Source organism: Solanum pennellii, chromosome 10 (assembly GCF_001406875.1).
Source record: "Solanum pennellii chromosome 10, SPENNV200".
Classification (NCBI taxonomy): Eukaryota; Viridiplantae; Streptophyta; class Magnoliopsida; order Solanales; family Solanaceae; genus Solanum; species Solanum pennellii.
This window is the reverse complement of record NC_028646.1, coordinates 11,726,048-11,794,519: the sequence shown is the minus strand read 5'-3', so window position 1 is coordinate 11,794,519 and position 68,472 is coordinate 11,726,048. Positions and strand designations below refer to the sequence as shown.

The 68,472-nt window shown below is 33.2% G+C and overlaps 1 long non-coding RNA gene and 1 pseudogene across 1 annotated transcript; one reads left to right on the top strand and one right to left on the bottom strand.

Moving 5' to 3' along the window:
• Nucleotides 1-22,903: 22,903 nt before the first annotated feature.
• LOC107002060 lies at nucleotides 22,904-24,693 on the bottom strand (annotated as a pseudogene).
• Nucleotides 24,694-27,505: 2,812 nt separating this feature from the next.
• Nucleotides 27,506-51,120, top strand: LOC107001796. Its single transcript, XR_001454452.2, has 3 exons — nucleotides 27,506-32,147; nucleotides 40,736-40,777; nucleotides 50,854-51,120. It is a non-coding gene; the product is annotated as an uncharacterized LOC107001796 (long non-coding RNA).
• The last annotated feature ends 17,352 nt before the right edge of the window (nucleotides 51,121-68,472 follow it).

Here is a 68,472-nt window from a genome sequence, read left to right as displayed (position 1 = left end):
TTCATCAAGCCAGATTTCAGGGTGAGCTATTGCTTCTAGCTTGGACTGGATCTTCCTCTTCATGTCTTGATGCCTTGAGATTCCGGCATGGACTAGCTTTTTACTTATTTTAGCTTCTTAGATACTCTTAGATTAGTAATTTGAGGATAGATGTTCTTGTGGTGATGACTTCCAGGTTTTGGGAATAAATAGTATTGAGTTTTTATAAGTATTTAATCGATTTTTCATTAATGAGTTAAAGTCTTCCGCATTATATTTTGTTATTTATGGTTGAAATGTTGGGGTTTAGATTGGTTGGTTCGCTCACATAGTAGGTTAAGTGTGGGTGCCACTCGCGGCCCGTTTTGGGTCGTGACAAGTTGAGCCGGTTCAACGGTCATTCTAAATTTATTTTTTAAGTGAACATTATTATATAGCCATTGGGTCCTTCTAGCTGTTGGGGTGGGGCTCAAAACGGCTCAAAACAACCCCCACCTCTCTCTAACCCCTTAACACTATAAATATACTCATTTTCTTTCATTTAAATCACAAATTCACAAACAATTTCATGACCATCTTATCAAATCTCTCAATTTCAAATATCTCATTAATTCATAATTAAATTTTGTGCTATTGACTTGGAGTTTGAGATTTCATAGATTTATTTGAAGTAAATTGGAAGCTTCAATTGACATCTCTCAATTCTGGTTTTGGTTATAGGTCTATTTTTACATAGACGTTCGGTAGTCTACACCCTGGACGTGGCAGACACTCAAGAACTATTGCTGGTCCAGAAGCAAACACTCAACTTGGCTTACTACAAGCGTAAGACTAACTTAGGCATACAAAAGCATAGAACAAAATAGAATTCATGATATTGAAACACAAAACTTTAACTCAAATGAAAAACTTTGAATAAAAATAATTATATTCAACTTTCCATAAAATAGGCAACTTAAGTCTTTAAAACATTTAACAAAATAAATGATATAGACTTCTGAAACTTTACCGTCTATTTATGAAGCCTCTAAATGACAATGATGGAGGTCTGGACAAGACCCATGACACCCTAACAACTTATATAACTGAAAAGATCCTTCGGAAACAAGGAGGATCACCATAGCTAACTTGAACTATCAAATATATCAAAAAAGCTCTTGTTGGTGATTCTGAATACCTATGTCTGCATCATGAGAATATGTTAGACAAATGGCTCAATACGTGCAATGTATGAGAAAGTAAGGGGAATTCTAAAGCATAACATAAGCTTGAATCTTGATAAAAATAAGATACTTACCTTTCTCAACTCACTCAACTAAAGAATACTCAAGGGTATTCAACTATACTCAAACTTACTCAACACAGAAGTACTCAAGGATAAGATACTCAACTCAGAGATATGATATTCAACTTCAGAGATATGATACTCCAATCAAAGATTAGAGAGTCAACTTCAAAGATATGATACTCGGCTTGAAATACTCAACTAATGAATACTTAACTTAACTGATTTCATTATCCAACAGTTTAAAACAGGTGCAATATAAACAAAAAGGAAAGCTGTTTGAAACATGATGTCAACTCATAATAATAATATCATAAAAAACGTACCATGCTACCTCTTAAAGTCTACCTTTGCAATGTATGAATGATGTCTCATACCCCCAGTCACACTAAGCACAACCCCATCAGGAACAATGCAATCAGTGCTATGAGAGTTTCTCTAACCGACAACCACCAATATGAGCCTAAGTGGTGATACAACGTCTTCCCACGCTGCCTGAATTGTCCTATACTTTGTTGTCATATAGAACACTTAACTCTGTGGATCCATTAGCTTAACTTAAGTGATCATCTAAAAAGTATGATCCTTTACTACCCATGATGGCTACATGGTTTATGGAGACTTGAGTTATTTGAACCTGTTTTCCCATATCATTTCTCAATACTACTCCCAAAATATACTTAGATCATTAGTTTGAAGAAGAAAACTCTTTCTTGGTTTGAGATAATTACTCAAAACGTAGCTTACAAGCTCTTTTGGAATCAATGTTCCATTTCTTTCTCAATTGTGAAAACACTTTTAGAACTCTTTTGGAAATCTCAGTTTCTCTCATCTTAAATATAAAAACCATTTACTCTTAGGAATACTTAGTTACCATATAATCATTGAAGAAATAAACTTTATTCTTTCTCTTTACTCAACTAAAATATTAAGTCTTAAAACAAAGTTAAAATGTTGGTGAAAGTCTTTTGAAAACTTTATAATTTTCTCGACTTGCTTCTTAACTTCTAGACTTGACTCTTAAATTTCCTTGAATTGAAGTGTGAATTTAAGGTTCATGATATCATGTTTATGGATGATTTCATTATGTTCAACTTGGAGGATTTATGAGCAATTGTGAGCATGAACTACTCAACTTAAGGACTCAAAAACGCTTCTCATCTCAAGATTGTTCGACTTATAGGGTTCATGTGGAATTATGGACATGAACAATTCAACTCAAGAACTTCATAGGTAACATGTAACGGTCCCATGATTAGAAACATAAACTCAAATGTGTTAGAAACTTATTACTCAAGACTTAGAATTTGCAGATGTTACTTCTCTCAAATATACTCAAATTTTGGAATTCACGCGGAAGTTATGCGCTTGAACAACTCGACTCAAGGGTCAAAATATCAATAAGGAACTAATTTATAAGGCCCTTCTCATTCTCATACTTACTTACTCAAATCTTAGTTCAAATCGATAGTTTAGCTCAAAGAATTCACAATTGGACTCAAAAGCTTTCTTGAGCTCTACTCTTAACTCTCTTGAATGCAAATTATGAATTCAAGAGTTACTGCTCATGATTATAAAGATTTATTTAATAGCGTAAAATCATGATTACATTCTCCTCACTCTCATGCTTACTTGCTCGATTCTTGAAACCAGTTACTAAAAGTGTTAGAAGACTCCACGAAAAGATCTAAAGGGACTATATTAGAATGTTGGAAATAATTATCAAAACTTACCTCTTAACTCTACCTTGAATTTTATTTATGAATTCAAGGTTATGATCATGTTACGAATGATTTTAGGTGTGTAATAGTAGATTAGGTTAGTAAGAATAAAAAAAGGACTGAATGTGTACTTTAAACGAACTCAAACGAAGCAACCGGAGGCACGCTGGGTGGTCCTGGCGACAGTGGATCTATGGGTGGCGTGGGGAGCCAGACCCTAAACTACAGAGGGGGGTTTAGGGCGCTCTAGCAGGCACATCGCGCCAAGCCCAACCCAGAAAATCTGCTGAATTTCCTTGCTCGTTTTCTCACCCTAACTCGCCTAGAATCGAACAATTTGTTTCCTAATCACATGGATTTGATTACTTAACTTAATTATACCCTAATCTACTGATAAAAACAGTCAAATTACTAAATTTAATGTAAAAAAATCATAGAAACCCCAACACAACAAGATTTAGAATGAACTTCAAGAACACCTATAAAGAACTCATCAAGAACTCTAATATTTCAACTTCAAGAATGAAATTTCGTAGAAAATGACATGATTGGCTTGTGGATGAACAAACCCAAAAGTATGGAATCTTACTTATGTATTAGGGATCAAAAGCATGGTGAAAAAACATGACATCACACAAAAATCTCGACGAACGCTTGATCCTCCCCTCTTTTCTTCTCTTTTCTCTTCTTTTCTTTTATTGAACTCTCAACTAAAACCCTAGGTGTATAATAGGATTATAAAAATCAACCTAACAGGATTATACCCCATAAAATATTACTAAAAAAAATTAAATGTGGTTTGATAAGGAAAAGACTAAAATACCCCTAACTATTTTCGGTTTACCTTAACTGGACAACCTAACTTCAAAAGGTCGTATCTCACTCACTGAACTCAAAAATTAGAAAACTGGATCGCATTGAAAATATAATTCAAATAAATATCCTAAGGTATGTTGTAGAATACCTAATTCATCATGTGCTAGAAGTAATGACATTTGAAGTTGACCCAAAACTCATACTTAACTCAACTCTTCAATTGTCAAATTCTTGTTATTTCCAATTTAGTTCTTTTAGAACTCAAGGTGCTACATATGGTGACCTTAACACTGAAGAAATTTTTAATTCCTTGATAAAATCTCACTCACTACGAAGAATAGCGCAAGTAATAGCTCAATAATTTTCGAGGTGTTGAAGGTACATTCGTTCCAACTTTGTTTATTAATTAAGTTTTTTTCTTTTATATTATCTTGATTGTTATTAGTAATACTTGATTATTTAAACTTGAACATCGATTCAGAAAGAATAGTGGTAAAAGACCAATGTCGAAAAGAAAAAATAATAGCGGAGGAGGAAGTAGTTCTAGTTCTAAAAATTTACTTAATACTAATGATTATACTCATGTTGATGAAACTTTTTTTGTCACGAGGACCTATTGACTTCAATTCTAAAATGAAGTAGATCATGAGATTTTAAATAAATGTTTTACTAATTTTGAGGAAGAATTAGATGAGGAAGTAGAAATAAACGAGGAAGATGAAGAGAGCCCTATCCCTACTAATCCGGCTACCGAATTACCTGAACAAGATGAAGTCTTCTCTTTACCTACTTTTTCATAGAACATTGTATGTGTTAAAATATCTTTAGTATGGAAATTTTTGGTACAAAATGAGGAAAAACTACTGTTATTTAACGTGGTTTGGTCAATCGATCTACGTCCACAAAGGGGATGAACAATCCACTATAAATATGAGAGTAAAAAATACAGAAGGAAAAAACCTCAACCAAATTCACTCAGAATACATGGGAGGTTCACACAAGTGATGACATATCAAGCTTGTGACCCACAATTTCTTCCTCTAACCAAAAACTCTCAAAGCCTTTAAGACTACATTGTGAATGTTGATTAAGTTAGAAGGAACATTCCTCTAATTATAGAATTCTAAACCTTTTCCTACCAGAAAAAGATTAGTCAATCCGAAATTCCTAAAAGGAAAAACTATTTATGTTAAGAAATTTAGGGCATATAAAACCCAACAAATCTCCCCCTTGGCCTGAATTTCTAACAAAATAAATTTGTCCACTTTCATGACTTAATCTTCAACAACTTGCTTCTCCTCTCCATAATCTCCATTTAAAATTTATGTATCAACACAGAGAACCTCTCTGAAACAATTTCTCCAACAAAATCTTCATTACTGTTAAAAAGGTTGCGGCTAGAACTACACCCATCAAGATGAACACCTCTTCTAACCTGGTTCAATTATCGATTATCGAACCACTAAACCTGACTCCATCATTGAATCTGGCTCTGATACCACTTCTTAGGACCGTAAGAAGAAGGTGTAACACGAAAGCTAGCAATGAAAACCTCGAAAGACCACGAGTAAGAAGACAATGATAAATATACCAAAAAACACAAAGATTTAACGTGGTTTGGTCAATCGACCTACTTCCACAAAGGAAATGAGCAATCCACTATAAAATATGAGAGTACAAAACAACCTCAACCAAATTCACTTAGAATGCATCGAAGGTTCACACAAGCGATAACGTATCAAGCTTGTCACCCACAATTTATTCTCCTAACCAAAAACTCTCAAAGCCTTTAAGACTACATTGTGATTGCTGATTAAGTTAGAAGGAACATTCCTCTAATTATAGAATTCTAAACCTTTTCCTACCAGTAAAAGGATTAGTCAATCCAAAACTTTGTCCTAAAAGAAAAACGTATTGATGCTAAGAAATTTAGGGCAAATAAAACCCAACAACACTAAATGTAAATTAATCACGAAATATGTAACTACATGTACAAAAGGGGTAACAGAACGACTAAGAACACATTAAGAAAGTGTAATAAAAAATTTGCTCGCCTAGATGATATAGAAAGGTCTAATAGAAATTAAATAGTCATACCTGAAAATTCTATGAGAGTTGGAGGTTCTAATATGGTTCCAAGATCCTAGAAAATTAGCTAAAATAGTTGTTGTTTGTGGCTTGCCTTTTTCATTTTATTCACATCCTAGTTTTTTTCATTATATTCGATAATTGTATAACCCAGATTATGAAGGTATTTCATGACGTACAATTAAAGGCGATTATTTTAAATATAAAAAAATATTGTCATTTTCTTCGTTGTTTATTTGCTTATTATAATGGTAGATTATCTATTACTTCAGCTATGGGACATAGACCTAATGATAATGGTTATTTTACAATTACTTTCCATTGAATTGACCATGAATGGAACATGCGAAAATGAATATTAGCGTATAAATATGTTGAAAAAACTAAAACTGATTCTTATATTACAACAAAAATAAGCTCTATTTTACAATATTATGGAATAAGTGATAAAATAATGAGTGTCACTTTAGATAGTGCTTCTAACAATTTAAAAGAAATTGATTATTTAAATTGTACGTAGACTTTCTCTGATTGATAATGATTCTTTTCATATTAATTGTGTCACACATGTGTACAATTTAATAGTAAAAGATGGTATTTCTCAATTTAGATTTTCTTGTGAAAAATTAGAATTGCTAGTAATTGGATTTTTAAATCTAAAATAAAAGTTAGAATTACAAAATTTAAAAATCGTTGTAAAGAATGTGGACTTGCATATAGAAAAGTTCCAGAAGAAGTATGCACTAGATGAAATTCTTTATTTGAAATGATTGAAGTTGCTTATGTTTATAAAGAGGCGGTACAATTAGTTCATAATGCTCATAATGCGAGAGCCGAATTTAAGAATTGGCTTTGAAGATTGGGAAAATACAAAAGAAATTATTGAATTTTTAAGTAATTTTTATAAAGCAACAAATGCATGCTCTGGTCAATATTATCCTACTATTTCTTCTATTTTAGTAAATATTTATGTTAATTTCATCTTAACTTGAATAATATAGAGGAAAAGATCAATTTAAAAATTCACTTGCTTTTATGACTGAAAATTCAAAAAGTATTTTTCCTTATTCCTCAAATCTATTTGACTACTACTACTTTCAACCCAAATTATAAATTAAAATGTGTCGAAAGAATGGTTGAAAACATTTATGCAAATTTAGAAATTTAAGATGATGAAACTCCTTGTGTTGAAGATAGTAAAAGTAGCATTTATACAAAAGCTAGAGAGTTATATAATACATATAAAGTTATGTAAATAAATATTCCAATAGTTGAACCTCCATCTTGTAAGACTAGAAGTGATGATAACGATGATTGGATGGATGATTCTCTTGAGCTTGAATCCTCTACTAACAATGATTTTGATTTATATATCAATCAGGCACGAAAAGAGATTAGGCAAGAAGAAGGACAACTTCAAGATCCAATATTAGTATGGTGGAAGAATCGTGAAAATGAATTTTCGACCCTTGCTAGGATTGTTTGAGATGTACTAGCGATTTAAACATCATCAGTCCCTTCAGATCAAGCCTTTAGTTCATTGAGATTATATGATTGGAGATTATCGATATTCATTAGCAAAAATTAGTTTGGAAATAACGGTGTTGTTTCGAGATTGGGTCAATGTCGAAAGAAGATTTTTTTCCAAAAAATAAAAAATAAAATTGAAGTATCAAAATTAAATAGACAAATAAAAGACCAAATAGATGAAATATTCGGTGATGATAGCTATGATGGTACGGAAGCAATGTAAGAAGAATGACAAATACAAGTTCCACAAAATGTTTGTTCAGAAATAATACAAAAATTATGAAAAGATTTTTAAAAAAAAATTCAATTGTTAATACAATAATTAAAATTCAATACCTAGATTATGTACTCTTTGTCTCCTTCTAATAATTGTATTGTACAGTATACGACTATTCGCCTTGTTTTTCTTTTAAAATTGTCTCTTATATTTAATTCAATTTATTTTACAAATTTAATTTTCAATTATTATAATAATAGTTTAAAGTTTAAACTTTAATATAAAATTTAATTTTAAGGTTTAAACTTTGAATTCAATAAAACTTTAAAGTCAATTTTAAACTTTAAACTTTAAAGTTTAAACTTAAATTCAATTGATTTAAATTGAAGTTTTTTTAATAATATAATATTATATAATAGTTAAAGTTAAATAGAACTCGCACACAATGATCCGGTAAGATCCGATTCCGGTGCGATCCAACTCGATTCCTATTCGGTATCGAAGGGACCGGTCAGAACTTTTGGGAATATCCGGTAAAACCGATTCCGGTAAACAAATTCGTTAACGAGGACCGGTTCCGGTAAAGCCTTTCCTGTTGATACGGTCCTGTCCAATTGCCAACCTAGCTCCGAACTATCATGTTGCTCTAGTGTCATCGAAATTACTTATTATTAGTTGTAATGAAGATCCACTTGACTTGTAATCCAAACCTAGGGTTATTTTTGATAGTTTTTAAAACTTCTGGGTATAAATCATGTTGACACCCAGTTTTGACCCTCCACAATATAAATTAATCATTTCGAGCTTCTTCGATTTCAAAGGATTTAAGATAAATAGTTTTTTATAAAACTTTATGGAAAATATAAAGTTTGCACGTTATTTTAAATAGTTTTATCACTTTTAATAACTTTTTAGAGAAGATATATGATTTACATAAATATGTAGTATATTTTATAAATATTCGAAAATCGTCTCAAAAGGATGTTGTTTTAATATTTAATTAATTATTTAGTTATATAATAGTTCATAGTTTAAATTATTTAGTTTATAATTGAATTAATTATTTGATTTCGTTAACATTGAGAAGCTCATTGGTTGATTCGTATTAATTTGTCTTGTTTAATTTTTAGCCGAATTCACGAGTATTCATCAAATTTTGTTTAAGTTCTTGATCGGCTTGGCCGAATTCGTGATTTGTAAAGCTATTTCCTAATTCCAATCTAACATACATCACCTTGAAACAATTTTGGGTCATTTCTTAATACAAAAACCAACCCAATTCCCATTTAATTTCCCAACCCAATTCATTAACCCCAGCCCATTTTAATCCTCTTAATCCAGCTCGGTTTAATCATTTTCAACCAACCCATTCATAGTATAACTTACCTAAATCTCATGGTGTAAGATTTAAATTACATTCTATCCCTACTCTTTTTAAATTTACAAAAATCCCTTAAAAATAATGTTATTCGGATACATAACAAATAAGTCAGATACATTAAATATGATACATTAAAACAAATTCAGTTACACTTTTAAAGGAAAGAGAATATAAAATTGATTGTTAGTTCCTCAAATCACGCTAATTTAATTGATTTCATTCTCTTCAAAATCTTATCAGATTTAATCAAATCAAAATTTAAATTTTCTTCTCCAATTCTCTTCCAAATTTGTTCGCCTTTCAATTCAAAATTTAATTTTTTTCTCTCAATTCTATTCCAAATTCGTATGGTTTCAAACGATTTAAATTTTCATCTTTCAATTATTTCCCCAATCATAATAGATTTTAAAAGTTGAAAACAGTAGCCGATACATGATCATGAATACGTTCAAGAATCTGGAAAATCAAGGTGAGTTATGAATGATACATATGTGGGATTTAACTTCTTCCAATTCATCGAAGATCCTTTCAATTTTGATTCAAAATCACAAAAACAATGAAAAGGTACATCATGAATATTTTGATTTTGCTAAGACAATGAAAAATCTGGAAATAAAATCTGACATTCAAAAATCTGGAAAAAATATGAGTCTCGATTTGCAATGTATAAAATAGATCAGGGTTTTAATTGCATAGTAAAATAGATCTGATAATCAGAGGTATGAAACTACATATATTTTGTTGTTAATTCAATTTTTATTCTTATTTTTTTAGATGACCATACAATCGTGATACATTAGTATTCGTGTTTCTTGTATAAATTGATAAGTACTATACTCCTATTAATTAGATACATTAAATAACTAATCTTGGAATTAAAGATCAACAAGTTACTATGTGATACATGTAATATTAATTTAAATTATTGTTTCATTACCAAATATCTAACATGATACATTACTATTTGTATATCTTGTTGTTTGTGGAATACTATACTTTATAGATGATACATTATGCATATATTTTGTTGTAAAAGCATCAAAATGTTCAAGAATGAGGCATGTTTCATATTAAAGTTATATTTTTTACCTGATATAAGTATATGAGTTTAGTTGTTTGATTGTTTGTGATTGATGCATATAAATAATTGTTTTACGGAATGTATCACTAATTTCTTTAATGTTAACAGGTTTTTAAATCATCAAAGTATCTTTACAGTCTATGATTTTGGAAGAAAGATATATTGTTTGCCTTGAAAGATAAATATGCAGTTGTGGAAGATTTCAAGTTGATCAGATACTTTTTTCTATAATTTTTTTTATAATAATGTATCTGATACAATAAGGTTGTGAAAGAATAGTGTGTGTAAGTTGAAATAAAGTGTATTTGTAAAGGTATCATTTAGTAGTTGATTATGTATTTGATACAATAAAATTATCAATGTTTTACATATTTATTTATCAAGATATTTAATTTGATACATAGTGTTTTCATCAAAATAAACAAGATACATTGAAAATTAAGTATCAGATGTGTGGAACAAGCAACGATTGTAGCAGTGAGTATCGAATCAATAATAATACTAACAAGACTAATTTAAGAATCAAAATAAATGAGATACATTGTGTATTTGACAGTGATAATCGTGCAGTGACTGATCCAACTATTTTTTCTCTTCTTTTGAACTTGTATTTCAATTTAGATTTCAAATTCGAACATGTATAAACATTGCAAATCAAATACGACTTTCAAGTTTTTGATTTATAACAAAAGATTTCTAACAATATAAATGAAACAAGAAAAATATTATTTAATAATAAAATAATCAAATATGAAAAGAAATGCTAATATAATTAAATAACAAATATTCTTTCATAATATAGTAATTTGTGACTGATAAGGTATATCAATCAATTGATTTTCATTCTATTAGTTGATTTTTTTTTGTTATTATTTTTCCTATTTCTTTCTCCATGTTATTCTAAAATCTCAATCATTTGTTATTTTTTAAAAAAAAAATTCATCACCAAAAACTAAAAGAATTTTTCTAAATCTTGATTCAACATATTATTTTTCTATTATTCAATCAATTTTAATTTTTTTGCTTTTTTATAAGTTTTTTGCTTTTATCTTATTTTTTTCATTTTCTTAATCTGATTTTTTTTAGAAATAACGATTGATTTTTATCAACTTTGATGTTATTTTTATTTTTTATTTTTTATTATTATAATATGAAATTCTATTGTTGAGAACTAAAAATTATTTTCTGAAATTTTGATTTCATTTTTGGTGTGGTATAGGGAGTGATTTGTGGATTGAAATAAGGAAGGAATAAATATTAATTTGGGGAGTTAGGATTTATGTATCAAATGTTTGAAGTTTGGGAGTAAAATAAGGTATTTTGAAATTTTTTAAAACTTATAGAGAATAATGGAGATTATGAAAAAAAAAGATGTGTACATAAATAATTTATCCTTTATTTTTTTATTTCTCAGACGACCCGGTCCAATTTTGATTAACAAAAAGACCCAGCGTACCCTGACCCTTACTACCGTTCTTCTTCTTCCTATCAAGAACAATGAAACCCAAAACATTAAATCGTGACCCAGCAACGCGATCCAAGTTGCAACACAAGATCCAACAACCGTTCGCGTGTACTCTCTAACCTCTCTCTTGTTCCGTACTCTAGTCACCCAGGTGGAGCAATCATGTTGCTCGAGCGTCCTTGATCCTCAAATCAACGGCCATCCTTGTTTTTCTGTTGAAAATTGTACAGGTTTGGTACAATTATGGAGCTGGAAGCCTTATCTTTTTTTTTTTGGGGGGGGGGGGGAGATTTTGAATTTCGAATGTGAAAATTCATCTTGTTTCCCCCTTTCAAAATCTACCCCATTTTTTCGTCTAGAAATAGCTTTTTCTTCTTCACTATCTAGGTTTTGTTTGGTTGGAAAAAAAGGTCGGAAGAAATTTGGGGAAAAATATTGGCAATAGCTTGTTGGAGAAAAGAGAGAGAATATAACAGAGTTATAAGCTTAAATAAAAAAAATTGATTTAGATAATCTAGAAACTCTTTTTGGTAAGAACTCTTTAAGTAACTACTCTGATCATTCAAGATTTGTACGGTGAAGCTCGAGTTCCGGGGAATGTTTGTTCAATATATTCGCCCTTGTTTCATGGTTTCACTTCTTTATTTTGAGAATCCAAGGTCTTGGAAAGTACTTCTCTAGATCGTCGTCTCGATTCGCTGCCCGGATAAAGGTAATGTTTTCTCGTTTATAACATTCTTCCTGTCTCTTTTTGTATTTTGATGTGATTCTTCTGATGTCGGAATGTTTGAATGTCTGAATCAGCTCGATGATTGTCTCAAGTATTTGCTGATTACATGTTGTTGCGATCTTCTTTCTTATTCAAGTTTGGTAACTATTTAGAAGGGATTTAATTCTCATTTTTGCTTAAACCTTTTTAGCCTATCAGTCGCTACTTTATCTCACTCTTCTGGTTTATCTAAAATAAGCTACCATTCTTATTTTGTTGTGGCTTTTTTTTTTAAAAAAAAATAATCAACTGAATCTTAACAATTTTCAAGTGTAACCTTACTTTCTCATCTTCAAAGTTACAACTAAATGAGTCTTAATGCTTTATGTCGTTTGAGATTTGTTCAAACAATTCATGTTTTTATTTATATGAGTAGTGGAAGTATATGCTTGATAAAATTTTAATTTTTTTTTGAATATTGTGATGAAATTATTCTTGTTTTTCCCCTGAATATTGCGGCCATGACTTAAGCATTATCTAAAGTAATTTTATCTTTCATGGTAGTTAGAATTCACATAATAATTTGCCCTCTTATTTAGTTTTGTATGTTAATCTCTTCTGGTAAATTTCATGCTAGTCTGGATAGTTAGTGTTGATAACTTTATGAAGGGCACGGTACATGAATACATTCTCCTGTACTTCCAGTTTGGCTCAAAAATGGATATTGACACATGTGATTTTTTGTTCTTTCGATTTTCTTTAAGTTGTACTCTTTTTCTAAATTTTGCTATTTCTATGTCGGTTATTAATTAGCATACTAATTCATTAATCTTAAGTGACTACAATGTATAGCTTATTTATTCTGTTTTCTTTATTTAATAATTGTTTATTTATTTTCTTCTGGAAAGGTGGTTGTCTCCTGTGTGATTCCCTTTAGTGGGATTGTTTGTTAGTATGCATCTTTCATGGATAAAGATGTGTATTTTCCATTAAGTTAGTTTGGTCTTCTTGCATTTATGTTAGTTGGATTATATATTAACTCCTTTCATTTACTTTGTGACATGTGAAATCCGCTTGAGTTTGCCATGAACTCTTATCTCCTTTTCTTGCATTTCGGATGAGCCATCAAGGCTTAAATTTCCTTATCGAGTAAAGTCCCTTAAATACCGACGTACAGGTTTCAAAGTTGAAGAATCCGAAGCGAGTTGAAGAATTGAAGAAGTTGGGATAAGAAGACCCCAACTCATTTTTTCCGATTTTGTATTTTTGTTTGTAATGGGCCTACGTCATTGTCGTCTTTTACTTTTATGTATTTACTTTGTATTATTATTTGCTTGGTCTAAACAGTTACGAAAGGAAGAAAAATGGGTCAAAAATCCAAAACAGGTGGGTCCAAAAACCGGTCAAGGCGAACATAACCCGTTGGGCCAAAATCACTTTCCCATTCTCTTATTTTTTGTTTCTTATTTGCTTTATTCGTTAATTAGTTTTGAGTTAAGAAACTTCCAAATCCCCACAAACGCCATTTTGCTTTAACAACTTAAAACTAAATCAAGTTTAAGTAGTTTTCAAAGTAATTTCTTCAAGTTAGGTATTTCACTTAGTTAAAAGTTAGATATTAATTTTCTAACAACCCTAGAAATATTTCTATCACAATTTAAGTCTTAGCTAAACTAAATTAGTTGTCGGAAAACCACGTGTTAGCGGAAGTCTTAAGTACTTTCAAGACCTTCCTAAAACATTAATATGAATCTCCGAACCCTTTAAATTATTTTCAAATCGATTTATTCTGTTTAAGTCTTTTGAAAATAAAGGTTTTCTTAATATTCTCAAAATTAAGTGGCGACTCTAAAAAGTCAAAAATTCTTACAAAATAAATAAATAAATAAATAAATAAATAAATAAATAAATATTTTTTTAAAATCTAGTAAAACTAATCATATTTCCTCAAAAAGTGAAATATATATCCTAAATGCTATGGCTAAACATATGGTGAAACTTCACTGAAATTTTAACCCAAATAATATTTGCCAGAAATATATGGAAACCTATGGTCAAACGCTAGCTAGATCTTATGAAACCCTTATCTCGGTGGTCTTTCGCTTCTCTTTCAATTCCTTAAGCTCCGCAAGGGTCATTTTGTAAGAAGGAATAGAAATAGGTTGAGTATCTGGAAGAAGATCAATTTCAAAGTCAATTTCCCATTTGGGAGGAACTCCGAGAACATCTCCCCGAAATACTTCTAGGAATTTATTAACCATATAAACCAACTTAAGAGTTGGTGTTTCGGAGTTTGAATTCTTAACTCGAACGAAATGATAGAGATAAAGATTAGAGTTCATTTTTATGGCCTTAAGGTAAGAAATGGATCGACCAATGGGTGTTGACCTACAATTCTAAGATTTGCTCATTTAAAAACTGAAAACTAACGATCCTAGTTCAACAATCGACTAACGCATAATAGTAATTTAACCAAACCATGCCTAGAATAATATAAAAGTCTACCATTTCTAACTCTACAAGGTCTACTAAGGTGACTTTCTGGGAAATCATGATAGGGCAATTTCTATCTACCCGTCTAGTTATAACTGGGTCACCAACTAGAGTAGAGACTGAGAAGGGTTCAGAGAGATTTTCCGGACTGAAATTGAAGTTTACTACTATATAAGGGGTTATGAAGGAAAAGGTATCCCCCAGATCTAACAAAGAATAAACATCTAAATGGAAGACTTGCAACGTAATAGTAACCACATCAGGTGAATCTTATTGATCCCAGCGAGCTTGGAGAGCATACAACCTGTTCTAGAGCTGGCCTCCAGCTGTATGAGATTTAGTACCCTACTTATGTGGGTGACCTGCTGGTGCTATTGAAGTTGTAGATTGAGCCCTACTATTATTACCTCCTTGTCCCTGTTTAGAAGAAGAGAAACCCCTTAATCTTTGACCACTTTGACAACACTTTAAACATCCATCCTTTCCTACAAGCCACTCGCCCGGATGATTCTTACCACACTTTGGACAAGTTTGGTAGTAACTGAAACACTTTCATGAGAATTGGAGCCTGATTCCCTATCTTTATGATCCTATCAAAAACTAGAGGATGGAAAACTAGCTGATGAAGGTGTTGGGGCTGAAGAATTCTACTGAAACTGCGAGCGACTTCTACCACCCGATTTCTGTTGTGAGTAGTCATAGTTACCTATACTAGCCTTCGTATTATCCTTAGCCTTCTCCCTAAGCTTATCTCCCTCAACCTACTGAGTATGAGACGTGATCTTCTGATGTTCATATAATCCAACAATATTTCATTTCGGCACTCTCTATCTTTCACCAAGTCGTATATCCCAAATAGGAACTTACTTATTTGCGCCTTGAAATTGACAAACATATGGAGGTGTGGGAATAAATACCAAAAAATCGAACCGAATCGAAATTTTTTGGTTTTTTCGATGTCGATTCTTAGGTGTTTCAGTTCTGTGTTGGTTTCTTTTTCGAAACTTTGGTTCTTCGATTTGGAGTTTGGTCCAAGGGTCCCAAAACTATGGTGCACCAAATAACTGAAGTTTTATTTTATAAATTTTAAAATATTTAAATTATAATAGTTAATTAATAATGCTTATATATTTTTGAATTTGATACAAAATATTTACATTTTAAAAATGCATTTACAACACATGACAGTAAATCAGTAAGTCAATAACTAATATTAAAATCACTAAATATAATTGTAATGTGTAAACCTTAATTCCTAAAGCCCCAAATATTCAAAACTTTCTTCAGCTTTCTCGTCTTCAAGACTTCAACTGAGAAGCGCCGACCGCCTTCTCATCTTCTCATCTTCTCGTCTTCAATAGTTAATTGTCTCGCCTCAGAGGCTTAGACCATTGTTGTCCACTGACATAAAAAAATGGTACGTATTTCTTGGACCATTGTTGTCGATTTTTTTGTCTAATTTGTGCAAGATTGTTGTGGAAAAACTGATTTTTGGATGAAAGGGTAATTGAGTTTTGGAGAAAGTGCAGCACAGAGAACTCACAAGTCACAGCAGCGACTGAATCTTTCTGTTCTTACTACTTTAGTTTTTTTTGCATATGAGGAATGAAAATAGAGTTGTTGATGGTGGTTCTAGTAATGACTTGCGTAATAATAAAAATCACTCGCTACTAGGCATGAATTAATTTCAGCTGCATTTGCCACAGATATAATGTCAATAATGGATTTCAGCTGCATTTTGGGATTTCATTAGATATGTTGTTGTTGTAGTGTGGAGACAAGACTTATCCTAGTGGAAAAGTAATTTACCAAGGTCTTTTGGGGATTTGGAGTGGTAAAGGACACACTTTGTGAAGGATGTTGTATATACAATTTTTGGTGCTTAGGTGTAAATGAACAGTAGTGGTATCACAAAATTTTTCTCTGCCTTTAGTATCTGCATCTATTGTGGTTTTATTTGAATAAATTTGGTGTAAAGTAGATGAATTGTTTATTATGACGTGTTCAATCTATATCACAATAACCTAAGTCGTAATCAATTAATTTTACGTAAATGTAGTACATATTTGTGTTGTATTTACGTTACACTTTGAGCCATCTCAAGAACTTTTATTGAATATATATCTTCATTCAGTCAAATGTTGTGTTCTGGGGTTACTTTCATATGTTAGTGTGTAAGCCATAACTAGATTCATTTGTAGTATCCAATTGTTTATGATCGTTTTGACTTTTGAGGATTCCTTTGCATATCCCTATTGCATGTGATAGTTTATGCACTACTGCATTCTGCCACAAATGTAATGTCATTTGGCATGTAAAGAAATCATCTTATGTTTAATTAACACATGATGAAACTCTTAACACTTTATCAATTTTCTCTTTATTTTTATTCACACTGGAAGATCGATTTAGAAACACCAAACTAAATGGAAGCGAAGTAGAAAAAATCAAAAGGAACCGATCTTAGTTTTATATAAATATGGTGCGCACTTTCCTAAAACAAAATACCAAAGATCCAAACCGAAATTTAATTTAATCGAACCAAAGAACCGAACGCCCACCCCTAACCATATGTCGAGCATACCTGGAGAGTTCGATGAATTTAAGTCCGTACTCTTGGACTGACATGTTACCTTGCCTCGAATTCCTGAGCCTTAGCCTCGCTCAACTCTCTTGGGAAGAACCTGTCCAAAAAAGCTCTGGTAAAACACTATTTAGTTATAGGAGCAGCATTCTCGCCCCTATTATATTTCCATAGCATGAATCAAATGTGAGCTACATCCTTGAGCTGGTAGGACGCCAACTCTACCCTATCGTTGTAGTTACTTTTATCGAGAAAACGACACAAATAGTCCCTTAACTATTGGAGTAGGTCTAAAATGGTACCTTAACAATACACTAGACGGATACAGTCCTTTAACTATTCAAAAACTTTTCAGTTTTTGTCCCGTTTATTTCCCAACCCAATTCATTAATCCCAGCCCATTCTAATCCTCTTAACCCAGCTCATTTCAATCATTTTCAACCAACACATTTATTTTTGTATAAATTATAGGAACCACATATTATAAATACAAAATAACCTTTTATCCCTTTTAGAATTGCAATTACGTAAAATCCCTTAAAACTCAAGTTAGCGGGATACATCCTGAGAGCACGGGATACATAACTTGTGATACATCGTAGTTAACATCTGTTGCGTTTAATTAGGAAGATTTAATATGATTTCTGTTATTATTAACTGAAATCACGTAATTAAAGCTCTACAGCTTGCGTTACTGATTAGTAAATTCAAATTTTAAATCAGATTAGCTTCCTAAAACAAAATTATTCCTGTAAAAGTTGATCTGCATTCTAAGAAATCAAAAAAAAAAAAAACAGGTTTGAAGATGAATATCTCAATTCTGCTGCGGCATTCTGGAATTTCGGTAAGCGATGTTAATTATGAAAGTTACAAGGTTGATGGAATTGTTGTTGGCTATTCCATTTCATTTGTGAATCTGAAAACGTTGATTTTATCAGAGCTTGAGATCGACACTGTTACAAAGGATATTGAAATCCGATACATTGTGGAGGGAAGCTCATGTCCATTGAAAATCAAGAACGACATGGGTGTGAAACTTTATTTTGAAGTAAAAAATAATGCTTTTGGAATCGACATGTATCCGCTTTGAATTGATACAACTGATAAAATTGTTGGGGAGATACGTAATTTTGATCGTTCATAAGGTGAAGTCGTATGCGTGGAAGGTACCGAAAGAGATACTGAAGCTCTTGCTCTGGTAGAGTCGAGAATTTGTGACATTGATTATATTCCAGAATTAAATGCTACGAATTACATAACTTATTCCAATAGTACTGAAGTGAAGACTGGGCAGTTGTATAAGGACAAAGGAACACTCGTTGCTCTAATGGCTAAATATTAAATAAAGAACAACTTCAATTTTCGAGTGAAAAGGTCGGATAAGAAAAGGTATTGGAATGCTTTCTCTATAATTTGATTTTTTTTCTCTAGTACATTTTTATTTATATTGTATCTGATACATAAGTATAATTAGTATATATTTCGTTGTGATAATTATAACATTGCTTTTCTTATATGAATTAAACCAATAAAAAAATTTGGACAGCTATGTGTTGGTTTGCTTCAGCGACCAATGTGGATGGACCTTAAAATCTTCTTGCAGAAAAAAATCTGATGTATTCAAAGTGATATATTTCAATAGTGAACATACATGTCCGATGCGGGATAGGATACTAACAAAAGTACAAGCAACAATTGGATTTATTAGTGGTGTGACTGCCCCTAAATTGGTAAATCATAAACGAATCCATACACCTTGAGATGTAATTGAAGATATTAGAGAATTGTATGGGTTTAGATATGGTACCAACAAGCATGGCGTGCTAGAGTACGTGCACTAGAAATGCTCAAGGGTAAGCCATCAGAAGGATATAAACAGATACTGAGATACATATGGATGCTAAATAAAGTGTATCCAAATTCATATATAAGGATGCAAAAGACGGAAGATAATAAATTCATGTATCTGTTCATAGCCCTAAGACCGTTGACAAGAGGGTTCGACTTCTGCAGGCCTGTAGTTGTAGTGGGCGCTGCACATCTTGGCGGGGCTTACAAGGGTACTTTTGTATCAGCAAGCACACTCGATGGTGCAGGTATGAGTGTTATAATTCTGATGTAATGTAAAACTTGTTTTTATATTTATATTAATATATCTTAGTGTAAATATTGTGTATCATGAAGTTAAATGTGTGCTTCTTTGTAATTAAGATGCATATTGTCATTGGCATATGATGTTGTAGACACTGAAAATGACTGTTAGTGGACATGGTTCTTCGAACAGTTCAAAAATGCATTTGGTGAGCGTGAAAACATGTGTATTGTATCAGATAGAAATGAAAGTATCATAAAGAATGTAAGCATTGTGTACCCAAATGTACCTCATTGTGCATGCATATGGCATCTTTGGAAGAATGTATGTTCAAGCTTCAAAAGGAGTAAAAACACACTAAGTGATATATTTTACTCAATGGCAAAAGCATACAGAAAGGAAGATTTTGATAAATTAATGGCTAAGGTTGTGAAAGTTGATCATAAGGTGAAGGATTACCTTGAAGATGCTGGTTATGAGAAGTGGTCAAGAGTTCATTCAACCATAAACAAAGGTAGAATGATGACTTGGAACATCGCTGAGTGTATCAATGGTGTCTTGTCGATGCAAGTAAGTTAACTATAATAGACTTCTTGGAGGAAGCTAGACTTCTATTTGGTAGTTGGAACTATAAAAATAGAGAAATAACGTCATATACAAAGGACACATTGGGCCGAAGATTTTTAGGAGATATTGATTGTAAACGCATCTAAAAGTTCAACGATGAATGTATTTATCAATTTCCTTAAATTTCTGTTTTATGTATCAGAAATAAACTGATTTTGAATGGTAACTGTTGTTTTGGAAATTATATATAAATTGTATATTACGTAATGTATCACTAACTTCTTAAATCTTTAGGTTTTTCCATCATCTGAATATATTTTCTCAGTTCATGAACACGGAAAAAGATACATTGTATGCCTTGAGAGGAAAACTTGCACATGTGGAAGGTTTCAACATGATGAGATGCCTTGCGCACACGCAATTGCAGTTTTGAAGCACAAGAATGTTTCAAATTTGCACTCATATTGCTCTGATTACTACAAGCCGTATGCATTAGAAAAAACGTACGAGGTTGTAATGGTTCCAATGCCAGATAAGGAGGATTGGAACGTTCCAGAATATGTTTTAGATGAAATTGTCCGGCCACCTAGGTAAAGAAGGTTGGCTGGACGACCAAGAAAGCGAAGAAAGAAAAATGCGAATTTGAAAATAACAGTGAACAATAATTCTTGTGGGCAATGTGGACAAGAAGGACATAACAGGAGAAATTGTACTTTCTTCTTGAAAGAGAATTGAAATAATGTTTTAAAGTAGGACACTAGTGTTCATGGTACTTATATATTTGGAATCAATAAAGTGTATTGGTTACACCACTTAATTTGATGTTCAAATATATGAATTTGCTGGAAATTCTATGCCAAACTTAAACTCCAAATTTTATAAATAAATAGATTCAACAGTGGTGCGTTTCAATGTAACAGTAATTCCAGATGAGTTTGTTTATGTATGTGATGTATCATATACATGCATATTATTGAAAAGATGTTATATGTTTCGTGTACACTGCCCTTATGAGTTATTCAATTGTACAAAAATTTGACTTGTTCAATTGTTTACTATATGTTTCGTGTATACAACCTTATGAGTTATAATTTTGATATATTATATTCAACAGTGTTGCGTTTCAATGTAACAGTAATTCCAGATGAGTTTGTTTATTTATATTATGTATCATATATATTCATATGATTGAAAAGATGTTATATGTTTCGTGTATACTGCCTTATGAGTTATTCAAGTGTCCCAAAACTTGACTTATTCAAATGTTTACTACATGTTTCGTGTATACTGCCTTATGAACTATAATTTTGATATATTATATTCAACGGTGGTGCTTTTCACTGTAATAGTAATATTTTATTAGTTTGTTTATGTATATGATGTATCATATACATTCATATGATTCAAGTTGCTAATATGTAACTGCAATTATTGTATGTGTATATATTAAAACTTATGTATCATAAACATCATTTTGTAAGTGAAAATACTTAAACTCAAACAATAATGTATCATACACATTAGAACTGAAGTGTCATATACTTCATTTGTAAATTAACTGTCAAAAATAATTAAACTCAAACAATAAAATTTTTGTACCTTAACGTTATAAAGAAACAACTGTGTCTAAAACAATAACTTGAAAACACATAATGTTAATAACTAACAAACTATTGTAATACCAATAAGATTTTAGAAAAACTCAAAAGATAATTGTCTTCAACACAAAACAACATAAAAACTTGTTCATCCTGTCCTTGCTAATTCTTAATCAATGTTAACAATATCATCTTCAGTTGGTGTTGTGAATTGACCCTTAGGATATGGTGGATCGTCATTCTCACTTATGTATCCACCATTGACCTTGTCGCTGCCGTATCTCCATAACAATGCTGCATATCTATTGCGTAGGTAATTTGCAAGATGGCCATCAGTATCAGGTGGTATAACAAGTTGGTCACTCAAAAACTCTGCAAATGTAGCTACGTATAACCCGCAGTACCTACAACAAAATACATAATATAAATTTTTAAAATAGCTTACACATATATTGTAGACCAGAATTTAAAATACTTACAGGCTATCATCTTCTTGTTGCATGATACCTTCAGCGTATTCAATGTTGAAAGGAATATGTGACTCTAAAGGTACACCGTTTGTTTGTCCTTGTATGCATCAAGAACTCACCAGTTTGTCCGCTCAGTGTTTTCAAAGAAACCACTGTCAATGAGGTAAGAAGGTAGCATCCTTGACAAATTTTTTATCTCCTCAGAATATACACGTTTCCTTGTGCCCAAAGAAGAGTCATACACGCGTATCAACCTCTTATTCAATTCAACAACAGGTAACACCCAATGAAAATTTCCATCATAATTAATCGGAATATAAACATTGTCCACCAGATGCCATGGTAATCCAACTGGTATTGAAAAACCTTTCATGACGTTGATTATTGACCTCTCTTGTACTGATACAGCTCTTGCATGATCAAGGTGTTCTTGGGTACTAATATCATCATCAACCTCATTGTTATAATACCTATCATGGGTATTGTTGATATGTTCGCTGAACAAACAATTGACTGTTGTGTATCTGTATTGATCCATGCTTCGAAGTTTTGATTTTTTACGAAGGTAGTAAAAAAAACATCGATGTGCTACAAAAAAAATATATAAATAATGATACGTTTGAAAAACATTTAACGAAAATAAAATACTACACACTGAAAGTGATATATGATTTTGATATGTATATACAACATATTTACTCAATGTATCATATACATTATTATAAAAGCATTTGCATATCGAATTACCTGATCAGTCCAACAGTTTTTAGGCTGAGACATGGCATAAAACCAATTCTTATTTGACAGAAATGCAATGACATAATCCATCATTTCAAAACCCAATGAAGATGCTCTTGATTTGTATTTATCCTCTGATGGTTTCCTATAGCATTAAGCGTAATGAAAAGATGTTATTCAAAAGTGTAAAAGTAGCTGCAATTTGAAAACTGAACAGATTTAGTACAATTATAAAAAACTTACTTTTTTGAATGAGCTTTAAGAAGCCCTGTAGTAACCGACTCAATAAACTCATCAATCATATATGAAGGGGCTTAGTTTGTGATCTCACATCCTTGAAATGGAAAATTTGGACGAATTACATTAGTCATGACCGTTTTTCCTTTTTCACTTGACCCAAATGAAGTTAAATAAGGGGATTTGCAGTTTCTCGAGGGCATCGGGATACGTGCATGAGGAGTATTTATTTTGCTTCGGACAACAATATATGTGATTGGAATATCAATTGGTAATTGATTGTTCGAAAGCAAACTTTGATTTTCGATTAACTCCTGTTGATTTGCATGAATAGGCAGACTTCCTAGATCAGCAATAAGTGTGTTCATGGCTTCTCGTGTATCTAGAGATATTGAACCAGATGGTGTAGAATCCTATATGGTTTACACTGATAATTAAAAATAGTTTGATAAACATATGATATTGATATGATACATGGAGAATAAATTACCGATGTATCTTCGTTCACTATTCCTTCAAATAAATGATGAGGCGTTTGTGCTGATGGAGCATCCTGAATAAAAAATGTAGTGATAAATTTATGATACCTTAAACAACAAATAACTATACACAAAATGATTGTTAATGTATCAAGGACAGATAACAGAAAACTAGGAATTGTATATAGGAGACAAACAAATTTAAGTAGTCACACAGATATGTATCTTGCAATGGACTGTGTCACGTTCAAACTAAATAAAAAGTATAGTATCATACACAGTAACTTGAAAAAAAACCCACATATGTGAACAGTAAAAAACATATATCATATTAATCCAATTAAACTGCAAATGTATCACAATGATCAAATAAAATAGCAATGTATCATAATAATATAATTAAACTTTAACGTATCATATTTGCACATGTATCATTGAAAAGTGGATGAATACTAATAATCAAATTACTCTGCTAAAATTACCTTACTGTGTTCACATGTTTCATCAGTATGATGACTATTTGAATTCGGGGATTGAAGTTCTGAAACGTCCTTCATTACTTGATGATTCTTCAATGTATCTTCAGTCTTTATTTTTTTAAAGAAAAATAAGTTAATGATAAATTATATAATTTTATATACAAAATTAATAAAGTAAAGTAAACCTGATTGTCAACATCAAAATCAACAACACCAATGTTTTGATAATTATTGACAAATTCCATTTTTATCGGAGAGGTTGCTTGGTATCCATCATTGCCTTCTTCATCGGTGTAGACTTGCCGCCCATATCCTTCATTAAATGAATTTGTAACATAATGACGTATGAAAATTATATAACACACAACGAAATTACAAATACACAATACATTACCTTTGGTTGTTGGCCATCCTCCCTATTCTTAGAATTCATCACCTCAATGTGATTTGCCTTTATCAAATTCACAAGATAATCAAATTTACTGTCAACCTATTCAAAAAAATTACACATTGAGTTTTATATTTATGAATTAACATTAAAAAATAAATATCGTTACTCACGTATTCCTTCATATGTTGTTTCAGTTCTTCAATATCGGGATATACAGACTTATCTTTTAGGACTTATGAAGATACATTGGCAGAATATACATGAGCATGCGGGGTAGGTTCTTCAGCTGGCATTGAGAATGACTGATTTAATTGCGACCTTAACTGCTTTGACAAAGTTTTCGAACCCTTTGTTTTATGTGTTTCAATATTCTTTCTCCTCTTGGGTGGTGGTGGAGATGATGTATCAGATACACGTGATGATCTTCTCAATAAATGACCAAGAGGGCTTGTTGAAAAATCCTCAAAACCTGACTTATCTTTAGTTTGCACTTTTTTTTTGCACCAACAGGTGGCGTGGATAGTTCATTTCTGTTGACCTCTTGACTATCAGGTAAATCAAGTGCTTCCACCTCATCTGGCGTTGTTACAATGTTTGAACAAGTATTCTGCAATTAAAATGGTTTAATGTTATAACAATATTATGTATCACACAAAAGCTGTTATTTACAACAAAAATTACAAAGCTTATTGATACACTATTAAAAGATAATTTAAAATTAAAGTTACCTCGAAGAAAATGCTAGACATTAACTTTTCATATTTTGGATTTTCAGCCACCACTGTCCAATTACATATCCTCGGAATACCATTCGCTACTTTAACAGCAAGGTCTGGACTTAGAGTAGATGCACATTCGTAAATCCAAACGTTGAGTGCATAAGGCATACCAAATAAGCGATACATCTGTTTGCTTTGGTTGAAGTCTTGCCTGAGTGATGTAATCACCTTATTAAATGCAATCTGACCCCAAGGATACATTTCAACCTACCATCTTCGACCATTAGAAATTCTTCTATACGTATGAAGGTCTCACCAAGATGGCATAACATGAAAGTATTGATGAAGTATAATATTGCCATTTCCACAGATTCCTGTGTGGTCTCCCAATTACCCATTGCAAAACATTGTATCAATCGACTCTTGGTTATACCCGTAGGACAATAAGGGAAATATTTTTGTAATAACCAGCTCGGAGTGGAATTAGGATATGAAAAATCCTTAACATTTCCTTTAAATTTAAGGGCAGTTACAATGACAAATTCCTTCATACCAAACACCAATACATTCCCATTAGCATGACGAACATGCAGTATATCTTTATTTTCATGTTGCACCTCCAACAACAACAAACACTTGGTATTCTGACCCTGGAAGTTACATTTTGGAATTTCCAAATATGGTCCAAAAATTATTTTCTTGAACATTTCAACGCCTTCATCCTTTATGGATAATTTGATTTTATTCACAAAATCAAAATTGAAAGTCGCTCCAAACCTCAATGGATGTGCTGGTATTTTTTTTATAACATAATTCATGCCCTGTTTATATAAAAAAGAAAATATAAAATTGTACTTGTCTAATAACAAAAATTTGCTGTAATGTAGAGAATATAAGGCGCTGGAATTATAGGAATGTATATGATACATCATATTCATATTTAAAAGACATTGGAGTTATCAGCTGTATATGATACATCTTATAAACTGACAAACTATAATATTAGAGATAAACCTTGTGTATCATATTCAGTTTTAAGCGATTGTATATGATATATCATATTCAGATCTATAAGACACTGGAGTTATCATATGTATATGATACATCTTATAATCTGACAAACTATAATATTAGAGATAAACCTTGTGTATCTGATACATCCTACGACTGTACAACACATACTGATTTTACTAATACAAAACACAAATTTATTGACATATGATACACCTTAAAACTGAAGAACACATGATGCTTTTACTAATACATAACACAAATTTACTGAAACACCTTAAAACTGTACAAGACATGATATTTTCACTAATACAAAACTCAAAATTAGCGATACAACTTAGGCATCTGATACATCTTAAAACTGTACAAACATGGTGCTTTCAGTAATACACAGCACAAAAGTATTGATACATCTTATGCATTTGATACACTTTAATACTATACAACACATGATTTTACTAATACAAAACTCAAAATTAGTGATAAACATAATGCATCTGATACACTCTTAATTGTTAAATGACATTTGATTTCATTTTACAAACACATGCAACAATTTATAATTAGAGTTTATCAACAAAACACAAAATTATGAATTTTAAACACATACCTTAGGAAGTGTGGGTCTGGAAACAACATGTGTAACTTTTCTTGGCTTTTTTTTTTATAGATTTCTTCAGTCTTTTTCTTTTGCTCAACTACATTCTTGTTCTTCATCAATAATGGGTCATGCAATCTCTTGGATCTGTTCTCAGCCCACATTTCATCATCAGAATCATACACACGTTTAACATTAGTGTAAGAATCACCATCTCCAGATTTACCCTCTTCCATATTGTCTGTAAGAGCACACGATGAAGAGAAAAAAGGAGACTAAAATTTTTACCTTTTAAAAACATTGAAAATTAAATACTTGATGGAGACTCTTAGAGAAAATCAAATTGATATGGCTGCAAAATCGTACTGAAATTTAAATTGAGAGTAAATTCTGCTCCTAAGACATGGGGTGAGAGAAAATTTTTCGCCTAAAACGTGGGGAAATATTTAATGAAAAAAATTTAATATGATAACTTTTAATGGAGCTATTAATGGGGAAGTGGGCAGCTTGAAAATAACATTTTATTTTTGTAAAGTAAAACTTGTCAATTGCCTGAAAAAAGGGTGGGAAATCTTTATGTATCTTTCATATTATTTTAATTGGGGGAAATAAGGAATTTTTAAAATTTTTATAATAAGTAGGGATAAATGGGTATTAAGATAAGTAATGAAATGTATTTAAGTAATTTTTCCCGAATATTTTTTTTATTTCCCAGACGACCCGGTCCAATTTTGATTCACAAAAAGACCCAGCGTACCCTGATCCTTGCCCCCAGAACTTCAAATCGTGACCCAACAACGTGATCCAAGTTGCAACCCAAGATCCATCAATCGTTAGTGTGTACTCTCTCATCTATATCTTGTTCCGTACTCTAGTCGCCCAGGTGGAGCAATCATGTTGCTCGAGCATCCTTGATCCTCAAATCAACGGCCATCCTTGTTTTTTTGTTGAAAATTGTACAGATTTGGTACAATTATGGAGCTGGCAACCTTATCTTTTAGGGTGGAGATTTTGAATTTCGAATGTGAAAATTCATCTTGTTTCCCCATTTCAAAATCTACCCCAATTTTTCATCTATAAATAGCTTTTTCTTCTTCACTGTCTAAGTTGTATTTGGTTGGAAAAAAAGGTTGCAAGAAATTTGGGAAAAATAATTGGCAATAACTTGTTGGAGAAAAGAGATAGAATATAACAGAGTTATAAGCTTATATAAAAAAAATTGATTTAGATAATCTAGGAAATCTTTTTGGTGAGAACTCTTTAAGTAACTACTCTGAAAGCTTTCATTCAAGATTTTTACGTTGAAGCTCGAGTTCCGGGGAATGTTTGTTCAATATATTCGCCCTAGTTTCATGGTTTCACTCCATTATTTTTAGAATACAAGGTCTTGGAAAGTACTTCTCCAGCTCGTCGTCTCGATTCGCTGCCCGGAAAAAGGTAACATTTTCTCGTTTATAACATTCTTCCCATCTCTTTTTCTATTTTGATATGATTCTTCCGATGTCGAAAAGTCTTGCTATGTGGCTGTCCTATGTATTCTGTTTAAACATCGCTAGTGATGTTTTAGTTTGAACGTCTAAATCAGCTCGATGATTGGCTCTTCTGTGCTATATTGTGTTTTCTTTCAGATTTTTCAAGTATTTGCTGATTACATGCTGTTGCAATCTGCTTTCTTATTCAAGTTTGGTTTCTATTTAGAAGGGATTTAATTCTCATTTTTGCTTAAACCTTTTTAGCCTATTGGTCGCTACTTTATCTCACTCTTCTGGTTTATCTAAAATAAGCTACCATTGTTGTTATGTTGTGGCTGTCTTTTTTTTAAATAATCAACTGAATCTTAACAATCTTCAAGTGTAACCTTACTTTCTCATCTTCAAAGTTACCACAAAATGAGTCTTAATGCTTTGTGTCGTTACAGATTTTTTCAAACAATTCATGTTTTTATTTATATGAGTAGTGGAAGTATATGCTTGATAAAATTTAAAATTTTGTTTGAATATTGTGATGAAATAATTCTTGTTTTTCTCCTGAATATTGCGGCCATGACTTAAGCATTATCTAAAGTGATTTTATCTTTCATGGTAGTTAGAATTCACATAATAATCTGCCCTCTTATTTAGTTTTCTATGTTAATCTCTTCTGGTAAATTTCATGTTAGTTTTGTTAGTTAGTGTTGATAACTTTATCAAGGGCACAGTACATGAATACATTCTCCAGTACTTCCAGTTTGGCTCAAAAATGGATATTGACACATGTGATTATTTTTTCTTTCGATTTTCTTTAAGTTGTACTCTTTTTCTCCATTTTGCTATTTCTATGTTGGTTATTAATTAACATACTATTAATCTTAAGTGACTACAATGTATATCTTATTTATTTTATTTTCTTTATATATTATTTGTTTATTTATTTTCTTCTGTAAAGGTTGTTGTCCAGTATGCTCCTGTATGATTCCCTTTAGTGGGATTGTTCGTTAGTATGCATCTTTTAAAAGATGTGTATTTTCCATTAAGTTAGTTTGTTCTTCTTGCATTTATGTTAGTTGGATTATATATTAACTCCTTTCATTTACTTTGTGGCATGTGAAATCCTCTTGGGTTTGCCATGAACTCTTATCTCCTTCTCTTGCATTTTGGATGAGCCATAAAGGCTTAAATTTCCTTATCGAGACAAGCCCCTTTAATACCGACGAACAGGTTTCAAAAATGAAGAATTCGAAGCAAGTTGAAGAGTTGAAGAAGTTGGGATTAGAAGACCCCAACTCATTTTTTCTGATTTTGTATTTTTGTTTGTAATGGGCCTAAGCCATTGTCGTCTTTTACTTTTCTGTATTTACCTTGTATTATTATTTGCTTGGTCTGAGCAGGTACGAAAGGAAGAAAAATGGGTCAAAAACCCAAAATAGGTGGGTCCAAAAACCGGTCAAGGCGAACATAACCCGGATTTGGGACCAAATCTCTTTCCCCCTCTCTTATTTCTTGTTTCTTATTTAATTTATTCGTTAATTAGTTTTAAGTCAATAAACTTCCAAATCCCCACAAACGCCGTTTTTTTAAACAACTTAAAAGAAAATCAAGTTTAAGTAGTTTTCAAAATAATTTCTTCAAGTTAGGTATTTCACTTAGTTAAAAGTTAGACATTAAATTTTAAACAACTCTAAAAATATTTTTATCGCAATTTTAAGTCTTAGCCAAACTAAATTAGTTGTTGGAAAACCACGTGTTAGCGGAAGTCTTAGGTGCTTTCAAGACCTTTCTAAAACATTAATATGAATCCCCTAACCCTTTAAATTATTTTAAAATCAATTTAATCTGTTTAAGTCTTTTGAAAATAAAGGTTTTCTTAATTTTCTCAAAATTAAGTGCAAAATTAAGTGGCGACTCTAATAAGTCATAAATTCTTACAAAATAAATAAACAAACAAATAAATATTTTTCTGAAATCGAGTAAAACAAATCATATTTCCTAAAACAGTGAAATATATATCCTAAATTCTATGTCTAAACATATGGTGATATTTCACCCAAATTTTAACCCAAATAATATTTGCCAGAAATATATGGAAACCTATGGCCAAACACTAGCTAGATTTTATGAAACCCTTATCTAGGTGGTCTTTCGCTTCTCTTTCAAATCCTTAAGCTCCGCAAGAGTCATTTTGTAAGAAGGAATAGAAATAGGTTGAGTATTCGGAAGAAGATCCATTTCAAAGTCAATTTCCCATTTGGGAGGAACTTCGAGAAGATCTCCCCGAAATACTTCTAGGAATTTATTAACCATATGAACTAACTTAAGAGTTGGTGTTTCGGAGTTTGAATTCCTAACTCGAACGAAATGATAGAAATAAAGATAAGAGATCATCAATCTGGCCTTAAGGTAAGAAATGGATCGACCCGTGGGTGTTGTCCTACTACCCTTCAATTCTAAGATTTGCTCATTTAAAAACATAAAACTAACGATCGTGGTTCAACAATCGACTAAGGTATAATAGGAATGTAACCAAACCATGCCTAGAATAATATAAAAGTCTACCATTTCTAACTCTACAAGGTCTACTAAGGTGACTTTCTATAAAACTATGATGGGGAAATTTCTATATATTCGTCTAGCTATTACTGGGTCACCAACTAGAGTAGAGTCTGAGAAGGTTTCAGAAAGATTTTATGGACTGAAATCGAAGTTTACTACTATATAAGGGGTTATGAAGGAAAAGGTAGCCCCCAGATCTAACAAAGAATAAACATCTAAATGAAAGACTTGCAACGTAATAGTATCCACATCAGGTGAATCTTATTGATCCCGGCAAGCCTGGAGAGCATACAACCTGTTCTGGAGCAGGCCTCCAGCTGTAGGAGATTTAGTACCCTACTTATGTGGGTGAGCTGCTGGTGCTATTGAAGTTGTAGATTGAGCCCTACTATTATTACCTCCTTGTACCTGTTTAGAAGAAGAGAAACCCCTCAATCTTTGACCACTCTGACCACACTTAAAACATCCATCCTTTCCTACAAGCCACTCGCCTGGATGATTCTTACCACACTTTGGACAAGTTTGGTAGTAACTGAAACACTTTCATGAGAATTAGAGCCTGATTCCCTATCTTTATGGTCCTATCGAAAACTTGAGGATGGAACACTAGCTGATGAAGGTGTTAAGGCTGAAGAATTCTACTGAAATTGCGAGCGAATTCTACCACCCGATTTCTATTGTGAGTACTCATAGTTTCCTATCCTAGACTTCGTATTATCCTTAGCCTTCTCCCTAAGCTTATCTCCCTCAACCTACTGAGCATGAGACATGATCTTACTGATGTTCATATAATCCAACAATATATCATTTCGGCACTCTGTTTTTCACCAAGTCGTATACCCCAAATAGGAACTTACTTATTTGCGCCTTGGAATCGACAACCATATGTAGGTGTGGGAGTAAATACCAAAAAATCAAACCGAACCAAAATTTTTTGGTTTTTTCGATGTCAATTCTTCGGTGTTTCAGTTCGGTGTTGGTTTCTTGTTTGAAACTTTGGTTCTTCGATTTGGAGTTTGGTCCAAGGGTCCCAAAACTATGGTGCACCGAAGATCTGAAGTTTCATTTTATAAATTTTATAATTTTTAAATTATATTACATAATTAATAATGCTTATATATTTTTGAATTTGACACAAAATATTTACATTTTAAAAATGAATTTACAACACTAGATAGTAAGTCAGTAACTAAAATTAAAATCACTAAATATAATTGTAAAGTGTAAAACCTAATTCCTAAAGCCCCAAATATTCAAAACTTTCTTCAGCTTTCTCGTCTCAAAGACTTATACTGAGAAGCGCCGACCGCCTTCTCATCTTCTCGTCTTCAATAGTTAATCTTCTCGCCTTAGAAGCTTAGACCATCGTTGTCCACCGACGTCGAAAAATGGTACGTATTTCTTAAACCATTGTTGTCGATTTTTTTGTAGAATTTGTGCAAGATTGTTGTGAAAAAAATTAGATGTTTGGATGAAAGGGTAATTGAGTTTTGGAGAAACTGCAGCACGCAACATTCACAAGTCACAGCAGCGACTGGATCTTTCTTTTCTTACTACTTTGTTTTTTTTTGCATATGGGGAATGAAAATAGAGTTGTTGGTGGTGGTTCAACTAATGACTTGCGTAATAATTAAAATGACTCGCTACTAGGCTGAAATTAATTTCAACTGCATTTGCCACAAATATAATGTCAATACTGGATTTTAGTTGCATTCTGGGATTTCATTGGATATGTTGTTGTTGTAGTCTGGAGACAAGTCTTATCCTAGTGGAAAAGTTATTTACCATGGTCTTTTGGGGATTTGGAGTGGTAAAGGACACATTTTGTGAAGGATGTTGTATATACGATTGTTGGTGCTTAGGTGCAAATGAACAGTAGTGGTATCACAAAATTTTTATCTGCCTTTAGTATCTGCATCTATTGTTGTTTTATTTGAATTAATTTGGTGTAAAGTAGATGAATTGTTTATTATGAAGTGTTCAATCTATATCACAACAGCCTAAGTCGTAATCAATTAGTTTTATGTAAATGTAGTACATATTTGTGTTGTATTTACATTACACTTTGATCCATCTCAAAAACTTTTATTGAATATATTTCTTCATTTAGTCGAATGTTATGTTCTAGGGTTACTTTCATTTGCTAGTGTGAAAGACATAACTAGATTCATTTGCAGTATCCCTTAACTCTCTTGGGAAGAACCTGTCCAAATATTACCTTGCCTCAAATTCAAGAATTCCCGAGCCTTAGCCTTCCTCAACTCTCTTGGGAAGAACCTGTCCAAAAAAGCTCTGATAAAACACTCTTTAGTTATAGGAACAACATTCTCATCCCTATTATATTTCCATTGCATAAACCAAATGTGAGCTACATCCTTGAGCTGGTAGGACGCCAACTCTACCCTATTAGTTGTAGTTACTTCTATCGAGAAAACGGCATAAATAGTACCTTAACTATTGGAGTAGGTCTAAAATTGTACCTCAATAATACACTTGACGAATATAGTCCTTTAACTATTCAAAAACTTTTCAGCTTTTGTCCCTTAACTATACACTTACCGCGTTTAGTCCTTTAAGTATTCAAAACCTTGTCAGGTTTGGTCTTTTTTATTTTTTAATATACATATCTTACTTTTATATTAATGGAGTCCATATCTCGAGAAACTAAATCTTTTTCTGTTGTTTCTCTCGATCCACTTCATTTTCGTATGCGAAGAACCTTAACCTTAACGATTGAAAATAAAATTCACGAGTAGAGAAAATATAAGTCATAATGTTATTCAACAGAGAATAAAATGAAGCACATTTATTGCTACTAATGAATCGAATATGATAAACTTTATTATAAAATGAAAAGAATTATTCTTCGTTAAATTCAAAGTTTGTACTCCTACGACTTCAATGAGCGGAATTTGTTTAATTTTTCAGAAATTTAAATGTATAAAAAAGTATATTTGTAATTTGTTTAATTGTTTTTAAATAGATCAATTTTATTTTTCTATTCATTTTATTTTACAAAAATAATTTGAGTAAATTAAATAAAATTAAATCTAATCAAAATGTTCAAGTGCGACTTCAAGTCATTAACAACAATTATATGCTTAATTTTATCCTCTATTGAAAAAAATTAGGACTTATATCTTGTTTCCTCATTAATTTATTCTAAATCGTAAATGTTATTGTTCTTTTCATGACAGTCGTTTGAAGAAAAAAGGGTGGGGATAGGAAAACAACTTTAAAAATGTGTCAAAAATTTAATTTCATGAATATTTCTGTTAATATAAACCTATGTTATTTGTATTAAAGAAATGGACAAAGACCAAATCTGAGAAACAACTTCGAAAATGGGTTAAGGATTTAATTCATGAATATTTTTGTTAATATAAATCTAAGGTATTTGTGTTGAAGAAATGGACAAAGACAAAATCTGATAAGTTTTTGAATACTTAAAGGAGTAAAATCGGTAATTTTATAGTTAAAGAAACTAAAATTGGTAAGTGTATAGTTAAGGGACCAAAGCTGACAAGTTTTTGAATGGTTAAAGGACTATATATGTTAAGCGTATAGTTAAAAGACCATTTTAGTCCTATTCTTATAGTTAAACGACTATTTATATTTTAGGCATCGTCACCAACTTGCGACCCTAGAAACTCATGTAGGTTCATCCTAATAAAATCACGGACCCTTGCTGCTATTGATCTACCACTAGCATTTGCAGGAACAAGAACGTCCTGATTGTTCTTGTTTACTACAATCTGGGCCAAAATTTGAATGGTGTTCCAAAACTTTGCATCTGAAACCTCATGATATGGTGCTGGAGAAAGTGCGTCAATGTTGCATGCATTAATATTCCTTGGGTAAGATCTACAAAGAGGCGTGATCTGAAATGCATGACGATGGATTAGAAATGAGATCATACCCGCGCAAGATAAGAATATCAAGAAAGTAAAGTTTTTCCTAAAAACACTTTGTAGCCTCCCTCTCATATGTGAGGCGCTCTTCACAGCCATGAAACATACTCTACTTAGTGCGGCTTTCCATACATCCTAGGAGTCTTAAAGCTAGTGCTTTGATACCAAGTTTGTCAATCCCCGATGCTGCCTCCTAGACGTTAACACGAGATCAAGGATCAAGAATAACCCCTAGCTAACCCTGTTGTCATATCATAAGCATGCTAAGATAACTAAAATTAGATAAATATGTGCAGAAGCATAAAACATGACATGAAGAGAAATGACGGGGAATACTCATTATAAGTCTGAATATATAATTAACTATTTTTAATGACAACCGAAAGATCAAACTCAATTAAACCTAAATCTAACTATTTTTGAATATAAGTCTCTAAATGACTAGAGATGCTGGGACATGTACCCAACTAACTCTAGAAAAACTGAAACTGAAAGACTGAAAATACATTTAAACATATCTATCATCCTCGAGGAATAAAGACTCACCACTAGCTAATACTGTTGAACTAGAGATCTGAAACAGATCTATGCGTGATTAGAATGTCGGAAACATGAACCTACATCACAAGAAGATGTAGCTAAGTATGCATTAGTACTTGAATTGTATTGAGCATGCAAGATAGGATAAACTTGAACATTATACATAACTGAACAAAGCAATAAGAGCAATGATATAATCTTAACATGAATGAGATATTGAAATATACAGAATGCTGAACTAATTGAACGTAATAACCGGATACTGAATTCTGAACTATAATTGAGAACCTGGTCAATACACTAGAATCTGATTGTGGGAGCCACTAGTAATCGACATAAAACCATGAGATCTATCCGTGGAGTTCGATTTATCGCCCCATCGAGAGGAGGCATAATGACGTGATCACTAAGTATGTTGCCCATATATGGGACTTATCCTATGGGAGCACGTAGTTTTTGGACTATGAGGGTGACTGACCCTTACTTCTTTTTACTATTTTTTTCCTTTGGTTTCTTTTCTAACAATTGTTCCAAATTTCATACTTAAATAACTTAATTCATGAAAAATATGAAATTCAAAAAATCTTGCCTGACTCATTTTATTTTTAACATTTTGATATTATTTTTCTATTTCGATATTAATAATTTATATTGTTAAAAATAATTAGATAAAATTAATTTTTAATTTTCAAAGATATAATTAATTATAATTTTCTATTTTATGATAAAATTAATTATTTACAAAAGTATAAAGAAAATTTATAATGTTGCCCAGAAAAATTAAGGTATAGATTAGTAAAACTGTTATTCTATTTATAATTTCTTAAGAAATTATAAAAAAAAGTAGATTATCAATATGAAAATATAGAAGGTAGAAATTTAATATGTTCAATTATTTTCTCTCTCAACAATTTCATAATCCAAACACACTTCAATCCACAAATACTCTTCAATAAGTGAATATAACGGAAATAACATCAATGATTTTGACAAACAATTACATAAGTTTTGACACTATTGTCATGAAATTCAAAAAGGAAATACATCCATAAACACCAACATAAATCCATATTATTTCCGTCAATTTATACGTTATCTTTATTCTTAAAATTCAAGGTAGGTGAAATTTAATTAATATTTTGTTTATTAACTTTTATTACACATTTCTTAAGAAATTATAAATATAAATGATTATTTTTAATTGTTTATTCCTTAAACGATTTTTTTTTTTTGTAATTTTACAAACTTTATTCATATTTTTTAAAAGAATTATTGCTAAGATTAGAAAACCTATTATAATTTGATTTTATAAACTAAAAAATAATTTTCAAACCAATATTTATTATAATAGAATAAATTAACAAAAAAAAGAGAAATAATATTAAAATAATAAACAAAATATTGATATAATGATCGTAAAATTTAAATAAAAATTTCAGTACGTAAAAAATGGAAAGCATAAACTAACTAAATCAATGAATAAATTCTTAAAAGATATGATACGAATAATCTTAAAAAAGAAAAACATATAAAAAAAAATATATAACACAATATATTCAACAAGGGGCATAAAAATGACAAAGGACACTTAAAGATGTACCTTTATTAGCTTGGCAAATGGGTCTCATTCATGTCCATTTGTCAATCAAACAAGATCATACAAGTATGACATGGCATTCCTCATACATAATAAAAATTTCCTACTCCTAACTTATTAAGTAAGCAACACATTATGACTAAATTTCTAGGAATAACTCAATATTGACATGCTAACAGAAAATGTAACATTAATATATTGATAATGAAACTTTCTTAATAGGAGCATGGATAACTATTTACACTGACCTAGCAAGTGTAGTTCATGAGCTAAACAAATCTACACAACTAGGATTATGAATTTTATGCAAAGAACTAAGCAAAATATCCCAAACACAGAATACTCTGATTTGAATTTTTCTAACAACTGAATCAACATAAGTCTGAAATTCTAGAAACTCTAGGTCTAAACATGACATAGAGAATCAATAATTCTAGCGACCCAATGGGTTAAAGGAACCCACTAGTGAAATCCCACATACCTGATGTGGAATTTGAGAGAAATATTTTGATTTCAGAGTTGGAACTGGAGGAAACCTTGTTGTCTTCTCGGAGAGGGTTGGTCGACTCTTTCTCCTTCTATGGATTCAACTTGATGAATTTTCGGAGGTTTAGTTGACTAGGGTAATTTCTGATCAAGTTATTAGGTTAAAACTGACTAGAACGACATAATTTAAGGGTCCAACGCATAGAGAAAAGACCAAACGACCCCTGACTTAATGTTTTTGGGGCCAACCGATGGACTGACCGAAGGTCTATCTTGTCAATTGTTGAATGCCTTCAGAGAAGGGTCCTGAGGGTCACTATCCATGGGTCAAAAACCACAGCTCGTGGTCTACCTAAGGGTCCGTAGGTTTGGTTGTGGGACGACCCTTCAACATTTTTGGTTATCTATTGGGAAGGGTTACAGGTTGCCATTCAGGGACCCACCTACGGCCCGTGGGTCTCTCTATGGTCTGTGGGTGGTGCCCGTCGGTGGCACGTACAACTTCTATTTTTTTGCAATCGGTTCTATCTAGGATATGAGGTGCTACATAACTCATCCCTGAAAATTATGGTTGTTTGAAGTTGACCCAAAACTCACAACTCAAACATAACTTGCTAAATTTCAATTTTGGCTATTTCTAATTTAGTTCTTTCTAAATTTAGCTCTTTTTACGGCATAATGTAACAATTACATATTCAATAATACTTGTATAAGACAAACATTTATTTATTGATCTGTAATTTTTCCCTTTCGAATTCATAATTTAATTCATTAGATTTGTAGACACGTGATTTTTTACCGAACTTAAGGTCTAGCACCACTTTTAGTGCGTCAGTATATTTAAATATTTACACTAAATATTTAAAAATTTAATCTTATATTATTAAGTTTAATTTCAAATATTTGAAAACGAAAAAAACTCGAATAACATATATGTAAGTTTTGTTTTCAATTGTTTTAATTTTCTTAAATTTTTATTAGTTCAAAATAATTAGCTAATATTTTCAATATTTTATCATTTATTTAATTTTTTTAGACTATTTATGTCAAGTCCCAAGCCTAAACCCTGGATGTGGCTAGAACCATTGCTGGCCTCAAGCGAACCCTTGGCCTGTGTCAATTCTCATCGGAACTTACTCAACATTATATAAAAAGAAATATGATGTTTAACTCATATGTATCAAATACTTAGCTTAGAACATTTATGAATATCCAAACAGGTCACAACGGCAACTCAAATCTAGAATATTAATAATAAAAATGAAGCAGAGGTCTTAACTACTACTGTTTATCTATGAAGTCTCTTATACTATGAGGGATGTCGAGAAAAGACCCCCAATCATGTTAACAAAGTTGATATAATAAATAAGGAATCCTCTAGAAGCAACGGGGCTCACCAAACAACTTTGGAACTGCAAGTGGTATCGATGAAGCATCTGCTGATGATCCTGATCTCTTGTACGTGCATCATGAAACAATTCATGTAAAATGAAACAGTACATTAAATGTGTGGGCATCTAAAGGGGATATTGAACATAACCTGCAATCTTGAACTGATAAAAAGGAAATCAAACTCACCTCACCTCACCTCAATTCAAGGATACTCAAACTCAGGAATACTCAACTCATTTCAATATAAAAGCAACAATAGAGATGCATTATCACGAAAGCTTTCAAAAGAATAATTGACAACTCAGTGTATTTGAAAATACAATAATAAATTAGTGTGTATGTAAAGATAAAAGAACAACTTAATTGGAAGATTTTCTAACCTACAACCATCATTATGAGCTATGTGATGATACAACCTGTCGCCCATGCTTCAAGAATTGTTCTATACCTAGACGAAGTTAAGAAATCCTCAACTAAGTGGATCCACTAATATATGCTTAAAAGTATGAGCCTTTCTACCCACCTTATCTACATAATTTAAGAGTACTCTGAGTTCTTTGAACTCGTCCCCACACAGTGCTCAATGCTACTCCTAAAATATAACTTCGTTCTTATGTTTAACAACATTTCCTCATACTAAACTTTAAGATCTTTTCTCAAAAGATTTCTCTTAATAGAGATAGTACTCAAAACTTCTTATGAACTTTTTTTGAAATCAGTCTTTCCCTTCATTTTAAATGTAATCACATTTACTCTTGGGAATAATTAGTTCCCATACATCCATTTTGAAAAATGAAACTAAAATCTTGTAACACTTCGAAAATCCAAAGCGTGTTCTAGAGCCAAACATAAGTGTCATAAGGTCTAGACACTGTTTTAAGGCCTATTTTAATATTTATAGGTCATTTAGGAAATCTAGAAAACAAAACGTCCAAGAACGTACATGACGTTCAGAAAACTAGCTCATGGAGGTACTATCGTGCCTTAGCCTATTTGACTTGCTTTTAGGAGTCGGAAATACATGAAAATTGGTGGAAGGGTGGCTAACATGTGTTTAAGTAGATTCATGGTTTAAACTTATGGGTAAGACTCTCCAAGGACCAACCAAGGGTCCTTGAGGATGACCCTTGCAAGTGGAGTCAAACACTACATGGGCAGTGTGCACCCACGAGAGGCTGGCGGGGCGTCGATGCCATCCATCGACCAACACTTAAAAAAATTCGTTGAAGGGGATCTTTTGCACACTCTCTGAACTAATCGATGGATGTGTAGCACGGAAGGGGGGGCTAGTCCGTCGATTGAGCCACGAGGCATCGACGGGGTTCCATCTATGAGTGGCCTGTTTTTGTTGCACACTTTAACTTAGTATAAAACAATTAATTAAGGGTTTTGGTTGTTAGTTAGGGAATAATGGAAGACTAATTAACTTAATTAGACCCCCATATAAAGACCCTAAATTACAACTCTCAAAACAAAACTTTCTTCCCTCTCTCTTCTTTCTCTCTCTGTTGGAAGAAATAATTATGGGATCTAATTCACCTTTGAGACCTCTTTCCTCAAAGGATTCCTTCAAAGTATTTCCATAAGTTTAATTTTCATGTGGGTCTTTCTCAATCTCAAAAATTGTTTTATGAATTGATTTTTTTATGATTTGTTTTGGATATTATGAATAGATTAACATATATTCTAACTTAATTATGGTATATCTTGATGGTTTGGTCTAGTTTGTAATAGTTGACCCTTGACTCTTGACCCTAGGCTTTATTTTGATATGATATAGGTTGTATTTGGTTCAATTAACTTTTTTATTGATTGAATTACTATTAGATAGTATTAATTATACTAATCATGAAAGAATTATGATGATATGTAGTCTTTCATGCTTGTTCTTGAGAAGATGATATAGGTTATAAAGTATATTTTGAATTGACTTAAGTATATTATCTTAATCTATGACCTAGTCTTCAATTGTGATATAGTGATTCTTTTAGTCTTGTTATCATGTTTGTTATTGAGTAATGATGATTTATACTCAAATTGGGTTAAATTGAAGGTTTATGGTAAGACATTGATGATGAACTATGAAGGAGACTTGGTAAGTGTTACGATTCCTATCCTTCACTTTAAAATGTTGTTAATTGTTATTAAGTCATGATTTTGTATTGGATTATTCCTTGTATTAGGATTGATAGGGTGATATGATTTTGAATTGAAATGTCTTGATTATGATTGTGAGGTGTTGGCTAGAGATATAAATGTTATAAGGAGGGTTAATGATTTACCAATATGCCTTATCATGATATGAATATGTTAATGTGCTAACTTCACCTATATAAATTGTAATGAAAGGATTTATACTTATGCAATTCTTATTGAGCTATGATGATGATGATTATACAAAGGTTAGACCCTATGACCTAAACTAATATATGATTGATAATAAAGACTTAAAGACATTTCTAAAATGAACTCTAGCTAAGCACCGAGTGAACTAGAGTCATGAGTGTCCTTTCCCACATCGGTAAGGTAGAATAACTAATCTACTATTGAAATTGGAGATTATAATGCATGTAGCATAAGGAGGGTCCCAACTATATCTCCTAGTTCTTGAACTATGTTGCCCCATAGAAATAATAGCTAGTTGATCCACGTAGTTGCTATGTTTCATGTTTTGGTACTACCTCGGCAGGTATTCCGCCTTCGTTCGGTGCAAGGTTTTATGACACCGGATTCCACATTAGCTGATGTGGTCTATGTCGGTTAGGGCAAGATGTTCCCAAAAGGTCAAATGAAATGAACGGATAGAACTCTAACTATGATAACCTAAGGGTCTAGCTTAGTATAGGTAGGGGTATGAGACTCTACCTAAACATCGCACTAGTTATCCTTGAGGGGAGTCTTAGGAGGATGGTCTTATGAATGATTATGCTTATAATACTATATGACATGTATATGATGAACTTGCACATTGTTGATACTATATGTTGATTAGTTCATTTATGAATATGTGTTTGTTTATATAGTTAAAGCAAGATGATATGTACACCTAAATGTCATGTTATGTGAAGTAGAATATTAATCATGATTCTTGTTGGGTTACTTGATTGATTAAGGTTATGGGGCTTTGCTTGGTCATTGCACTTGTTGACTTGAGCAGGGTTCATGGTCATTTGTCTTGCTTTGGTTATAATAAAATGTACTCTTACTCATGCTTTTTACTAATATGACCTGATGAAACTGTTACTTGACTATTTATGCAATTAAATGATATGCATGTTGACTTGACTAGTTTGATGTTGTTGGTTTTATGATGTACATGCCTATGACTTAATTAATATGCAATAATGGTTGGTATAGTTTTGTTGAATGTGGATGAAAGTTTGAAATGAAAAGTGCATACTTTATGTAATGTCCCTTTTTCTTAGCATGATTTTAAAGTATGTGTGCATATGGTCTCATACTTAGTACAAGTGGTGTACGGACCCCATTTCTTCCTTTTCCCCACATTTTAGGTTTCGGTCATTCAAGTGTTTTGAAAATAGCAAAAAGAAGGCTTGGATCCTTTGATCATCGGAGTAGGGTTGGTCCTTATTTTTCGAGGACGATGCCACTATCTAGATTATGAAGTTGTTTTGAGTTTAAGACTCTTTTGTTTCTTTCCTTTCAATTGAGTACTATACATTTGTTTGATCTATATGTGGTCTTGTTAGATTGATGTATGGGCGAGGCCCAAATTTGTTACACTCTTTGATGATGGTTATGATATGAGATAACTATTATGACTATGTTATTTTCTGTATATATATTTATGTGAAATAAAAGTAGAAGACAAAGTAATCTTCCGATATGAAGGGTCTATGTATACTCTCTCTATATATATACTAAGTGTATGGAGAGGTCTATGTAAACCTCCAAGTAGAAGTAAATAAAAGTTTTATATTTTCCGCTAAATTTGACCTTTGAATGTAATGATTTAAACTAAGTGGCTAGTCTTAGTCCTCAAAGAGGACGATGACGCCGGTTAATTATAGAGGGTAAGCCTGGATCTGGCAAACTTGGTATTAGAGCATGAGTTGGAATTATCTATAATTCAATGTCTCTATATACCACGTCTATGTAAGTTCGTATTAAAAATTGTGAAGCGCGCCACCCTTATGGATAGGAACCTACGTGATGCTTAGGAAACTCTCACTTTCTTGGAAATCTAATATCGTGCCACTAGATTGTACTTATTGTGTACTTTTTCATCTAATTCATTCAGTATGATTATAGGTAATTAGTACTCGAAGGAATGGGACACAAATACTTGAAGAAGAGATTGCCAATGCGGAAACTCCTCACCGTGGTGATCAAGTTTATCCTCTTGAGGAAGGTGAGAATGATGACCAAGCCCCGGTAAATCCTCCTCCTTTGACGGATGAGAACATAAGGGTCACTCTCTTCCAAATGTACCAAAGCCATTACTACCCAAGCACAAGCCACTACCGTCCAAGCCCAAGCCCTGACAACCCAAGTTAATCGGGAAACCAAATGGTACCCTAAGCTCATCAACAAGTTGCAACCATGTCCTCCTGTCTGAGGGATTTCACTGGGATGAATCCTCCTACTTTCTACGGGACCAAGGTTGAAGAATACCCCCAAGAGTTCATCGATGAAGTCTACAAGATACTTTTCTCTATGGGGTTTTCTATTAGTGAGAAGGCCGAGTTATCCACTTATTAACTTTAAGATGTGTCTCAAGCATGGTATGTCCAATGGAGGGATGATAGTCCATTAAGGGGTGGTTCAACGACTTGGGAGATCTTCAAGAAGGCTTTTCTTGATCGGTTCTTTCCTAGGGAGATGAGGAAAGCTAAATTGGTGGAGTACATCAACCTTTGCCAAGGATGTATGAGTGTACATGTATACTCCTTAAAATTCACTAAATTGTAAAAATATGCTACTTATTTGGTTTTGCTCCTAGAGATGAAATGAGCCGCTTTATGACGGGGTGTTAGATGATTTGCAGGAGGAGTTTGATTCGGCTATGCTATAGGAAAAAATGAACATTTCCTTTCTTATGGTGTATGCTAAACATGTGGAAGAGTCAAAGGCTAAGAGGAAAAGTAGAGATGCCAAGAGGACAAGATCTTTTGATGGTGGTTCTTCAAAGAATAGGCTTGAGATACATGACAAGCCTAAATTTAAGAAACGGGTTTCTAATAAAGTAAGTTCTTTCCTAGTTCCATAAGGTAGTGGTATTAGGGTGTCTAACCATAAGCCTAACAAGGCAAAGGGAACTAGTTCACCAACCGAGAAACCAACTTGTGGAACGTGTGGCAAGAAGCACTATGGTGATTGTCTTAAGGGGACGGATAATTGTTTTGGTTGTGGTAAAAGTGGGCATAAGGTTAGGGATTTTCCTATTGTGAGGGGTAAATAGAAGGGTAGTGGTCAAACTCAAGCAAGTGGTTCAAATGAGGCTCCAACGGAGAACCATTTCTATGCTCTCCGCTCTAGGGGTGATCAACACACTTCTCCTGACGTGGTGGCCTGTATGTTGAAAGTCTTCTCTATTGATGTATATGCCTTACTTGATCGAGGTGCTATATTATCATTCGTTACCCCTCTAGTAGCTAAATTTTTTACATTTTGCCTGATATTTTGCATGAACCTTTTATAGTGTCTACTACGGTGGGTGAGTCGGTTGTTGCAAAAAGGGTGCATAGAAATTGTCCAATAATGTTGCCCCATATAGTTTCTTATGTAGAACTAGTTGAACTTGATATTCTTGAATTTGATGTCATCTTGGTTATGGATTGGTTGCATGCTTGTTTTGCCTCTATAGATTGGAAAACAAGAGTACTAAAGTTTAACTTTCCAAATGAGCCCGTTGTAGAGTGAAAGGGAGCGAATTCGATTGCTAGAGGTCGTATCATCTCTTGTCTAAAAGCATGCAAAATGATCTCCAAAGGTTGTCTATACCATATTGTGAGAGTCCAAGATTTAGAATCCGGAATTCCTCCAATAGAGTCAGTCCCCGTAGTGAGTGAATTTCCGAAGGTCTTTCCTTATGATCTTCCCAGTATTCCTCTTGAATGGAAAATTGATTTTGGTATCGACTTATTACAAGATACAAATCCCATTTCAGTTCCTCTTGATTGAATAGCTCCGACCAAATTGAAAGAGTTGAAAGCTCAACTTAAAGATTTACTAGACAAAGGCTTCATTAGACCTAGTATTTCTCTATTGGGTGCTCCGATTTTGTTTGTGAAGAAAAAGGATGGGTCCTTAAGATTGTGGATTGATTATCACCAACTTAATAAAGTCATTATTAAGAATAAATATCCTTTCCCTCGGAATGAATACTTGTTTAATCAACTCCAAGGGGCAAGCTACTTTTCTAAGATTGACTTGAGATTGGGGTATCACCAACTTAGGGTGAGAGGTGAGGTTATACCCAAGACGACATTTAAGACTAGATATGGTCACTATGAGTTCTTAGTAATGTCATTTGGTAACACTAATGCTCCGGTGGCGTTTATGGACCTTATGAATAGGGTGTTTTGAAATTACCTAGATTTCATTTGTCATTTTCTTCGTTGACGACATCTTTGTATATTCGAAAAATGAGGGTGATCATATGAACCATTTGAGAGTAGTGTTACAAGTACTTATAAAATATCTATTATTTTCCATGTATAGCAAATATGAGTTTTTGTTGAGGTCGCTGACATTTCTTGGTCATATCATCTCTAGAGAGGGAGCTGAAGTTGATCCAAGGAAAATGGAGGCGGTGAAAAATTGTCCTAGACCATTGACTCCAACCGACATTGGGAGTTTCTTTGGTTTAGAGGGTTATTATCAGAGCTTCGTGGATGGTTTTGTGTCCAACTTTTACCCAAAAGTGTAAGAAGTTTGAGCGGTCGGACTCATATGAGAGAAGATTCCAAATTTTGAAAGATAGGCTTACTTCTGCTCCAATATTGTCTTTACTGGAGGGTAAAAAGGATTTTGTTGTGTATTGTGACGCATCCCGAGTTGGTTTAGAATGAGTGTTTATGCAACATAGGAAGGTGATTATCTATGCTTCTAGGCAACTTAAGGTGCATGATAGAAACTATCCAACTCACGACCTTGAGTTAGCGACCGTGGTATTTGCCTTGAAAATATGGAGGCACTACTTATATGGTGTCCATGTTGATGTCTATACCGACCATAAGAGTCTCCAATATGTGTTTTACCCAAAAGTAGTTGAATCTCCAACAAATAAGGTGGTTACAACTGTTGAAAGATTACGACATGAGTGTCCTCTATCACCCCGACAAGGCCAATGTGGTTGAGAATGGTCTAAGTCATATGACTATGGGTAGTGTGTCTCACACAAATGAAGCCAAGAAATACCTAGTGAAGGATGTTCACAAGTTAGCTAGGTTGTGTGTGAGGCTGGAAGATTCTCCAAATGGTGATTTCATGGTCCATCATAACTCCGAGTCATCATTGGTAGTTGAGATGAAGTCCGAACAACACCTTGATAAATCATTGATGGATTTAAAGGAATCGGTCCTTGACATACTTAATGAGGCTTTCTCCTTAGGAGCGAATGGTGTTTTGAGGTATCAAGGAAGATTGTGTGTTCCCAAGGTAGTAGAGTTGAGAAACCGAATCCTTGAGGAAGCCCATGGGTCCCGCTACTCCATTCATCTTGGCTCGACAAAAATGTACCATGACCTTAGGGAAGTATATTGCTGGGAAAGTTTGAAGAAGGACATAGCGGAGTTTGTTGGTGAGTGTCCAAATTGCCAACAAGTGAAAGCCAAACATCAAAAGCCGCATGGCTTACTATAAGAAATCCATTCTCCTACTTGGATGTGGGAAGACATCAATATGCCTTTTGTAGTGGGTTTACCTTGAACTTAAAGGCAATATGACTCTATAAGGGTGGTTGTGGATAGGTTGACCAAGTCCGCTCACTTTATTCCCGTCAAGTCTACTTATTCGGCGGAAGATTATGCTAGGATCTTTATAGATGAGATTGTGTATCGTCATGGTATTCAGTTATACATCATATCCGATAGGAGTGCACAATTCACATCTAGGTTTTGTAGGTCATTCCAAGAAGGGATGGGTTCTAAGGTGAAGTTAAGTACCGCTTTTAATCCCCAAACGGATACTCAAGTGGAGCGTAGTATTCAAACCCTTGAGGATATTCTTAGGGCTTGTATTATTTATTTCAAGATAAATTTGGATAATCATTTGTCTTTGGTGTATTTTGCTTATAATAATAGTATTCATTCATCCATCTCCATGGATCTCTATGAAACCTTGTATGGTATGAGGTGTAGGTCTCCTATTGGATGGTTTGAAGTGGGTGATGCTTCGCTTCTTGGTCCAATTTGATTTATAAGACTTTAGACAAATTTCATATCATAAGGAACCGGATGCAAACGGCCTATAGAAAGCAAAATTCTTATGCCAGTCATAGAAGAAGGGATTTGGAGTTTGAAGAAGGTGATAAGTGTATTTTAAAATTTCACCTATGAAAGGGGTGGTTAGATTTGGCAAGAAAGGGAAGTTGAGTCCTTGTTATGTGGGTCCATGTGAAATCTTGCAAAGCATTTGTAAGGTTGCCTATGAATTAAAACTTCCTAGTGAATTAATTTCGGTTCATCTGGTTTTCCATGTTTCCATGCTTTAAAAGTGTATTGGTGATCCCGAGTCTACTATTCCTAATGAGGGTCTTTGTGTTAAGGATAACCTCTCTTATGAGGAATTTATGGTTCAAATTCTTGATAGGCAAGTCAAGAAGTTAAGGAATAAAGAGGTGGCTTCCGTAAAGGTGTTATGGAAGAATCACCTACTTGAGGGTGCAACATGGGAGGCCGAAGCCGACATGAAGTCCTGTTACCTTCATCTATTTTATAACTAAGGTTTGTAGTTCTTACTAATAATGAAAATGATGACTAAAATTGAAGTTGCTTTAATTTTTGGTGAAGTTTTGCAAAAAAGTGCATTTTTGAATAGCTTTACACTAAAGTTGTGCATTTGAACTTGAAATTTTGCTCTTATGCTTATTTGAGTTATCTTGTGCATTTTGATGTGGTGAGTCTTTATGAAATGATATGTAGCATGTTGGTAAGTTTAAATTTTGCATAATTGACTCATGTAAAGAGAGTTGAGATCATGTTGTTGTTGTGAGAAGGAAATTCCTCATAATGTGATAATGATCCTTTTGTGTGGTAATTGATGTTTTGAATTGCCTTATGTAAGTGATAAGGTTGATGATTTTATGTATTATTGTTGGTTTGCCTTCGAGTCTTGAGTCTATTCCTTCCTTGGAAAGACTTTTTTCGTGTCATTCGGGGACGAATGTTCCTAAGGGAGGATAATGTAGCACTTAAAAAATCCAAGGCGTGTTCTAGATCCTTACATAAGCGTCATAAGGTCTAGACACTGTTTTAATGCCTATTTTAATGTTTAGAGGTCATTTAGGAAGTCTAGAAACCAAAACGTCCAAGAACCTCCATGACGTTCGAAAAACAAGCTCATGGAGGTACTAGCTTGTCTTACCCTATTTGGCTAGATTTTAGTAGTTGAAAATCCATGAAAATTGGTGGAAGGGTGAATAACATGTGTTTAAGTCGATTTATTGTTGAAACATTCAGGTACGACACCCCAAGACCAACCAAGGGCCCTTGAGGAGGACCCTTGCAAGTAGAGTCAAACAATGCATGGGCAGTGTGCACCCACGAGAGGCAAATGACAGGGCGTGTATTGATCAACGGGGAGTCGATGACATACGTCGACCAAAACATAGCCAATTCATTGAAGGGTCTCCTCTGCACACACTCTGAACTCATCGACGGATGTGTAGCACGGAAGGGGGGGCTGGTCCGTCGATTGAGCCACGAGGTGTCGACGGGGTTCCGGCTGTTAGTTGCATGTTTTTGCTGCACGTTTTAACTTAGTTTAAAAAATTTAATAAACGTTTTTTTTGGTTAGTTAGGGATTAAATGAAGACTAATTAACTTAATTAAACCTCCATATAAAGACGTCAACCCCATTAGTCTAATTACAACTCTAAAAACAAAGCTCTCTACCTTCTCTCCTCTTTCTCTCTCTATTGGAAGACACCATTGAAGACAAGCTAGGGGAGGTATTTGGGGGATGTAAAGGGACTATTTCACCATAAATTCTTCATCAAACATTGAGGTATGAGATCTAATTCACCTTTGAGACCTCTTTCCTAAAATGGGTTCCTTCAAAGTATTTTTCAAAAGTTGAGTTTTCATGTAGGTCTTTTTCAGTCTCGAAAATCATTTTATGAATTGATTTTATTATGATTTATTATGTATGTTATTAATATATTAACATGTATTCTAACTTTATTATGGTATATCTTGATGGTTTGGTCTAGTTTGTAGAAGATGACCCCTGACCTTTAACCCTAAGTTTGATTTTTATATGAATTATGTTGTATTTAGTTAAATTAACTTGGTTATTGATTGAATTACTAATAGATGGTGTTAATTATACTAATAATGAAATAATTATGATGAGTAGTAGTTTTTCATACTAGTTCTTAAGAAGATGATCTAGGTTATAAAGTATGTTGTGAATTGAACTAAGTATATTGTCTTAAGCTCTGACCTAGTATTGAATTTTTATGTAGTGATTCTTTTAGTCTTGTTATCATTTTGTTTATTGAGTTATGATGCTTTATACCCAAATTGGGTTGAATTGAGGGTTTATGGTATGACCTTGATGATGAACTATGAAGGAGACTTGGTAAGTCTTACAATTCCTATCCTTTACTTCAAAATGTGGTTAATTGTGATTAAGTCATGATGTTGTATTGGAGTATGCCTTGTATTAGGATTGATAGGGTGGTATGATGTTGAATTCAAATGTCTTGATTATTATTGTGAGGTTTTGGCTTAAGATGTAAATGTTGTACGGAGGGTGAATGATTTACCAATGTGTCTTATCATAATATGAAGATGTTAATGTGCTAAACTCACCAATATGAATTGTAATGAAAGTATTTATACTCATGTAATTCTTATTAAACTATGATGATGATGATTGTACAAGGGTTATACCCTATGACCTAAACTAAGCTATGATTGATAATAAAGGCTTAAAGATATGTAAAAAATGGACTCTAGTTTATCACCGAGTGAAATAAAGTGAGGAGTGTCCCTTCCCACATAGGTAAGGCACGATCACTAATTTACTTTTGAGATTGGAGACTATAATGCATGTAGCATAAAAAGGGTCCCAACTATATCTCCAAGTTCTTGAACTATATTGCCCACATAGGAATACTATCCAGAGAATCCACGTAGTTGCTATGTTTCATGTTTTTGTACTACCTTGGGAAGTAGTCCGCCTTCCTTCGGTGTAGGGTTTTATGACACCAGATTCTGTATTAGCTTATATGGTCTATGTCGGTTAGGGCAAGATTTTCCCAAAAGGTAAAATGAACTGAAGGATAGAACTTTTACTATGATAACCTAATGGGTCTAGCGTAGTCTAGGTAGGGGTATGAGAACACTATTTAGCCTTGAGGGGAGTTTTAGGAGGATGTTTTTATGTATGATTATGCTTATAATACTATAAGACATGTATATGATTAACTTGCACAATGTTGATACTATATGTTTATTAGTTCACTTATGAATATGTGTTGGTTTATATTGTTAAAGTAAGATGATATGTACACCTAAATGCCATGCTATGTGAAGTAGGATGTTAGTCACTATTCTTGTTGGGTTACTTGATTGAGTAAGGTTATGGGGCTCTGCTTGGTCATTGCACTTGTTGACTTGATAGGTGTTCATGGGAATTTGTCTTTCTTTGATTATAATGAAATGTACTCTTACTCATGCTTATTGTTAATATGACTTGATGATAGAGTTACTTTACTATGTATGCAATTAAATGATATGCATGTTGACTTGACTAGTTTGATGTTGTTGGTTTTATGATGTACATGCCTATGACTTAATGAATAGGCAATAATGGTCGGTATGGTTTTGTTGAATGTGCATGAAGGATTTAAATGAAAAGTCCATACTTTATGAAATGTTCCATTTTCTTAGCATGATTTCAAAGTATGTGTGCATATAGTCTCCTACTTAGTACAAGTGGTGTACTAACCCCAATTTTTCCTTTTCCCCAACATTTTAGGTTTCGGTCGTTGATGTTTTTTGAAGAAGTCTTGGATCCTTTGATCATCCAAGAAGGGTAGGTCCGCCTTTTCCGAGGACGTTGCCACTATCTAGATTGTGGAGTTGTTATGAGTTTAAGACTCTTTCTTTTAATTCCTTTCAATTAAGTACTATACATTAGTATCACCTATATGTGGTCTTGTTGGATCGATGTATGGGCACGACCAAAATTTGATACACTCTTAGTAGATGGTTTTTAGATGAGATGACTATTATGACTTTGTTATTTTCTCTCTTTCTCTCTCTCTCTCTCTATATATATATATATATTTATATATATATATTTATATATATATATAAGAAATAAAAGTAGAAGACTAAGTAATCTTCCTATACGAAGGATCTATGTGTACTTGATATATATATACCATGTGTATGTAGAGGTATATGTAAACTAAGAGGCTAGTATTAGTCCTTAAAGAGGACGACGACGCCGGTTACGTTTAGGGGGTAAACCTAGATGTGACAACTCTCCTCATCCTTAAAATCAAGTTTCAAGTCTTAAAAACAAGTTTTAAAATATTATAAAAGACTTCTTGAAATGACTCTAAAGAACTCTAAAGACTTTTACTCTTAACTCTATCTTCAACTTTAATTATGAATTCGAGGGTTATGATTCATGTTGTGAATGATCTATCGATATTTAGATGTAGTTTAGAGTATCTATTATTAGAAAGGATTAAAGGTACATGTTAAAGGAACTAAAACGGAGGAAACGATTCAAAATAGGACGGAGCAGACAACCCTGGCGCACTGAATGGCGCCACACACTAGCCCCTTCTCAGAGAACTCGAAGAATTTTCTTTACTCGTTTTTTACCCTAATTCACCTAGAATCGAACATTTTCTTCCCAACCCTCTTAGATTCATTGGCTCAATTTATTTATATGAAAATATAATCGAAAGGCCTAAAAATAGATCTTTAACAAGGTCCTTGACTCAAGAACTTAACCAAACAATCATAATTTCAAGAACAAAAGCAACACTACAACGACACTCATCAAGAATTCATCAAGAACTCAACATTCTAAGTCTTATGGATGAAGTTCAAATATGTAAATCATGGTTTGCGTGTGGAGGAACGATACCAACACTATGATACATACCTTAATATGGGGCATTCCTCGACAAATCTCACAGATCTTGACAAACATTTTGTGCCTTTTCTCTTTTCTCCTCTTGAACACTTCTCAAAATCCTAAGCATAATTTAGGATTGTCAAACTGACCCAAGTCAGATTTTACCAAATATATTACTAAAATACATTTTAAGCTGATGGAATAAGGAAAAGATCAAAATACCATTCATTAATTCAGGTAACTTTCCTTAATTAGACCAGCTGACTTCAAACGGGCATATCTCCCTTATCCAAACAAAAATTTTAGCAAACTTGGTGGATTTGAAATAAAGATTCAAATACCATTCGTTTGATATTTTATAGGCCACCTAAATCATCCAGTAATGAAAGGTATGGTTGTTTAAAGGTGACCCAAAAATCACAACTTAAGCTTAACTTGAACAAATCCCAGCTTTTATCTTTCCAATTTAGTTCTTTCTAAATTAGCTCTTTGTAAGGTGGGATGTTACAATTTAGCCTAACTAATACAAATCCCCCCCTCCATACACATTCCCACTCCCTTAAAACTCTCACGCACACCACATTCCACTCCTCTCTACAACCATCAACCACTCACAACACATTCTATACGACATAAAGGGGAGAAGGAAAAAATATAACACCAAATAGAAAAAAACACATCCTATCCTAATCACATAAAAAATGTATAGGAAGAAGGAAAAAAAATTAACAACATATTCATATCCAAAGGCACTCACCTACACATCCAACTACACGTTCTACACCCCTATCTACATTACAAAATGAGCAACACAAACAACTTGAAAAAAAGTAAATGTTAAGTTTGAGGGTTTTTTTTCGTGGTTCCAAATTATGATCTTATTCTCTTTTGAATTACTTTTCACTATAGGTAACATTTAATTCAGTTAATAATGTGGTTAGACATCTTTTTTGAAACACTTAAAATAAATTTAAGGATGCGTGATGTACTTTTGCCAAATTGTATTAGTTATTAACTTTATTTAATTTTAAATTAGAGGTGTAAATAAAGATTATTAGGTGTGATGAACTCCACTGAACAAGACAAATATGCCTCTAATCTGATGTATGTCTAGATCGAGAATGTGGTTACTCATCTAGGTTGAAACCAAATAAAAGTTCAATAATAAAAAATGCAAACAAATTATTCCATGCAATAAAATATCTAAGAATAATTTAAATAAAGTATAAGTAGATGAAGCGATTGTGGCAGAACCATGAGACGGAGGGATGCCTAATACTTTCTCCTTGGTCAATAGAATATCTTATTTGAATTTCTAGGTCACAGACCAAAAGAAAAAATCATTCTCTTTTGAATAGAGATTGAAAATAAAAGGTCAATTGCTACACTGAAACTCAATTCGCGCTGGTGAATTTGAAAAAAAAAAACAAAAATAAATCATATTCAATACTATCACTAAATTGAGAAAGTCCTCCCCGGCAACAACTCAAGTCATTTCCTTTGGTGAAGATTCAAATCCTTTTGCGTGAACAAATATTTCAAACTCTTGTGGTCCGTATTTAGACCATATTGCTAATTTCTCCAAATTTGTAAGGCAAATAGTATCGCTGCTAACTCCAAATCACGAGTTGGATAATTTTTTTCATGCACCTTTAATTTACTTGAAGCATAAGCGATGACTTCTCCATTTTTCACCAAACCACAACCAAGACCAATACATGAAGTATCATAATAAATCACAAACTCATATGATCCTTACATTAATGTCAAAATAGAGACTAATGTGAGTCTTTCAATTCTGGAAACTCTTCTCACAAGTTTCTACCCATAGGAATTTAACTTTCTTTTTTGTCAATGTCGTCAAAGGTTAAACAATAGAGGGAATTTTTTTCTTAAATCTTATACAATAATCGGATAAAACCCAAGAAAAATCCTCACATATCTTTAGCAAACAAAGGTCTAGGACAATTCTTAATCGCCTTCATTTTCTTCAAATAAACATGAATATCTTCAATGAAGATAGTATGACAAAAGAAAGAAATGGACCTCAACCAATGTCACATTTGCTAAAATTAGGTTACAACTCAAGATCCTTGAGAATTTTCAACACAATCCTCAAATTCTTAATATGCTCATCGTCACTCCGTGAGTAAATTAAGACATCATCGATAAACACAATTACTAACATATCAAGATATTATTTGAAGACACTATTCATAAAATCTATGAACGATGTTGGTCATTAGTAAATATGAGTAATATCACAAAAAATCATAATGACCATACCGAGTTCGAAATGTCATCTTCAAATTATCATTCTCCTTCACCCTCAATTGGTGATAACTTGACCCAAAGTCAATTTTAGAAAATAACTTGCTCATTGGAGTTCATAAAAAATCATCAATCCTTGTAGTAGGATAGTTATTCTTAATGACAACCTTATTCAATTACCAATAGTCAATGCAAATTCAGAGAGAACAATCCAATTTTTGAACAAACAACATTGGAGAACCCATTGAGATACTAAGCCTAATAAAACTCTTTCCCAACAAATCATTCACTTGATCATTTAACTCCTTAAGTTTGTCCAGGGCTATAGGGTAAGGAGGAATAAAAATAGGTTGCATTTCTAGAATAATGCAACCTTTAGAGATCATCTTTTTAGCCTTTAGGCAAGATATAAATTGACCCTTGAGAACATAATTCCTCCTTCCCATGATATGATAGGTTCATTAGGAACCTTGAAAGTGAAAAATTAAGTCCTACAATAGATGAAAGTTTAAAATACATAAAGCCAATCCATCCCAAGAATAACATCAAAATCTTACAAATTTGCTCTTCAAGAACAACATTAGTGATTTTATGAGATAGAAATAGGAAAATTTCTATAAACTCTCTTATCAACAATACAATCACAAATTGAAGTAGAGACATGAAAGGGGTTAGTGAGGATTTTGGGACCAACATCAAATCTTATGGACACATAAAGTGTAACTTAATATAAGGTATCACTCAAATCATGTAAGGAATACACATCAAGGTGAAATACTTTCAATATATACATCACTACATCCGGAGAATATTTTTGATCCTGTCGAGTCTTAAGAGAATAGGAAGTAGTTGGATTTGGAGCACCTGAACCAAACCATTAGGTTTAGATTGCCTACCATCCTCCCTTAGTGGAATGTAGGGGAAATCATCTTCTAACCATTTTTCCACAATTGAAGCAAACATTAGTACATGCTAGGCATTTTCTCCATGTTTTTACTATACCTTGAGCAAGTAAGTATATTGATGAGTCCCCGATTTGGTCTCATTTAAGGCTTTATTTTAATAGATTTAGTGTACTCAAATGAATATTTTATTCCAATAACGGGTGTAAACCCTTGATTTTCAGGTATTTGGATTGAGGAACAAACAATCAACACAAATGAGTAAAAAAGAATAAGGAAAATGAAAGAACAAAGAAGGTCTGATGATCGCCTAACCCATTGAGGGAGTCGCTAAATGGCCATAATATCGCGTAAAGTTCTAGAATGCCAAACCTTGAAGGAGAAAATTATTGACACCCAATTTTTGACCCTATGCAATTCTAGTTAACTATAGAACTTCTTTAATTTCAAAAAATTTGAAATAATCCTAATATAAGTCAATATGTTTAATTATGTGATTATTTTCGAAGGATGATTTCATTTCGTTCCAGCCAATGAACCCTAAGCCCATCATTTACACTAGAAGGATAGAATTACGGCTTTCAACTTCAAGGATATCATAACCTTCTTTCTAGAAGATTCCACATAAATGACCTTCTTAACCTTATTCAAGATTATATTCCATCATACATATACATTCATGACAAAGGTGCTTTAGCCTACTAAGTCAAGAGTCATATTCACATTCTTCATGTATCAAGTAAGGGACATAGGTCTACCAAAACAAGACACATATCATCATCTTATCACATGTACAATATTATTCAAGTAGCATATAGGGTCAACAAAGTATACTTGCAAGTCACCCTATTCATTCTTATAGAAACATCACCATAAACCATCAAAAGACTCATATAGTCAACTAGGAAGATTCACACTTAAACTTTAAGTATACGAATATATACCATCACTACAGCCTATCATGATCACATATAATCACTTAGAAGAACGCATACTTTGACTTTACATGTATACATAAGTCATGTAGACCTTCACAATGATCACATATACAAGTTATAATAAGATAATATCATAATTCATAAAGTAATGACGACGAGGCCACATTCTTCAAAATTATATCACAAAAGCATCGCCACCATAAGTGGACCATATCAAGAAACTTAATTCAATACCTATACTAAACAATATAGAAGAGGTTAGGTCAACATACCATTATTCCGACCACAACGTCTCCAATCCATAGATAATTCAACCAATTCAATCCACAAATGCTCTTACCAATATCCATGATCAGCAATTCAACCCAATAATCACAATATACAATGATCCAACAAGACCCAATATGATAATCATCAAATTAAGACAACCTAGATACAATTCTAACATAATTCATACATATATCAATATCCCAATACAATCTAGATGAGAAATTAATACAGTTGATACATGATCAAATCACCCATAATATAGTAAAAATAAGGAAATCATGATTTGCATGGGTTCATGGAGTTTTTGATCAAAAATCATCAAATTAACATCAATTCAATCATATCACATTAATTTAAAATATTTTATGCAAGAACCTATGGCTATAATTGGAAATATAAGAATTCATGTTTTTAATCATCTTTGAAATCCATAGAAATTGACTCCTTGAAGAAAGAGGATTCAAGGATGAAACACCATACCTTAAATGTGATGAAAATCCCACAAAATTGATGGAGAAAAACTTGAAAAATAAGTCTTCTTCTTTGGAGCTTAAAATCTTCATCAATGGAAGTTTTTGGAGAGAAGAGATGGAGAGGTTTTGTTTTGGACTTGAGGGTTTTGATTGGAATGGTGAATTAGGGTCTAAAAAGGTGAAATAACCGCCTATAATAAGTCCCCAAAAGAACTCTGCATTTATAGAACCTTTTAAACAAGTCAGACTCAACTAAAATTTCGAGAAATTTCATCGTGAAACAAGTCCGCGACGCGGAGCTGCTCCCGTATGATTTTTGAAATTAATTTCCGAAATAGTAGAGTCTTTCTTGTGTCCGCGAAGTGGACCAATATTTTGTCCCTCCATGAACCAAGTATCTTACGTGGACTGGTTCACACCATGAGTAATTGGACGCTGTCTTGGGCAGCTTGCTAGCCCAAGGTTGGGTCCTTCTCAAGGACCCCTATAGCGGTCCTTGGGGAGTCGTACCCTAATGTTTCCAATCCAAATACCCTTATATAAATGTTACGAACATATCCTATAAATTTGAACTCCTTAAAACACATAAAACATGCCAAGACACCCTAGAACACACAAGCACGTCTCAAGGCGAAACTTTCTAATGTCATGGACGTTCTTGGACGCTTGACCTCCAAACACTTACAAACTATAGACATTGCCTCAAAACAATATTATATAAAATTTTAGGAATTTAAAACCTCATGACAAGCGTATTAGGCTCTAGCTTCACCAAAGTCATTTTAGAGGTGTTACTTTAAACAAGTTTGGTGTGTGGGTGAAGTAACCCAACACAAAAGATCTCACATACCCCCAACAATGCCACTCACAAATATTGACGTTCTTAGCGAACTCTTAAATTCTCTCCCATTCTTTCTTCTTTTCTCTCTTCTCCAAGCCATATGTGTGATTTTGATTTTTCAAAACTGAAGTGAACTTTGTTTTTACCCCCAAAAAATCCCTAAAACCGAAATAGGATATTAATTGGTGAAAAGACTAGTTTTTCCTTCCTGAAATCTTGATTTCGGCTTTCCTTACTTCAACAGTCCAACCTCTGATAAGCATATCTTCCTCATACGATATCGAAAATGCACAAAATCGGCGGCGTTGGAAAGATATCTCCAAGGGCTTTCAACCGTATCAAGAACTTCCTCTAACTTATAATGAGCTAGAAGTTAAGGCCGTTTTAAAATGACCAAAACTACTTTCTTAACTTTGTCAATTTCACAAATTTTTCCCTTTCTTTCAAATAAGGAATATTTTTAGTTTCTTAGCTTATTCCTAGCTATTTCAAATTGTGGGATGTTACAATGTCTCCCCATTGGGAAAATTCGTCCTCATAGTTTATAAAGTTCTAAGAAGAGAATTTGTAGCTTCATCTGCATTCTCTACTGATTCAAAGAGATGTGCATATCTCTTCTTCATATCCTCTTCAATTTTTCAAGTTGCTTCTTCAATAAATTGGTTCTTCAAGAGGAGCTTAGTTGATGCAACCTCCTTTGTACCTAACTTGCGATCTTGGGATCTAAAATCTGAACCAGAATCTCCTCGTATGATAAGCTATCCTTAATCCCAACATTTTCAGTAGGTAAAATCAATTAAGGATCGCCTATGCACTTCTTTAACATAGAGATGTGAAACACTAGATGAACTACTGCCAACTCTTGTGGGAGTTCTAACTCATAAGCTATATTGTAAATCCTTTTGGTAATCGGATAAGGTCCAATATACTGAAGGCTAAGTTCCCCTTATTACCAGACCTCATAACACTCTTCATGGGTGAAACCTTCAAGTATACCCAACCAAACACCTCAAACTCTAATAGCATTCTCCTAACATCTGTGTAAGATTTTGACAACTCTGTCGCTTTCAATCTCTCGTGAATCACCTTCACCTTCTACATAGCTTGGTGAACTAGATTTGGTCCTATCAACCCTGCTTCACCTACTTTGAACCACCCAATAGTAGATCTGCATCTTTTCCCAAAAAAAAAAACATCGTATGGAGCCATTTGGATGATCTAATGATACTTGTTGTTGTAAGCGAACTCAATTAGAGGTAGGCCATCATCCAAATTCCCCCTGAAATAAATCACGCAAGCCCTCAACATATATTCTAAGGTAAGGATAGTACGCTCCACTTTCCCATCCGTCTGAAAATGAAAAGCAGTGCTTAAGTTCACCTTTGAACCCAAACCTTTTTGGAAAGATTACAAAAAGTGTGCAGTAAATTATGCACCTCTATATAAAATGATTAAAATTGGACTCCATTAAGTCTCACAACTTCCTGAATGTATAACTTTGCATAATCTTCTGCCGAATGAGTGGTGTTTACCGACAAAAAGTGGGCTGATCTTTTATTCTATCGACTCTGCCTACAAGACCTTGAAAACTCTGTGATGAAGTCCATATTAATCATCTCCCACTTCCATTCCGGAATATTTATGTTCTATGACAACCCTCTAGGCCTTGGGTTTTCTACTTTCACTTGTTAGAAATTCGGGCACTTGGGAAGAAACTCAGCAATGCCCTTCTTCATACCTTCGCACCAATATACCCCTCTCAAATTGCGGTACATCTTTGTGGAACCCGGATAAATGGAATATCTAGAGATATGAGATTCCTCCATGATCCTCTCTTGGAGTCCATACACCCTAGGTACACATAATTTACCTTGATACTTCAGAACATCATCTCCCCCTTGTTCAAAGATAATACTCTTTACTTATGAACATTTCCCTTGAAATCTAGCAAAATTTGGTCATGGCCTTGCTTCTCTTTCACTTCTAACACAAATGATGACTCAGACCCATTTGTAACAATTATTCCTCCTTCTGTTGAATCCATAAGCCTGTCTCTCAGGTGTACAAGTCTATGCACATCTTGGCTAAACTCCCTATATTCTTACTCAACATGGGTGGTACTCCCTATAGATAACCTGCTTAAAGCATCACCAACCACATTATCCTTAGTTGGGTGGTAAAGGAAACTGACTCATAATCCTTGAGTTGTTCTAACCACCTCCTTTTTATGAGATTGATTTCTTTCTCGGCAAACACATATTATAAACTCTTGTAATAAGGGAATATGTCAACATGAACACCATACAAGAAGTGTCGCCATATCTTCAAAGAAAAAGCTACTGCATCCTATTCTAAGTCATGAGTTGGATAATTTTTCTCATGAACTTTCAACTATTTGGAGGCATAAGCTATAACCTTGTCATTATGCACTAACACACAACCCAAACCAACTATAGATGCATCACAATACACCATAAAACCTTGAGTAAATTCTGGTAAGGTCAACACTGGGGCAGTAATTAACCTCTTCTTCAACTCCTGAAAGTTTTTCTCAGAAGCTTCAAGCCATTGAAACTTAACTGCTTTCTGAGTCAACTTAGTCAAAAGAGATGAGATAGACGAAAACCCCTCAACAAACATTATCAAGTAGCCATCCAAACCAAAGAATCTCCTTATATAAGTTGGAGGCGCGGGTCTAGGCAACTCTTAACTGCTTCTATTGTTAGGATATCAACTCTAATCCCATCACCCGGGTCTAGGCTAACTCTTAACTGCTTCTATCGTTAGGGTATCAACTCTAATTCCATCAACCAAAATTATGTGGCCCAGGAATGCCACAGACTTAAGTCAAAACTCACACTTTGAGGACTTGGCATACAACTCCTTATCATTAGAAGTCTATTATGAAACCTGGGCGCAAAATGCCAATTCGGTCGCATCCAAGGGGCGCCGCGCTAGGTCGCATCCTGGCGCATTATAGGCGCACCGCCTCAGGGTCCCTTGCGCAGATGGGACGTGTCGCGCCCGGTGCTTCCTAGGTGTGTCTAAAGTCTTTCTTTTCTCTTTATTCAATACTTAACCCCCTAAATCTCCATAGTTCTTTTTCTAAACTCTAAGGATCATTAGTACCTTACATACCCAACATATCTAACTCGAAAAACAACTTGGAATCACGAATAAAACAAAACTGGCATTCAAACAACTCAACCAATAGAAATTCGACAAGATTCTTAAAGAACTCAACTAATAACATGTAAACAATTCTAAAACCACTTAATTAAAAGAATTTTGTTGTGTGGGTGAACTAACCCAACACAAAATATCTCACATACCTTGATAAGGATCACCTTTGATGAATTCCACTCACAAATTTTGACATTCATAAAAAACTCTTGAATTCTCTCCCTATCTTTGTTCTTTTTTCTCTTCTCCAATCCCTAAGCGTGATTTTTATTTTTCAAAACTGAACAAAACTTATTTTTTACCCCAATAAACCCCTAAAAACTAAATAAGAAATTAATTGGTGAAAAGACTAGTTTTCCCTTCCTTAAACAAAGATTTGGACTTTTCTTACTTCAACAGCCCAACTTCCGATAGGCATATCTCCCTTATACGATATCCAAAATTTGGTATAAAGATATCTCCAAGGGATTTCCAACCGTATAAAGAACTACCTTTAACTCATCCTAAGCTAGAAGTTATGGCCGTGTGGAAATGATCAAAACACACTTTCTTAACTTAGTCAATTTTCAAGATTTTCCCTTTTCTTTCCAAAAACAAATATTTTTAGTTTCTTAGCTTATTCCTTGCTATTTCAAATTGTGGGATGTTCAATAAGAGTTTATGGAATAACACGAAAGGTTTTCCTTTGAATAGTCAATATCAACCATTTCCATTCACTTGACTCTATATACTCTTCATATGTTTCCATTAGAGCTCACACTCTCAATACTTACCAGTAACATGGAAACTCTGACCATTTACCTAACTCGAAACCAACTCCTTCAGAATGACAACTTTCCTCCAATACATTCACAATAAAGAGTGATAAAATTAACAAACTCAAATCAAGTGAAAGTCTTTTCCAATGCTCAATACTCAATATAAGTGACAATTCCACACCTTGCAAATTCATGCCTTGATAAAATATATCACCTCAATATATACCTTGAATGAAAATCTTAATGGTAATTCAACTTTCTAATACAATCCCCTTATCAATCAACATTAGCTTATATTTTTTCAACGACCTTATGTAGCTTCGGGCCCGCCACAATGGCACCTATCCAGGTGTAGCATCACCAATCACGTTGCAGCTGCACTTTTTGAATCATTGAGCTCTCATCTAAAAGTCCAAAAATCTTAGAATTTCAATTCCCACCTCATTCGCTATAGCGACATCCATCACACTCTAGAAGCACGAATCAAGGCACTGAGCTTTTTGGAGAATTTCATTTCTCCCTTTTTACAACACACTCTTAACCAACTATGCTCAGAATATACCCTGAACGCTAAGATAGATTCGCAAAGATCTATTTATCCAATTCAAAACAAAACAAGGCACTTATCATCACTCTCGAGCTAATATTTGTATACTTCTTTGTCAAGTATTTTTCAATAGTTTATAACCAATATTATGGACTTGTGTCACTATTACAATAGCTCCAACTAAACGAATAAAAATTACACATCTCTGCACCTAATTATGTATGCATTACACCTTTAAAGATATCTCTTTAGCCTTTCCAATCAAAACAATATTTGCCTTCGCCACTCTTTAAAGGCGGTAATACATCCTACTATACTTAGATCCTTAAAAATCCATATGAGAGGTGTCCCACCAACTCTTAAAACATCACATAGAACCACGTTACCACAAAATTTTTGAAATAGATAAGCTTAGATATTTACAAGTCAAAATTACAACACCAAATTTGCTTAACTCCAATCTTCTTATATAGTTGCATCCCGTCACAATCTACTACGAACTTTTATTATCATTATCCTCAGTCATCCCTTACTATCTCTACAAGTCAACATTTCCATTTACATAATACCTCAAACTCATTTATACTTCTCCAATTCTAAACACTAACCCAATCTTGGTACACACTTTCTAACTAAAATCATAAATATCCTTCACCGAAGTATATTCAATGGAACTTTCTTTATCCATAAGCTTGTCATTTTTGTATTAATCCAACTCTCCTATTGCTTACAATAAAATCATCAGTCCTCATACTAACCTCCTTCTAACAAATAAAAAAGGAGCACGTCATGAGGAAACACTAGGAGGAGTGAAACCTTTATCAAGAAGACCTTTTATTTAAGCTTTAATCTCTATCAATTCTAACACTACATGAATAGACTCAACAGAGGGGTATTCGACCACAACATCCCTTATATGAGAAAATTTCACCAAACAATCTTTCCCTACAAGTTCCCTAGATCAAATGAAAGAAATTATCTTAGCTAGATTAGGCTTGTACATCGCTTCCCACTTTGTTCTTTCCCTACCGGGGATCTCTAGAGTTTCAATATTGTCATAATAATTAAGACCGATATAAAAGGGGGACAACCAAGTCGTGCCTAAGATTATATTGAGTCATTCATATCCAACATAACCAAATTAACCCAAATATGAGAATCCACCACACAACAGGACAACATGATTCAGATGGGTGACTATGTGACTCCTCAACCAAAGTACAAATATAGATGAGGGCATCGAGTATATCATAAACAACATATCCCAAGTAAATTGAACTGACATATACGAAATAAAGAGAATCTGGATCAACAACACATTAGTCATCTGGTGAAAACAATTTTAGCACTTATGATCAATACAGCTGAACCTTATATGCCCAGGTTTTCCACAATTTTAACATACTTTATAACTTATATTTTATTATTGAACACTGAGGTACAATTTGGGGTCCATAATTATGACTAGGAAAACACAGAAGACAGGGTTGATATTCCATCTCGCCCTGTCCCGCTCTAGTGGGAGAAATCTCGCTCCAATGGCCCCGCTTTAGTGGGAAGAATCCCACACCAACGACCATAACGAAAACAGAACCCAAGCCAACTAATTTTTAAGGTTTTTTCTCTTTTCTAAATTCCAATAAAGTTCCCATCTTTACTTAGCACCTTTGGAATAATCCACATAGCTAGGACAAATCATCTGTTACCTCGAGTCAATCTTAGCGACATATGTTTCACAATTTCCATTACGTTACTTTCAACATTACAACTCACTCGTTCCCAGGATACACCCAGACATTCACACCATTATGAGTTGGTCACTACGCACATCAAGATTTATCTCTCACAAACCACATTGTAATTTATCTAGCACCTTGTGCCTAATCTCATGATGATTTTCCTTTTCACAACAAGTCCCACGACACTCAAGCGATTACAACTAGCACATTTTCAACATTAAGAACAATATACCGCACATATCCCATTCAGTCATGCAATAATGGGAACCTAATCATATCAAAACATTCAAGTAATACACCATTTCCATTCATAGTTGATTCAAGCCAACTAGAAGCACACATTCATCGTTTTCAAGATATAATTCGCAGATAAGTCAAAATTCTTAATTAGTTATTTCTGTCCATAAATGACTTTTACTAATGATCCATTCCTTTAGCGATCCCTAAGGTTAGATACTAATTGAAACCTTCTAAATTTCAATTATCTTGTTTGTGCTCCATCTAGTTCACTTTGTTGAGATACTAATTAGAATCGTGAGATACCAATTAGACAATCAACTCATACCACAAGAGACAATAGTAGGTAGCGAGCCTCATAAAACTACTAATTTCAATCAAAGAATTTGTTCAAACCCAATACTTAACCGCCTCATTCTTTAAATGATAGTAACAATACCTTAATTCAATCCTAGAGAAAACCTATGCACCTTGACATTGGTCAAAAATGCCATCTACATGAGGCAATGGCTACTTTCTTGGAATGGTAACCCTATTCAACTTTCAGTAGTGTATGCACAATCCTCACTTGCTATCAATGGTGTTACCACTTTTGTTGCTCTAGTTCAAACCATAGAGTGAAAAGGGAAAGATACCAATTCGTATCACTGAGATACCAATTGGATCCAACTCATAGCACAAAGGAGTAGAAAGAAGTGAGTTTTTCCTAATGTCCTATAGCCTCTCAAGAAAAGGACGACCGTCAATGTACCGTTCTGCAAGACTCTACTAGACTCATTTTGATACAATGAGATCAACTTACCTACGCTCTGATACCAACTTTATCACGATCCAAATCTTCGTTATTGGCACCTAATACTACCATCCAACTAAAACAAATAATCTAAAACTTAGGTATTTAAATTACAGAATCAAATTAAATAACTAAAACAATGCAAAAAATATGCCTAGAATCTGAAAGTCAATGTACTAAAACTCTAACAATGACAAGTTTAAAACAAGGGGTACAACCCCTACACTAAACAACCCCTTAACACATAGTCTGAGTTTGAAAAGAGTGGATTTAAACAAAAGATAACTCAAGGCATCCCGAAAGAACTAGATTACTCTTGAATTCGTAACGGTCACTGATTTTTTAAGGAGGTCTGTCAATAACCGCAGGAAGATGCGCTGTACTCAACAAAAATAAAAGCAAGTGTTCAATTTGTATACAACCACAACGTATGGGTAAGATCACGCAGCTATCCCATTAAGTGAAAAATATATAAGTCAAAGAAAAAATATAACCATGTAACATACCAAATATCAACAACACTAATTAAAACTTTTCATAGCATAAGAGAACCACAACACAACCACTCTTAAAGTTCATTTGTGCAATGTATGAATGGTGTACCACTCCCCAACTCACACTAAGTAGAACTCTTTGAGAATTCATAAGTCATAGTTTAGAAACAATAAATACAATTATCACAAGTAGTTGGTCCTCTAACATAACACAATGCAATGCTTATCTCATGGAACCCAAACTCAAATTGTTAGTGTGTCTGCGTGGTACCCGATCCAGTTAGCTTGCTAGAACATGACAATTTGATCCCATTGTTATGTCAGAACGTGACAACCCAATCTAATATTTATGTTATGACGTGACAATCTGATCCAAGTTAGCTTGCCAGATTGTAGAAATCTGATCCCTAGTGATACACTACAATCACAAACACAAGTACATCAACAAGATCATAATATAAGAGGTGAATCATGTCTTCCAAATGATTCGTTCATTTTCTTTTACATAGTGTGTGATCAATAATGCAAAATTTGCATACTTACATACATACATTATAATGAAGCAACAAAACAAACATATATCACACAAACATTAAATCACAACTATCACTACCTCGAATCCAAGCTTGAATCCCCTATGGCACTTGAATCTTTCCTTTCCATATTCAATCTGCTTATTCTAGGTCTACAAGAATTGATATACGCAAGGATCAATAATCAAAGGTCTAATTATTTGAATTATAACAAACTCAATAACCCTAGACCAAACCCAAGATCATAATACCCAAATTAGGTATTTTTCACAATAATACTTAGATGAAAACTCTTTCCCATCGATAATAACCAAAGGAAATAGGTTCTACGGATCAAAAAATAGATTCTGGGAGTTAAAACCTTACCTTTAGCCTCAAAAATGGTGAAAACAGTTAAGAACTCGTCTAGGGTCGCCCCCTTAGTCCTAAAAGTAAAACAAATACCAAATTGGGTAGTCTTAGCGTTTAGAAGCAACTCTAAAATGTGTCTGTCCTGCTTCAGCACACCCATCCTGCTGTAGCGGCGCTGCACCAGCGACCTTAGTGCGGACCAAATGTACCCATTAAAGAAAAGATCGATTTCGGGAGTTCAACTCGTCAAAATTTGATTCCGTAAAGTACTACGGGTTCCTCATCTTCTTAGCTATAAATTCATCTAATACAATTCACAATCAGATCTCTTATTCATTTCTACATTTCCCTACATATTAATGAATTGAATTTCTTTTGAATTTGACTAGATTGAGAAACTCATGTTACTAAGAAGGAATTTTCTTGCCCAAATTCTTTCTTCATTGACTTTTTCATAACGACGGAATTGGGTCGTACCATATTCATGATCCTGAATTAGTGTTGGACATAAATACCAAAACTAAAAGTATCAAACTGAACTGATATTATTTTTCCAGTTTTGATATTTCTAATTTGCTATTTGATAACATATTTTTTTTTCAATTTTATAACACATTTTTATTTTTGATAGTTTTATTTATACAAACTAATGTACATTCTGTATTAGATATTTTCTAATTATCAATATTATGTTATGTAATTATTAATATTAATTTCATTTTTGCCCCTAACATTAGGTTTTCTGTTCAATCTTTTTGAATTTCAAGTTCTAGTTCCGCATCTCCTTTTCAAAATTCAGTATTCCATTTTCACTCTTCCGTTCAAGCGACAAGCGACCAACAACCACAAGCAATGGTCAACTACCAACAACCAACAACGGGCGATTAGTGACTAGCAAGCAATGAACACCAAATAAGTTCTGGTGCAATTTAACGTATTTAACTATTGTGTGATTTCAAGTTCTGGTTCCATTGATTCAATGTACTTTATTTGATTATTATTCTATTGCTCTTCGTTCTTTTTTATTATTAAAATCAAATTTAATAAACTGAACTGTATGAAAAAAAATTTAATCAATTTACAAATAACCAAATCGAATCAAATTGATCGCTTCGTTGTTCGGTACTACAATCTCAATAATTTTAAATTTTAAATAAAATGAAACTGAATCTAATTATATAATGCCTAGAACCCTCTTCCTTTTCCTCTATTTTTTTTTATTGTGATAATATGTGTTCTCTGCTCACTTTAGTTTATATTTTAAAATATATTTAGGCTTAGCTCGATTCTTTTATATATACAAAGTTGTGTTTATATAATGTTTTAGCCCTAATAAACTTAAAGATAGATGATTTCATTTAAGTATTATAGATTCATGTGAATTTAATTTTGTTCCAATCTATTAGTTTATTCAATATCTTTATATGATGAATAAACTTGAACTATTGTGTTCTCTAAACAGATGTTGGTTAAGGGGTACATTTTATTTTTATTGTTTTTTTAATCAACTGATGATACACATTATATGTGTATCTTCTAAAATCCAAAGTTATACTTGAACATACACTACATATCATTCTTCAAAATTAGAGTCGCTAAAACAGATTTAGCCCACAGGGCCGGCCCAACCCAACCCATTATTATGGTAGGTTGGGATAGGGTTTTTCAAGCCCATTTAAAAGTAGTCTTATAAGCCCCGCCCTTATAATCCTTTAGTCCTCGAGGCTAGATCTGGGCTGAGCAAGGGTCGACCCATGGGCCAAAATTTTTTATTTAATCGTAATTTACAATAATCTCACTAGTACATAATCTAATTACTTAAATACACACTATGTTGTAAAATTATGAATCTTATCAGATTTTGGTAAGTCCAAATACATGTAATTAAGAATATATAGACTCAAAATTAGGTTAGATTCACATGTATCTAGGATACATTGACAAATCTCATGCCCTCAAATCTCTTCCATCTTTGCTTGTCACTTTTTTATCTCGCCCGCGTATCTGGTATACAAAATGCATGCTAATTATACTAAAACATTTGCTAGTGTTATTGAAACAACAACATTGTTTGCCAAAGATGATTTAAAAATCTTCTCATTTTCTTGATGTTGTAGAATTATAAGTTTGAGAAGAAAAAAATGAAAAAGGTGGGGGGGGGGGGGGGGGC